General features: G+C 38.7%; 4 protein-coding genes and 2 long non-coding RNA genes across 6 annotated transcripts; 5 read left to right on the top strand and 1 right to left on the bottom strand.

The window, feature by feature from the left end:
* The first annotated feature begins 712 nt into the window (after positions 1–712).
* On the top strand, positions 713–1749 carry LOC126610561 (uncharacterized). The gene is made up of 2 exons (XM_050278694.1): positions 713–1568; positions 1667–1749. Exons 1-2 carry the CDS (start codon positions 713–715, stop codon positions 1747–1749), a joined length of 939 nt encoding a protein of 312 aa, XP_050134651.1.
* Positions 1750–2505: 756 nt separating this feature from the next.
* Positions 2506–6010, top strand: LOC126632345 (uncharacterized protein At4g37920). Its single transcript, XM_050302725.1, has 6 exons — positions 2506–2945; positions 3200–3477; positions 3799–3964; positions 4278–4522; positions 5095–5282; positions 5388–6010. The coding sequence occupies exons 1-6, from the start codon at positions 2726–2728 to the stop codon at positions 5599–5601; spliced, it is 1311 nt and encodes a 436-aa protein (XP_050158682.1). The 5' UTR covers positions 2506–2725; the 3' UTR covers positions 5602–6010.
* A 17953-nt stretch (positions 6011–23963) lies between these two features.
* On the top strand, positions 23964–29310 carry LOC126620110 (glycine-rich domain-containing protein 1). The gene is made up of 9 exons (XM_050288594.1): positions 23964–24141; positions 24466–24629; positions 24892–25009; positions 25099–25353; positions 25874–26329; positions 26900–27438; positions 27628–27826; positions 28023–28178; positions 28261–29310. Exons 2-9 carry the CDS (start codon positions 24472–24474, stop codon positions 28930–28932), a joined length of 2553 nt encoding a protein of 850 aa, XP_050144551.1. The 5' UTR covers positions 23964–24141; positions 24466–24471; the 3' UTR covers positions 28933–29310.
* A 4937-nt stretch (positions 29311–34247) lies between these two features.
* On the top strand, positions 34248–35294 carry LOC126620470 (uncharacterized). The gene is made up of 2 exons (XM_050288797.1): positions 34248–34564; positions 34896–35294. Exons 1-2 carry the CDS (start codon positions 34312–34314, stop codon positions 35153–35155), a joined length of 513 nt encoding a protein of 170 aa, XP_050144754.1. The 5' UTR covers positions 34248–34311; the 3' UTR covers positions 35156–35294.
* Positions 35295–48000: 12706 nt separating this feature from the next.
* LOC126620509 (uncharacterized) lies at positions 48001–49622 on the top strand. The gene is made up of 3 exons (XR_007622541.1): positions 48001–48416; positions 48592–49380; positions 49465–49622. It is a non-coding gene; the product is annotated as an uncharacterized LOC126620509 (long non-coding RNA).
* Positions 49623–53499: 3877 nt separating this feature from the next.
* Positions 53500–56120, bottom strand: LOC126620498 (uncharacterized). Its single transcript, XR_007622530.1, has 3 exons — positions 55792–56120; positions 54171–54238; positions 53500–53686 (listed from the first exon to the last, which is right to left on the bottom strand). It is a non-coding gene; the product is annotated as an uncharacterized LOC126620498 (long non-coding RNA).
* Between the last annotated feature and the right edge of the window lie 3021 nt (positions 56121–59141).

Consider the following 59141-nt stretch of genomic DNA (forward strand, 5'->3'; position numbering starts at 1 on the left):
AACCAAGAGATTGTAGCAATGATCTCTCAATTTTAACCTAATTGGAGTAATGGTCTCTCAACTAAAAATTTATGACTATTGATCCCTTAACTCCTCAAAATGTGTAGCTATGATCATTTTCTTCAACTCCGTTAAAAGTTCCGTCAAAATGAATCACATGCCACGCACATGAGGCTGAATCAAGAAGCAAATATGAAAAACCAAACGAAAAAAATTGTAGCAATAGTCATTCAACTTTAACCCAACTGGAAAAATAGTTGTTGGAAACTATTATTATTTAGTTTTATTTTAATCTTTGGTATTTTGGGCTTAGCCCGTTAGTATTAGGGTTTTTTGTCTAGGGTTTGCTTTGATCATTCTCTATATAAAGACCTCTTTGTTTTGTTTCTTAAAATTAATCAATGACAATAATTTTTCCCTATACTTTTCATCTTGGTACCAGAGCAGGTTCGTGAGGACCTATCTCATAGATTATATATTTGTTCATCTGATAGCTTGTTTGTTCGTTTGTCTCGCACCGTCCGCCACCGCTGCTGCTTGAACCACCATATTTATTCCGCTGCATCAGGGAGGCTTGCAGAGAAACCCTTGTAGCTGTCAGTTGGCTCACCAAACCTGCTGCCCAGAATCAGATTTGCGTGCATCAGTCTGCAGCCTACATCAAACTATTGTCAGTTTTGTGCACTTTGTCTTTGTTTTTGGTTCATTGAATATGACAACCAAGGATGACTCGCTGCAAGCGATTGGTGTGAGATTGAATGGTAATAATTATGTGTATTGGGCATATGTCATGAAGAATTTCTTGATTGGAAAAGGTTTGTGGGGCTATGTATCAGGAACGATTTCCGTTCCGAATAACCCCAAAGATGAAAAACATGTTGACTTGCTTGCTATTTGGGAGATGAACAATTCAAAGATTATTACTTGGATTAATAACTCTGTTGATTTGAAGATTGGAATGCAACTTTCTAAGTTCTCAAGATCTAAAGAGGTTTGGGATCACTTAGCAAAGTTGTATACCAAGTCGAATTTTGCTAAGCGTTATCAGTTAGAGATGGAGATTCGTGGCAGCCAGCAAGGTGATAAAAGTATCCAAGATTTTTATAATGACATGACCTGTCTTTGGGACCAGCTTGCACTGACAGAACCTGATGGACTTAGCAATGATGAGCTCTATTGTAAATATAGAGAAGAACAACGCCTTGTTCAGTTTTTAATGCCTCTTCGAAGTGAGTTTGAGACTCTCCGTAGCTCTATCCTACACCGGACTCCACTTCCTTCCGTTGATTCTGTGCTTCATGAATTGCAAGCCGAAGAAGTTCGGGTACAATCGCATAGTCTTTCTTTGGTGAACCCATCGGCTTTGGCAACATCATTTAGGCCTCAAAACCAGCAGCGTGTTAAAAATATTGATCAGTGTAGCTACTGCAAAGAACAAGGGCATTGGAAAAATCAATGTCCTTGGTTAGCTCGGAAAGAGTTAAAAGAACCACCACCTAAGGCCGCATTTGTTGAATTGCATCCACCCGCTTCTTCAACGTTTGAAGAAGATGCCCGCGAGGATTGGAGTTGGTAGTATGGAAATTGCTTACTTGGTTGTTCGTTGTTCGCATGCTTGTTTGTTCGTTCGTTTGTTTGCTCGTTTGTTCGTTCGTTTGTTTGCTAGCTTGTTCGCCTTGTCTTGTTCGCCTAACGGAGCTTGCATCCGCATCTACTGGTTGGCAAACTCATGTTTGTGTACTGCCATGAGTTTGACGGGGGGTGTTGGAAACTATTATTATTTAGTTTTATTTTAATCTTTGGTATTTTGGGCTTAGCCCGTTAGTATTAGGGTTTTTTGTCTAGGGTTTGCTTTGATCATTCTCTATATAAAGACCTCTTTGTTTTGTTTCTTAAAATTAATCAATGACAATAATTTTTCCCTATACTTTTCATCTATAGTCCATCAACTTTAACCCAATTAGAGTAATGGTCCTTCAACTTTAACCCAATTGTAGCAATGGCCCTCCCAACATAACTCATTTTGATGGAATTCTGACGGAGTTAACGAAAATGACCATAGTTGCACATTTTGATGAGTTAAGGGACCAATAATGGTCATAGATTTTTAGTTGACGGACCATTACTCCAATTAGATTAAAATTGAGAGATCATTGCTACAATTTTCTTTTTTGAAAAACAAATTACATTAGATATGCTATTATTTCCAATCTTCCTTTTTCACAAGAAATAAAATCTACACGAAATTTATTTAAACTATAAACAGAAGAGGATTTGAACTCAAGATACAATAGATTAAATATGACATTTGAACAACCAGGACAATCCACACTTATTGAGTTCCTCCTCAATATACATACTGGTTGCACCATATTGTTAATACGACATCGATACTTGATACGAATATGTCAATATAACGTTTTAATATTGATATAATATCGACTTCGTGTCGTTTGAGTCGCTCCATATATTCGGTCCGAGATAGACAATGCACAACCCATATGCGCGGGAGAGAAGAAATAAAGTGGGTGAGTCGAGTCGAGCGACACTAGGTTGCATAGGTGAATGAATAAAACGACGCCACAAGATGGTCTCCCCGCAAGCACTCACTAATTACGGCATTATCTTATCAGTACCTGCTGCTGCTGCTTATCCACTTCGCTCTGCTTCAAAGCGCACAGACACACTCAGCAGCACAAAGCAGTAGCAGCAGCGAAGCTACACTATGAGCAATTTCATGGGATTGGAGCTCTCAGCCTCCATTACCAAACCCTCCACCTTCTTCTTCGACGCCATTAATTTCTTCCCACTCGCTGAAAATCTCTCCCCAGCGACCCTTCCAATCCCTTCCATGTCCTCTGCCTCTCCTTACCCTCCTCCCAAACACCGCCTTCAGTCCAAGCACAGAAGAAAGACAGGAGTAATCCAATCAATCTCCACTACCCGTGAGTCTTTTCTAACCTTCATTCTTTTATTTCAGCACTGCCTGTCTTACTTTGGTTCTTGAAGCAGAAATGGTGAAAATTTAAGAAAATAAGAATTTGTTTTAGATAATTTGCCACTAAATTGAGTTTTTTTGAGGTGGGTTTTTGAATTTTTTGAAAACCCAAAACAATATATAGCAAAAGGCTCAAAATTGCTGTAATTTTTGTTTGGTTTGTTTTTATCTTAATTTTGAGAAGGGGAATTTGTTGCTCAGGTACTCAAGCAAGTAACATAGCCAGTGCCCAAGTGGCAGAGCAAGTAGATGTTGAAGTCGCTGAGGGTTACACCATGACTCAATTTTGTGATAAGATTATTGATATTTTCATGAATGAGAAACCCCGGACAAAGGATTGGAGGAAGTTTTTGGTGTTTAGGGAGGACTGGAAGAAGTACAGGGAAATTTTTTACAACCGGTGTAGGACGCGAGCAGATACGGAGGTTGATCCAACAATGAAGGAAAAGTTTACTTCTTTGGGAAGAAAGGTGAAGAAGGTATGTTGATGTCTCTATTCTATCGAGTTCTTTTGGTTTGATGATTCTTTCTTTGTTTCTGTAATATGTGAGGAATTAGAAGGACAAAGTTGAAACCATGCCTTTAGTTACATTGGAGACCGAAAATTAGATAAGCATTGTACTTGATTTAGGGGGGGGTTTAGTTTTCCAGGTCTACTAGGATTATACACTTCATTTCATTCTTGTTTATTCTTCTATTTATTAACATCTGAAAGAACAGGTAGAGATTCGTGTAAATATATGCTTGTTTGAGTTTAGAGCTCTTTTACGGTTATGTTTGATTAGGAGTGAGCATTGCAGATTGATGATGAAATGGAAAGGCACAATGAACTTCTCAATGAGATACAAGACAATCCAACTGACGTTAATGCAATAGTTGCACGGAGGCGTAAAGACTTCACAGAGGAATTCTTTCGCCACCTTAACCTACTTTCGGAAATTTATGATAGTTTGGAGGATCGTGATGGTAATTACAATTGCACAATCATCTTCAGTGTTTGTATGTGGATTATTTTTCATGAAATCATTTGCTGATGACTTGATTTTGACGTTCATAAATATTTGAGAGTGTCTCTAGTTTTCTTTTCAATATGGTTTTTCAAATGCACAAAGTTTCATGAATTCTCCCAAATCTGACCTGTGCGACTTTGGGTGGAAACATATGATGTTCAATTGATCATTTCGAATTTTGAATTTCCATGACAGTTCTTTTGATCTGGAGATCGAGTTTTGTAGTTTGTTCACTTATCTTGTATGATTGTCTGAATTTTTTTGATCAGCGATGGCCCGGCTGGGGGCTAGGTGTTTGTCTGCTGTCAGTGCTTATGATAACACACTGGAATATGTGGAGACATTAGATACTGCTCAGGCCAAATTTGATGAAATCCTAAATTCTCCTTCCATGGATGTAGCATGTGAGAAGATTAAAAGCCTTGCCAAGGCTAAGGCGCTTGATTCTTCATTAGTATTGTTGATAAACAGTGCTTGGGCTTCAGCAAAGGAGTCCACAACTATGAAAAACGAGGTATGGTCATTAACCTTGTCCCTATAGCATATCATCGGTTTTCCTAATAATTATCATAATCAATCAATGCGTCAGAGAAGCACAACTCAAGCGAAGGATAAATCAGTATAATGCATTTAAAGAATACGCCAAGCACTGCATTGTTCTGTTTCCTTAGGTACCAATGGGTGTAAGTCATTATAGAGGGTGCACGAGATACTGTTGAATGAGTTCACCTTACGAGGATACGACTGTAGGTATCTTCAAACGAAAGAACACTTCTCTGACAGCTATCAAGTTTAATGGAATTTAGAATGATTTCAAAGGTTTCCTTTTGCACATTATCCCTTCAAGAAAGGAACATATATAGTGACGAAGACATGTGTAGATACTTGTTGATCAGTTGTAACTCCTACAAAAAATATATATTCTTCTATCGAGGTTCTGTGAAGCACTAGGACATCAACAACTCTGGCTTCTTCAAGTGAAGCTTCACCAATATTAAAATCTTTAACTATGAAGTTTTGTAGGCCTTCATGAACTTGAATGCTTGCTCTTCCTTGTCTGTTACCTCAAGATTAGATGTAGTGCAGGTCAAAGACGTAATGTATCATTTGTACAAAGCCACAAAAAGCAGTCTTCGGAGCATTGCACCAAAAGAAATAAAACTACTCAAGCATTTGCTGAACATCACAGATCCCGAAGAGCGATTCTCGGCATTGGCAACAGCTTTCTCCCCTGGAGATGGACCTGAAGCCAAGGACCCCAAAGCTGTATATACGTAAGAGAGCCCCTTTCTTTTTCAGATGATTTTTCATCAATAAAAACTTCAGTTACACTTTTGCGAGATAACATCTTCTGTATGCCCCTTTTTGTGGCTGAGCAGTACTCCGAAAGAGCTTCACAGGTGGATTAAGATCATGCTTGATGCGTACCATCTAAATGCGGAAGAAACTGACATTAGAGAAGCCAAGCAGATGACTCAGCCTGTGGTTATACAAAGGCTGTTCATCCTCAAGGAAACTATCGAACAGGAATATTTGGAACGAAGCACAGAGCAGGAGTCTCAAGCAGAGGGTGCTAAACCAGAGGAGTTCTAGTAGCACCCATATTCATTAATAGCTTTATTCTGGACGTCATCTTCTTGTTGGAGAAGAATCTTAGTTATTGATGTACATCTGGTGGAGTAGATCGAGAATCGGATTGGAATGCGCAAATTTGACAGCAAAGTCCAAGCATTGGAGATTTGAACTTTGGTGTCCGATATGAGCCCGTGGCCAGCCGTTTTGAAGAGAACGTGTGACAGACTAGACTCGGTGCTTCACCCTGACATATAGGCAATTGTAGCCGCATTCTAATGTTTACTAGCCCGAAACAGTGTTCTAAATTTTGAACATCTTTTCGATATTTTGTTATTTTCATATTTTGGTTGGTCTTAAGATTCTTAGCAAGCCTAGAGTTGTGTACTACATTTCATATTATTCAATGAACAACTTTGAAGTTTACTTATATTTTCGTGTGGATTCCAGTTTCATATGCTTTAAGGTTATCGTATGATTCCACTCTTTATCATGCTACATCAGTTGTAGAAAAAAAAGTTAGTAGCCGATCTGGCATCTAGAGTTTTCGGCTTCTTAATTTGAATGAGGATATTGGGAATTTTCAAATTGTGTCCGTTCATTGTACATCGTGCGGTTAGTTTTCTTCAAGTACTATTCATATTTAATTTTAAATAAAAGTATTTAAAATGATTCCTACCGCACGATGTACGATAAACGGACATGACTCACAAAAAAGATTTGAAGAGGATCCTCATTGTCTTAATTTGGTTCTATGTCTTCGGGTTACCTTGGAAGAAATTGAACATTGGATCCATCAAGTGTTTTAAAAAAGGAAGCTTTAAGAGCACTTCCACTAGGGGTGGGATAGGCCGGCACACAGCCAAAAAAATGACCCGGCACCTAGGGAAGTCTCTCCAGCCCACGGGATTGCCTGGCATCCAGCCCAAGCTGGTCTCCAGGCTAGTCCAAAATTGACAGACCTTGGGACCGGCCTGTATGACACCATGCTGATGTCAGGGATGGAAGAAGCCACGGAGGGAGAAGGCAAATGGCTTGAAAGTGATGGCCCGAATTCGTCTAAAAATCTGAAAAAAAATGCACCGATAGCATGTTTGCATCAACACAAAGGTTTCCAACACGATTTATATGTTAGAAACCATAAGAATAGGATTGAGAACTTACCCAGGTGAAATGCAAGAGATTTCATCGAGATTAGACTTTGAACTCATCGGAGTTGTCTGTTTTCCTTTGTCGGAATCACATGCAAGGAATTAAGCCCTCGAATTAACCGCAAAAATTGCAACACAACATGATTTAAAGCTCAAGAACACAGTACAGTGATAGAAACATCACCTGGGTTAGAGATTGAGAGCTCAAGCTCTCGGCTTTAATGGTAGGACCTCACACCATGACCAATGCCGCATGCAAGGCCATGGTTGGGTTCCTTGAGCTCCAGGGATTACAAAAATAATAATTTGTGTTTGATTTGTTGAAGGTTTTGAAGAGGAAGGAGAAGGAGAACTCACATGAGAGAGAGAGAGAGAGAGAGAGAGAGAGAGAGATGTAGAGGGAGAGTATAGAGGGTAGTGGAGGTTCCTGACTTTTTTTTTATAATAAAATTATTATTTTTATTATTTTATAATAAAAAAAATAATATTTTAATAAAATTGACTAGGCTATCTTTTGTTAGGGGTGGAGATGTTTTGGCCTATTATTGTTGACTAAGGTCTATTACTGTTCACTTGAACGGATAAATGCGATGGGTGCTGGTACAAAGTCTTTAGAGGTGGAATTGCTCCAATGAAAAGGTTTCCCTAAGCTTTTTTATTAATAAAAAATCATCTACTAACTTTATTTAATAAAAAAAATTTAAACTTTAATTAAAATACCTTAAATTTGAATAAAAAAGACAAAAATTTAACATAATAATTATAAAAGAAATAAAAAACAAAAACTGAGGTGCGAATCTCGCACGTCACATCACACACAATCAAACCCCTAACATAGATCCTCTCTAGATCTGATTGTAGGGATCAATAGATTTGGGCTATTGAAATTTGATACAACGGTTACAATTATTATAACTTTTAGGAAGGTCCTCTATTTGTAGTTGTTGGATCCAATTTCAATGACCCGGATCTATTGATCCCTAAGTTCAAATCCGGGGAGGATATGTGTTCTTCAAACCCCTACCCCCAACATCCTCTCTCTCTCTCTCTCTCTCATATTTCTATTATTTTCTCTCGCATTTCACATCCTCCATCCACATTAACTTTTTTCTCTTCTTTCTCCTCACCCCTTTCACCTCTACCAAATCTCTTTCTACTCTCACTCTATAAAAAAAATATTTATTTTTATTTTTGTATTTTATTATTTATTTATTTGATCCCTCCCTCCCTCCCTCACTTCCTTCTTTCACATATTTTTATCATTTTCTCTCTCACTTCACATCCTCCATCCACATTAACCTTTTCTCTTCTTTCTCCTCAGCCCTTTCACCTCTACCAAATATCCTTCTACTCTCACTCTATGAAAAATATATTTTTAATTTTTGTATTTTATTATTTATTTATTTGATCATTGTTTCGTAATTTTTTTAGAACAAATTAAGTAATAATATTACAAGACCAAAAACAAAACAAAAAGGGTTAAACTCTGTTTACTACCATGAAGTTTTGTGGTTTTCAACATTTAATACATCAAGCTTTTTTCATCCCAAAGTCATACCTAAAGTGTTAATTTTGGGACAGTCTTATACATCCGTTAGTCTGACTGTTAACTTTTCCGTTAACTGATGGCGTGGCGCCCATGTGGACAATGATTGGACGCCATGTGTCATTAAGGAGTCCACGTGTAAATTAAAATTTCAATTTTTTTTTTTGGTCATCTTGTACCTCACCCCCGAGCTTCCCTTCCTCTCTTATCCCTCCATTCTCTCCTCTGCACCAACCCACCAAACCCTCTTCTCCTCTCCTCCCAGTCCACCGTCAAATGCCCGGTGCTCGGTGACGAGATCGTGTACGCGACACCATTGAGGGAGATGAAGCCGGAGCGAATTTTCACGAAAATGGGTCATTTGCAGAGGTTGTTGGATCGGTTCTCACACACTCCTTTTCCATAAAATCCTACTAAATCTCTCTCTCTCTCTAAAAAAATCCAATCACATAACTCAAAACCCAAATTTTTTTCTAAATCTCAACCTGGATATTAACATTTCAGCCGAAACCTAAACCCTAGACAGGCACAAATGTTCAATTCTTCATAGAAAATTTACAGAAATTTGACAAACCCAGCAAAACAAAATCCAAACATATCCAAAATTAGCAAGAGAAACACAAACCCAAAAGCAAATCAGCCTTTCACACTAAGCAAACATGGCAGCAGCCATGGACGCCCATGGCCCTTTCATCTCAGAAGGCCATAACCGACGATGGAATAACCAAAAATACCAAAGAAAGAGCAGATTCCAAACAAACCCAAATCGAAATAAACCCTAGAAATTGAAATTTTGAATTGAAATTCAAATTGGGGGAGCTTTGAGATTTTACCTAAATAGCAGCTCGGATGGGGAAAAGTTGAGAACTTTGTACTGCTGCAGCTAGGTTCGAATGGGTGAGATTTAGAAATAAAAAATTGAAAAAAAATTAAAGGAAAAATCGAGGGAGGGGCTGTGCCAGGGAGTATTTGTATATGTCTCTCTGAGAGGAAGAGGAGAGAGAAAGCCTGATGTTATGAAACACAGAGGGGAGAGAGGGGGGAGAGAGAGAGGAGATGAGAGGAGAGAGAAGGGTTGGCAGTCGCACGATTTCTGCCGCACCATTCTCTCCAACTAACAGAGCCTCAGGGTCTCCAACTCTGCTTCTCCAGAAATCCCAAAGCTGAGTCCCTCACCGCCGCTGGGGAAGCCGCCGAAAATCCCAGCCGAACCCACTTCCCCGTGAGCTTCGTTTTCCTGGTCGACGTTCTCGAAGCCCAAGTCGAGGTTTGTGGAGCCGGTTCCTCTTGCGTTTTGATATGGAGAGAATGGAGGTTTTGAAGGTTTTTCTTGATAAGTTTTTTGATATGGAATATCCGGATTGCGTTAAGGCTTTTGATGCTTATGCAAGTGAGGCGGAGAGAATGGAGAGGAGAGGACAGAGGGTTTGGTGGGTTGGTGCAGAGGAGAGAATGGAGGGATAAGGGAGGAAGCCAAATTTTTTTAATTTTTAATTTCCACGTGGACCCTTAATGACACGTGGCATCTAGTCATTGTCCACATGGACACCACGTCATCAGTTAACGGAAGAGTTAACAGCCAGACTAACGGATGTATGAGACTGTCCCAGAATTAACACTTTATGTATGACTTTGGGACGAAAAACATTTCATGTACCAAATGTTGAAAATCACGAAACTTGAAGGTAGTAAACAGTCTTTTGCCCAAACAAAAAATATTTTTTCAATTTTATGAACACTAATATTATCACTATTTCTTAAACTAAACACTAACTATATCTTAAACCGAACACTAGTACTATCACTATTTCTTACACTGAACACGAGTATTATCACTATTTCGTAAACTAAACACTGACTGTGACAGCCCGTCCCTAATTTTAAGAGTTTTTAAAGTTTTAATAAAGGATTTTACAAAAATGCCCTTTGAGGCACGCACATTATTCGAGGTTAATCGTTGTGTCGTGCCATCTAAGATTTGTTTTCTTAACATATCCTCGTAGTACTCGTCGCTACGGACATGTGGGCACTGACGGTTCGTGATTTGGAGTTATATCGAAAAAGTTATTAACGTTTGAAATTTGGGATTTTAAGGAATTATAATTTTAGTAAAATCCAGAATTTCTTTTATGAAAATGGACGGCCCAGATTTAATGAAGAATGAAATGGATGGCTTGGATGTAAGAGAAAGAAAATAAAAATAAAAAGATGAAAGAAGGTTTTATGTGTGTGTGTACGTGAAAAGAAGAGGGAGGAGTTGGGCCAACCAGAAAGAAGAGAAAGTGGAGGACCAATCAGAGGGAGAAGAAAGGAGGAAAGGATGGAGGGCGAGAAGCGGAGGAGAGAATGAAGGAAACGGGTTTTCCCCCAACCCGTTTACCCGCGCACCCACCTCCATTTTTCCGATGATTTTCACCGGATTTCTCACGAATTGGATCAAGGTACCACTCCCAATCAACACCTAGGCCTTCCCTCTTCATGTTTCAACCCAAATATCATGAAATTTGATGATAATTTGGTGAAAACTGCACCCGTGGGTGCCGCGACTTTTTGTTCAAATTGTTCAAATCTTGAAATGTTTTCTTTCAATTACTAACACCATTAGCATTCCCCTAGGACCTGGAACAAAGCCCAAGCATTGGTTGGGACGGCGGAATTGATTTGAGGGTCGAATTGAAAACACCCAATTCTAGGGTTCTTCAAGGTTTTGGTGAAATTGGAGCTCTTCCAGGCCAAATTGGCCTTGGCCACAGGTATAAAGTTTGCTCTAATCATTGAGATCTTCAATTCTGTATTTTTTGAGAATTTTTTGAAATAGTTGGATTTTCCGGCGAGCCGGGGCGGCCCGTGCGGCGGCGCGTGGCCAATGGCCCGCCAATATCATTCTTGGCATTTGTTTAAGGTTCTAGGTTCAGTTTTGATAATTGATGGACGTAAATTGAATAATTGAACCTAAGTTCGTTACGATTCGTGGTTAGGTGAAAATATGAATTGACGATCCGACCGTTGGATCGTCACCAAACTTTGATACGTTGTAATACGTAATATTTGAGGATTATAGGAACTTACAGATTGGGAATCCGATTTACGGATCTTCCGGAATTGGAGTTGTAAGTTCATAAAATAGAATGTTAACCGTCACTTGGTTTTGGAAATTGACGGAGATCCGACCGTTGGATGGTAATGAAATTTTAGGATGTTGTCCTAGAGGTATATTGTGGACCTTTGGAAGTTATGGATTTGAAATCTGAGTTGCAGATCTTCCGGATCGAACTGCGTAGTGATGTGTTTTATATAAGTTATATTCTATCGATATGATTTCTGAGGTTGGATTTGATTATTGTTCTAGGCGCCGATCGTCATGACGCCTTGATGTGTTGTGCTAGGGAGTTGTTGGGCGAACTCCAAGTGAGTGGGCAATACTTTCTATTTATACCTATATACTATGAATTTTTCCCAGAAATTGAGTTTTAATGAAAGTATGTTTCTAAAATGCCATGCATGCATAATATGAATGATATGAATGATATGAGTTATATGAATTGATAATTGATGTATTTATATATATATATATATATATATATATATATATATATATATATGTGTGTGAATTGGTGTTGTGGACACACAGGTAAGTATCAAGTGAGTTTTATATTATTCATGTGAATCATTGATGATGTATATTATGTTGATAGCTCATAACCTGCAATCATGGTGTTAGTGCTTATATTATTCACCTCGCACCGCACGTTCACCTTGGATCCAAGTAGATGCATGTCGTACAGACCATGAGAGGGTTCCAACATGTCGTACAGACCATGAGAGGGTTCCGACTGATAGGTGACCTTAGATTATGTGCACAGATGATTGATGAGAGAAGCACTAGAGCGTATTATTACACCATTCATGTCGTACAGACTACTTCAGGTAGTTCTGACTTATATGCAGTGTAGTGCCGCACAGGTCACCGAGGTGACTCCGATTGGATTGGATGTTGAGCTATAGAATTAACCGTACAGGACCAACTGCAGGATCTCCAGTTAATTTACCATTTCACCTGTTACATTGATGCATCATTCATTCTGTTTTTGAAATTATAACATGGCATACTTTCTGGTTTTTGAGAAAAATTGATGATTTGAGATTTATGAAAAGTATTATGCTATTATGCTATTTTCTGGGAAAGTATACAGATTTTACAGCGAGGGGTTAGAAATGTTTTAAATGAAAAGTTTTCGAAAAACTTTATTTTACTGACCCACTCAATTTTGTTTTGCGCCCCTCCAGGTTCTAGATAGCAGAGCTTTGGTGGCCACGAGAAATCCAACGATGTTCTGACAGAATTCACAAAAGTATGACTCACCCTCGGGTGTTTCATCTTAGTAATTGTATTTTTAAAGCTTCCAAACTGTGTAAATGGTTACGTCACTCTCACGTGACAGCCAGCATGCCCTCCTTCGGGACGGGGTGTCACTGACTATTTATTAAACGAACACTAGTATTATCATTGTTTTGTAAACTAAACACAACTATTTCTTAAATGGAACACTAAACATTGACTATTTTTTAAACAGAACACTAGTATTATCACTATTTTGTAAACTAAACACTAACTATTTTTTAAAACGAACACTAATTGTGACAACCCGTCCCTAATTCTATGTTTTTACAAATTTTAAAAGCATGATTTTACGAAAATGCCCTCAGAGGCGAGGGTATTGACTTTCGTTGATCAACGTATAGTGAGGTGTATGAATTAATCCTTTAGCATTTTCCTGAAGTACTCGACATTACGGACTCGTAGGTGCAAGCAGAAGAGGATTTAGGGTTACATTTAAAGTTTTACGAAACTGTAAACCCGAGAAGTACTTTTGTTTAGTCTTTATATATATATATATATATATATATATATTATAACGTTTATATTTTTATCTTTTAGTTATTTTTAAAGTTGAAGAAAAAGAAAAAAAAATGGTGGAGAGGCTACCTGATGGCAGCGAAGAAGAGGAGTGGATGAGAGCATGTAGAACCGGGAGAAAGGGTGGATGAATGGGAGAGGAGAGAGTGACCAATCAGAGAATGGGAAAATGAGGGAAAAGAGGGAGAAGAAACTGAAGGGGAAAACCAGGTTTCCCCTTGACCCTCTCGACCTAACAAGCACCACGGTAAAATTCGATCATTTTTCCGAAAAATCAAAGCAAACCACCACCTAGAAACAACTTCCTAGCCTTCCCTCTTCCATGTCCATCCAAAATTAGAAGGAATTTGGTGGTAATTTTAGGAAGAATGCACCGATGGTGTGTGTAGGTGTACGGTGGTAATCCATAAAATGTGAAGCTAACTCAGCCAATTACCACCACTAGAGCTCTCCCCTATAACCCAAGAACAAAGCCCAGGCAGTGGTGGAGGCATCAGAACAAGTTTGGAGGTCGAATCGAGCACACCTAAGTATAGGGTTTCCAACGGGTTTTAATGAAATTGAAGCTCTTCCCAGCCAAATTGGCCTTGGTCATAGGTATGAAAGTTACTCTACTTATTGAGATCTTCATTCCTGTAAATTTTGGTAATTTTTGGAAAATGTTGGATTTTCCTACGAGTCGGGGCGGCTGACCGCCACCCGCGGCATCGCGTGGCCAGGGGATCGTCGATGTTATTCTTAGGCTAAATTAGATGCCTTGAGTTCAGTTTTGGTAATTGTATAATGTAGGTTGATCGTTTGGACCTAAATTTATTAAGATATGTTACTTGGTAAAGATGTGAATCAACGATCCGACCGTTGGATCGTCACCAAACTTTAATATGTTATAGTATGTAATATTTGAGGACCATAGGAACTTACGGATCGAGAATCCGATATACGGATCTTCCCGAATTGGATTTGTAAGTTCATAAAATAAAATGTTAACCGCCACTTGGTTTTGGCAATCAGTGGAGATTTGACCGTTGGATCATATGGGAACTTTAGGATGTTGTTCTAGAAGTATAATGTGGATCTTTGGAAGTAAGGGATCTGAAATCCATGATGCGGATCTTCCAAATCGAACGACGTAGGGATGTGTGTTATGTAAGTTACATATTTTATTGATAAGAATTCTGAGTTGTGATTTGATAATTGTTCTAGGTGCCAATCGTTCGTGACGCCCTTATGGTTGTGCTAGGAAATTGTAGCGTGAACTCCAGGTGAGTGGGCTTTTATTTTCAGTATATGTGTATGCTTGGTGTTTTTCCCAGAAAATGCGTTTAAATTGAATTATGTTTTGAAATGCCATGCCTCATGATTTATACTTAGATTATGAATTAGTATAGTATGCATAAATGTGATTTGACGATGTGGAAGCTCAGGTAAGTACCATGTGAGTTGTAGATTGTTTATGTGAATTGATGAGTATGTTGAGATGCATTGAGAACTCATAAACCTGCACCCCGGTGTTAGTGCTCCCGCCCATAGCCAGGGCACAGGCCTTCACGTGATGTTCACCTCCCGCACCACACGCTCACCTTGGATCCAAGTTAGGTGCACAAGCTTGTCTTACAGATCACTATAGGTGGTTCCGACTCGTAGGTGACCCGCGATTATTCGCACAGTCTTCATGTGATCGTTCGTAGCACTTGAGCGTATTTATTTACATCCAGTCCTATTGTATATACCACTATAGGTGGTTCCGACTCGTGTGCATGTGTACTTGATGAGTTATAGGTTCAGCCGTACAGACCACAATAAGTGGATCCGGCTAACATATTACTTTCATTGATTTACTTCACCTGGTCTACTCATTATTGATGCTGAGATATTTGACATGGCATATATATGGATTTTGCTAATTCGAGTATGGTTTCGATATACGTATATATTCTATTTTCTGGGAAATTATACAGGTTTTCCGGCGAGGGGTTACTACCTTTAATAACTGAAATGGTTTTTGAAAAGCTATGTTTTTGCCCACTCACACTTTCTGTTTTGTGCCCATCCAGGTTTAATTTGCTGAAAGTTCGTATCGACGAGGTTCTTGGCAAATCTCAGGATAAGTGGTTACTTCTGAGGGTATAATCTTTTTCCACTCCACTGTACTTACTTATGCTCCAACGTCAGGTGTGAAATGGGTTCATTTCTGCTCACCAGCGCACTCTAGTATTTAGGCACTCTTAGGTTCAAATATATTCACATTTTTCCACATCATCATACTTTATGACTTCGTCACCTTCTACGTGTCGACCAGCACAGCTCGATTCGGAGTCCTAGTGGACATTCCGAATCGGGGTGTGTCACTAGTACTATCACATTTCTCCCAATCAATTTATTTGACTTTCTTTAATTTATTCAATACAAAAAAAAAAAAAAAAAAAAAAAAAAAACTGAAATGAAGATGAGAAAAGCTAAGTGTGCTTTCGTTGGGGGATTCTATTCTAATATTCTCTTTCTATTTCTTTTTCACACAAACTATAAATTATTGTCCATTCAGATTCTGTCACCTATCATTTTGATTAGCAAAATTTTTTTTTCTCTTGAAATTTCCTATAGCTACTCCACTCAGCCATTATTTTCTTTAAATTCTCTATAATAATTGCTCCACTCAATCTTTATTTCATTTTAAATTCTCTATGATAGATCCACCTAGCCTTTATTTCCTTTTGCATTGCCTATAATTGCGACACTCCGTCTTTGTTTCCTTTCATATAATTGTGGTCACTCAGCCTTATTTCTCTTCAAGTTCACTCTAATTGCTTACAATAAAATAATTGCTTACAACATTTTAATACTATATGACATAATTTCCAAGTACAACTAGACTTAGTGATGAAGAAGAAGATATTATCTTTGACTTAGTTATAATTATATTTTTTTACAAAGTATTATATTGGATATACATGCCACATAGGCAATTGCCATGTTAACGATAGCTTTAGAATTAAGTAGTATTCAAAATACCTTGTATAAATATATTTTCCCTCTCTCATTTGTAGTTGGTTGGATATGTTGTAATAAACACTTTCTCTCTAAAGAATTTTTTGAGCTCTATCTTCTCACACAATATTGCTTTTCATGGTCTACCTTCCTGTCAAGATTTATATTTCTGCAATTCACACAAGATAGTTAAGATGGTATCGAGCCAACTATGCTTGCGCGTTGATCTTGGCTGAGGTTTCCGTTGCTCTATTCGGTGAAGGTTTTTGGATTTCTTTTTCTTAAATTTTCAGATTCTTGATTTGTTCAATTTGTTTTGGGAATTTTTTTTTTCCGAATCTCGAAGTCGAGTTTGCTTCCATACAATGTGCAATTCATACATGCTAAAGGCCAATACCAAGATAATATGTCGTATTGATTGATTTCTGTATATGGGTTGATGATATCTTCAAGGCCGATGCCAAGAATCATATAACGATTGATGAATTAAGGTCGATAACTAGTGATTCATCTCTAGTGTTCGTCAATATTGTGAATTTCTTGTGTTTTGGAAGTTTATCTCACATATTTGTATTTGGGTATTTTCTGGGTTATTACTTTGCCTTTTGTGATTTGTATCTTGTGACATCATATCTGATTCTATTAAGCTCGAGAATCTTTTGGGTATGCTGACCATCAAATTGAATGATGAAATTTTTATCAAGTGGAATTTTCAATTCTGTTATGTTCTTCGGGGATATGATATTTTTGATCACTTTATTGGTGAATCTGTTTGTCCACCGAAGTATGTTCTTTCTCTTACATTGGGAGTTACTACTGCGTATAAAACATGGGTTAAGGCTGATATGGCTCTTTTGAGTCTTCTTATTGCTACTTTAAGCGACGATGCTATGGAATATGTTGTGGGTTGCAAAACTGCACATGAAGTATGGACTGCTTTGCACGATCGATATATTTCTGTGTCAAGTGCTAGTGTAAATCATCTGAAAGTTGAGTTGCATATTATAGAGAAAGGGAGTGATAATGTTGATAAGTACTTGTTGAGATTGAAAACCAATAAGGATAAGTTGCTTGCTGCTGGTGAGAAAATTACAGATAATGACATTATTATTGCTGCCTTAACTGGTCTTCCAGCTGATTTTGATATGATTCGTACTGTAATATTAGCTAGAGACACACCCATTTCTCTCAAAGAATTCATGGCACAATTGTTGGGGGTAGAAAAAAGTTTGGAGAATAGGATGCAATCTATGGTTCAAAGCATGGCTGCCATGTATGTTAATGGGTCAATTCCAACATCTGCTAGTGCTAATTCGAATGCATTGGGTGTTTCCAGTGGTTCTATCTCTTTATCTCAGTTACCATCAAACTTTGGTTTTGGTTTTGCTGCTCCTGATTCCTTTAATTCGGGGTCTAGTTCCAATGGTTCTCAGCCTTTTCCACCATTTTCAACTCATAATGCAAATGGTAATGAATTTGGTAATCAGGGGCATAGGTCTTTTGGTAACAATGGCTATCAATCTTTTGGTAATTCTTATGGTAATTCATCTAGCAATAATTTTGGTGGGAATAGTTACAGAGGCAAAGGCAATGGTGGTTATAGGCCTAAGTTCAATGGAAATAGGTCTAGATCTTGGTCTGGTAATACTTCATCTCGACAGCATGTCATTCCAGAATGTCAGATATGTTATAGGAAAGGTCACACTGCTGTCACTTGTTTGTTTCGTAGTGATAATACTCAAGTTGTTTAAGAAAGTCAGATTTGTGGAAAATGAGGTCACATAGCCATTGACTGCAGACATAGGGGTAATTATGCATATCAAGGTGCACCTCATCCTCATTCTCTGAGTGCTAATTATGCATTTCAAGAGTACTCTTCTCAAGTTCCATATTCTGGTTTTCAGACCTCTCTACAGATGTTTGATCCCTCTGAATATCAAGGTGTCATTTCCAACTCTCTACACGGTCCTCCTGGTTTTCCACCTTCTGTGAATCAAGGCCAGTCCTATGTTATTTTCATTGATAATCAAGCACATACCATGCAATCTCCTATAACTGCTTTGACTGCCTAAACCCCTTCCAATGATAGTTCATGGATAGTTAACACTGAAGCTTCACATCACATGAGTCCGGATGTCACTATTTTGAACTCAGCAGTTCCATATCAAGGAGATAAAAAAATTGTGGTGGCAATGGTGAAGGTTTGATTGTCAAACATGTTAGCACTGCCATGTTACCTAGTTATTCACATCCTTTGTATCTTAGAAATGTTTTGCATGTTCCTATGCTTATAGTGAATTTACTATCTGTGAAACAATTGTGCAAGGACAACCATAGTTGGTTTATTTGTGATGAGTCTGAGTTCTATGTACAGGACAAAGCAACATGAATGATTCTTTACCAAGGAAAGAGTAGCAACAATGAGCTGTTTAGAATTCCTATGCATATTTTTCCAAAGCTGCTGACTCAAAGTTCATCTTCTTCCTCTGCATTCTTAGGCAAAGCTGTTACATCTTCAGTGTGGCATCACCGACTGGGGCATCCATCAAATGAAGTTTTGGAGAAAATTGTTAGGAGTTCTGATATTTCTTTTAGTTCTAATGAACATGGTCAGGTTTGTTCTAATTGTTTTAGTGGAAAAATGAGTAGATTGCCTTTTCAAGAGAAGCTAGATAGAATAGAAATTCCATTTCATAAGATCCATAGTGATATTTAGGGTCCTTCACCAGTTATGTCTATTGAAGGCTTCAGATATTATGTGTTGTTTGTAGATGAAGCTATTCAATTTGTATGGCTTTTTCCTTTACCGAATAAATCAGAAGTTTTTGGTACCTTTGTCAAATTTTCTGCTTATGTTGAGAATCAATTTCATACTAAGATAAAAGTTCTGTAATCTGATGGTGGTGGAGAATTTCTAAGTACTATATTTAAAGATTATCTAGCTAGTACGGGTATCTTGCCCCTACACTCCATAACAAAATGGTATTGTGGAAAGGAAACATCGCCATATTGTGGAGACCGGTATTACCTTATTAAATGTTGCAAGTATGCCACATAGATTTTGGTATCATACCATTGCACATGCAGTATTTCTGATCAATTGTATGCCAAGTAGAAATCTTAGTATGGTTTCTCCATTTCAAAAGCTTTTTCACAAATCACCAGATATAGCTTCCTTTAAGATTTTTGGTTCTGTTATATACCCTTACTTCAGGCCATATAACATTCACAAGCTTCAACCCAGGTCTACTCAATGTGTGTTCTTAGGGTACTCTTTTGGTTATAAAGGTGTTATTTGTTACAATATGTTAACAAGGAAACTGTTAATCTCCAGACATGTTATTCATGATGAGCATTGTTTTCCATTTGTCAATATTAATTCGGAAGTAAACTCTTCATCTCAAGGATTTGGTCAGCCCTCTAATATTTCTTCCCGACCTGTTATAGTTCATTTGGATGATTTTTCTCTCAGTCAACATGCAGCACAGTCATCTGATCAATCTCAGGGTGCATCTATGAGTCCTCAATTTGATTTTGATGGCTTCCAGTCTCCTTCCACTATTGATATTGGTTCTAGTTCACAACCTGCTCAAGTGTTTACACAGGATCATCCTATTGGTTCTTCCAGCTCAGTTGCTACTCTTTCCAACACTCCCCACATGTTGCCTGTCCATTCTGACCCACATTTAGCAGTGATGTTGCCTTCTGGTGATAGAGATTTACATGTTACTCAGAGCATTCAAACTAGGCTTCGAACTGGTGCCATTACTTGAAATGATTATTTAGCATTGATAGCTATATTTCCTGAAGTCAAGTCTCTTATTTTAGATAAAGATTGTTCTTTTTCTGACGGATTCACTTTTATTGCAGATATCATTGATTCTGTAGAGCCTTCAACTTTTAAGACAGCTTCTCAAATTCCTCAGTGGCATGTAGTTGTGCAAGAAGAGTATGATGCCCTTCAAACACAAGGTACATGGACTCTAGTACCTTCTCCACATGATAAAAACATAATTGGTTGTAAGTGGGTATATAAACTGAAGAGAAATCTTGATGGGTCTATTTCTAGCTATAAAGCTAGATTAGTTGCCCAAGGTTTCAGTCAAGAAAAAGGCTTAGAATAAACCGAGACTTTTAGTCTCGTAGTTAGGCACACTACTATAAGAATGCTCTTGGCTTTAGCTACAACACATAAGTGGTCACTTCGGCAGCTTGATGTAAAAAATGCTTTTTTGCATGGGGAGTTACATGAGGAGGTTTATATGAAACAACCTCATGGTTTTGTTGATTCCAAATGTTCTACACATGTTTGTAAGCTAGTGAAATCCTTTTATGGCCTTAAACAGGCTCCACGAGCTTGGAATGCCAAGTTTACAAGTTATCTGGCAGTGATTGGTTTTCAGGTTTCTCTTTCAGATTCTAGCTTATTTGTGAAACAAGTTGGGTCTGATGTCATTATATTACTACTTTATGTAGATGATATAATTCTTACCGGCTCCAATCCTGTTTTGATTCAATCTGTTGTTGATGATTTGGGAGGTGTGTTTGATCTTAAAGATATGGGCAAGTTTACCTATTTTCTAGGTTTGCAAATGCAGTACAAATCAAACAGGGATCTCTTTGTGCATCAAGAGAAATATGTTAAGGATTTGCTTCACAAAGCTGGAATGGATAATTGCAAACCTTGTGCCACACCTTGTAAACCTCATACCTCTGTGTTTCTTGCTGAGGGTGAAGTCTTGGCATAACCCACACAATATAGGAGTCTTGTGGGAGCATTATAGTACCTTACTTTCACAAGGCCCGACATAACTTTTGCAGTTAATAATGTTTGTCAGTTTATGAATGCTCCTACTGATATACATTTTGGTTTGGTTAAAAGAATTCTTCGCTACTTGCATGGTACAATAAAATGTGGTTTAACATTTATTGTTGGCAGTGGGATTGATATTAAAGGATATAGTGATTCGGATTGGGCTGCAGATGTGAACACCAGGAGATCTATTACAGGATATGTTGTTTATCTTGGTGATAATCATGTTTCCTGGCACTCCAAGAAACAAAGTTTCGTGTCTCGAAGTTCCACTGAGGCTGAATATAAAGCCCTTGCACATGCTGCTGTGGATATAGCTTGGATTCGACTTCTGCTTAAAGATATGTGTGCTACTATTCCTAATCCTCCCCTGTTATTGTGTGATAACCAGTCTGCCATAGCCTTAAGCATGAATCCTATTCATCATTCAAGGATCAAGCATTTGGAAACTGACTTACGTTTTGTTCGAGAATGGGTGCAAAAGGGTGATCTTGATGTTCAATATGTGCCTACACAGGATCAAGTGGCTGACATCCTTACAGAAGGACTTCATGGTCTTGATTTTCTCAAACATTGTCACAATCTTAATCTAGCACATTCCGGTTAAAATTGAGGGGGGATATTGGATATACATGCCACGTAGGCAATTGCCATGTCAACGATGGCTTTAGAATTAAGTAGTCTTCGAAATACCTTGTATAAATATATTTTCCCTCTCTCATTTGTAGCCGGTTGGATATGTTGTAATAAACACTTTCTCTCTAAAGGATTTTATGAGCTCTTTCTTCTCACACAAGATTGCTTTTCATGGTCTTCCTTCCTGTCAAGATTTATATTTCTGCAATTCACACAAGATAGTTAAGATATTATACTATATATATAATTATGTATGTAATATATTAAGTTATTTAGGTCTCGTGAGATTTCACCTCATGCTTAGGCGGGGCTATCCATAGAACACCTCGCCTACGCCTCCGTACATTGGATCTATCATAAGGGATGTGATTTCAACAAACTATTTTTATTCTATGGCTGGCTTTTGGATTAAATGAATCAAAAGAAAATAAAGGAACATAAATAAATAGAGTTGTGCAGAAATAAAAGAAAATGCACGTCTCACCGTCGTCCATCCCAAGGTTGTAAAACACTTCTTACGGCATTAAAAGTGTTCCCTCGTTTTATTTTGGTAGAAAAAGTTCAAGCTATTTTACACTAAATTCATCTAAGCTACAAAGAGGGAAATTCGAACACAGGACCTCAAGTGAATGATCGAATGTCTTAATCAATTGAGTTACAAATCATTTATCACAAAACTGTTACTAGTACTATCCGATTATTTTTGCTCCCAACAACTGTTTGGTGATGCTCAGTATGATTCTTGAAGTCGTATCCTGGCATATGTTGTACTGCAAGTGTATGGTACTGCAACTCTTCTCTGTTTCGTACTACTAAAAGCAGGGCAAACGGCGTGTAGGGTTTGCATGTTAAGCGTGAGTGATCGGCATCTTTTTCCACATTGTTCATGTGTTTTCGATTTGTCTGTTGCTCCATTTGGGATTACATAAGGATAATACTGGGAAGTAACGTCCATTTGTTTTAGGTCATTCACTTTGTCTTTTGCCTTTCACCTAACAGACAGAGGGAAATAAAGAAAAGCTGTCCCGCTTTAGCAGTTGACAAGTGACTTTCGTTATGTATCGTATACATGATTTGTTTTTCAATTTGAAAATTTGCTAGCTATGAATAATTAGCCAAGTTGTAAACCCTTGAGTGTCTCGTACGTCACGTATGCTCACTCATGTTGGATCATATATAGATGTTGGATGCTTACCTCCTTTTTTATTTAAAAGCAGACCAGTTGGTGGGTTCGTCATGACACTCCATCAGGGGTTGGAAAGAGTTACAAAGGTATTTCAGCCTTATTCTGACCACTATTGTGTGATTCATCAGTGCCAAGAATCGAATTCAAGACGTGTCGTGTTAGGTGCTGACATAAGTTGGAAAAGATTTGAAGCTTTGGCTATACCTCTTACATTGTGGTCTCAACGATAGATGAAACTAACACAAATTCCAAATAGCATTGTTAAAATTGGATTAAAGAACCCATTCTTTTATCTAATTTATATCGCTCGTGTTGGAAATAAAATATGAAGTATAGAACAAAGAGAGAATAGATAGAGGGACGAGACAAGATTAAAAGGAGAATCAAAGTGTTTTTTCTTCTTATTAGAGTGTTTGTTTATAGGCTTAGAGTTTTAAATATTTTTCCTTTTAACAATAGTATTTTGGGGTGTGATATCCACACACCCCATTACTTCTCACATACCTTTTTAATTTTCGACCGTCGGATCGGATGAATTGAAAAAGATCAACAGACATAAATTATTAAGGGGTGTGTGAGAGAAGTAAAATGGGATGTGTTGATAGCACACCCCTAATAATTTATATGGTTTGTTTTAAAAACAAGCCTAATAGGATTATTAGTCCCGTGGTATTAGAGTAGTCGAAAGATAGTCCTTGTGATTAAAAAATTAGGATTTAAGTTCCTGTGGTGAAGTCTATTAGAATTTAGACCAAAAATTGAAAGTTTTGTAACTCTCTATTAATTATTATCACGTGAGCCACACATATAAGGCTAAAACAAAACTCTTCGTCAAATGTTGGCGTGTGAAACTTACATGTGAGGCTAACATTATCCTTTTAGCCTCACATGTGAGCCTCATAGGCTAACAATTAACGAATAGTTAGCGAAATTTTCATTTTGGGTCTAAATTTGAACAAACTTCTATCATAGGACATAAATTCTAATTTCTTTAAGGGGCAATTTCCGTTTATCTTATCATCACTACGAGGCCTATCAATCCAATAAAGCAATGTGTGGCTGGTAATTATCTGAACCATAAAGGTTAATTATGTCACTAAAGAATACTTGTACGAATGATTTTCCTACATCGTACTGCTACAACTCCCAAACTCCCTCCTATATTTCTGAGCGATCGATATCCTTCACAGCTTGTAATGGGAAGGCAACCCGAAGCTTCTGGCAATCAGTAAAAGTGCGCGTTAACCATCCGTCATCGGAGAAAATTCAGGCGGCGCAGCCAGCTTTCCGGCGACCTGGTCAAACTTGGATTTCCAATCCATTTCGGTAAATTGCAATCATTCCTTCTCAAATTTTAACTTGAATTGCAATTTACTAGTTGGTAAAGTAGACTACAATTTCGAAGTTTTCTGTTTGGTTGCTGAGAAAATTTGGAAAAGAAAATAGAAATGGATATAGAGACGTTGTCCGAAAGTTTGTGTGCATAAATTGTATGTATGCTTGGTTTTTACAGTGGTTATGCGTTGACTCTGTTTTGAGTTCTTGATTACCAAAAATTTGGAAACTTTTATTGCACTATGAAATCGATATCGAAAAATAGAAGTTGCAGATGTGGAAGGACTGAAAATTTTAGTATGTTTTTGGTTGAAGTTGAAGATGGAGAAGGAACAAGAGATTGAGTGGATCAAAGCTCAGAACATTGGAATAAGCGTGGACCTTGTTGCTGCAGCCAAACAGCAGCTTCAGTTTCTTGCTGCTGTTGATCGGAATCGATATCTCTATGAAGGGCCTGCTCTTGAAAGGGCAATCTATAGGTACAACAAATCCTGCAGATTTTTTGCTTTGTAGCTTTGGTTCAGTTCTTGTGTTTTTGGGTGATTTAGAGTTTAGATTCTTGGCCATTATTAGATCACATTTCTCGGTTTTGTTTTTTTTAGTTTGAATGGTTTGTGTTCTGGTTTCCTATTGTTTTCAATTCGGGGTTTTTGAGATGTATGCTTAGTTTGAGCTTATTGGGTTTGCAATCATATACTTTGTCTGGCCATTTGATCTTTATATGTCAAATTGGAATTACAGGTACAATGCTTGTTGGCTCCCGATGCTTGCCAAACATTCAGAGTCCCAGGTTTCTGAAGGACCTTTGGTTGTACCTCTTGATTGTGAATGGATTTGGCATTGTCACAGGCTAAATCCAGTATGCTTCTCTGGCTGAACTGTTGTAGTTTTGGTTATCTTTAATCGACAGATTGAATTGCTAAGCTTTGCGCTTTGAATATGTTTCAGGTTCAATACAAGATCGACTGTGAGAAACTTTATGGAAAGATCCTTGACAATTATAATGTTTTATCGTCTGTTCAAGACTCTTGTAAAAGGCAAACTGAAGAAACTTGGAATAGTCTGTATCCAGAAGAACCATACGACTTAGACTTAAAGAAGGTGTTCTCAGAGGATATATCTGAAAGATCTGCTCGACTTGAAAAAAGCACCAAATATGATCTGGTTTCAGCTGTTAAAAGACAGAGTCCTTTCTTTTACCAGGTAATATGAGATTGTGGCCAATACATTTGTTAATATACTTATTCTAAGTTATCAAGGGGTCCATCTTTTCTGACTAATTCAGATTCTAGATCACTTTGTATGCAAGTATTTTTGAGAGTTTGGGGGGTTCCGATATAAGGGAACATTGTTGTATCTATAGGATCATCCAGTGTTATCATTAATTTCTCTTGGACTGTTCTTATATGTTTCCATTATGTGGTTATACAAGGAACTCCGTTTTGAGAACTTTGTGTTTGGAATACTTTCTTCTTTATTATTGGTGTTGTGAGGCCATCCATAGATTTCTATGTGGTTACTGGATCCAAGGACAGTTCATATCATATGCCATTACCCGCTTGCATTTTAGGTTTAGTTGCATAACGTATATACAAACACCTACACCTACACCCACAAGTAAATATCAGACCTGCCAGAATGGTTGTCCCCTTTAACATTCCATTGTTCTTTTTTCATTTTCTTTGCTTCTTCTGGCTTATGTGTTTTTCTTTATGTTTGGCAGGTATCCAGACCCCACATGAACCATGATCTATTTATCGAAGGGGCTGTGGCTAGATATAAAGGCTTTCTTCATCTAATCAAGAGAAACAGAGAGAAGTCTGTAAAACGTTTCTGTGTTCCGACATACGATGTTGACCTTATCTGGCATACTCACCAATTGCATCCTGTATCTTATTGTAAAGACCTGAATGAACTAATGGGCAAGGTATTGGAGCATGATGACATGGACTCTGACAGAACTAAAGGGAAGAAACTTGATGTTGGGTTTTCTGGAACTACCAAGCAATGGGAAGAGACCTTTGGTATCAGGTATTGGAAGGCAGGAGCAATGCATAGAGGTAGTGCTCCATGTCCTGTTATGACCACTCCTTACAAGTCTAGCATGATGAGCAAGGATGTAGCTACATCCATCGAGTATCAGAAACTAATTCAGCTTCCAGAGGTTAAATCTGTGGAGGTAGATTTCTTTCAATCAAATGCTTTTTTCCCTTTTATTTTCTTTGCAATAAAGAAATATTATAGAAATGACAGGAAGCGAAGCCCCCAATTTAAACATAGAACTTTTGTTTGGTGAATATAAACATTGAACTTTTGTTCGATGAAAATATAAACATGTAACTTTCTCTACAGCATCTTGCTTGTGGCTCCTCACTTTAATCGTTGACCTCATTAAAGGCAGCTGATGACTTTTGAAGTGCGTTTGTAGGAGTTTAGAAATGTTTCATCATTTCATTCTTCAGATTCATAATGTACGTGTCAAGATTGAATGTTTCTCCTCCAGTGAAAACTTAGAACCAAGATAGTACCTTCAGCAAATGTTGAGCATGCTTTTGAATTCAGACTGTTGATATATAACTAAGCAAAACAGCTGGATTTCATTTCTGTTACACCTCAATTATTTTAAGGCAGTGCACATATAAACGAGTTTCTTGTACTCCTATATAATTAGGGACCTATGCTGCCACGTGCCTGAGCCAATTACACAGCTGTTATTTTTCTTAATATGTTTTTCTATACCTTTTTCCAGGTCCTTTTGGAGTGTGTGGAAGTTAGAAACTTACCAGAAGGGCACAAAGGAAGTCTCTTTGTCACATTTAGTAAGACCCAAAATGATTATTTCTTTAACGCAAAGCGGAGACTGAGTATTTTGTCCGAGTCTGGAGAGAAACAGGTTGCTTGTTTCCAATGTGAACCTACTGGAGAGCTGGTTTTTGAACTGATATCTCATTCACCTTCCCACTTACCAATGATAAGGACCTATAAAACATTAGGTTCTACTTCACTCTCTCTTCAAGACTTTCTGGTCCCACTCTCTAAATTAGATGCAGAAAAATGGTTGGAGGTAGTGCCAAGTTCTGGAACTGTGAACTCAAAACCAATCTACCTTCGTGTTGCCGTGTCATTTACTATTCCAGCCTTGGCTCAACGCACATTCAACATGGTTCGTTCTCGACCATTGTCCAAAAGTTCTTGCTTTTTACCACTTCCTGGGAAGGTAGTAGATGCCAAGAATTTGACTCATGTGATTGATGAAACTGGTACAAAGCTTATCAGCCTGCAAATGAGGTATCAAAGTATATATTTCTTGAGTTGAGACTTTTCATTTTACATGCTGCATTCAGTTTGGAAGGAAAATTATTCATATGTAGCGTTTAAGTATGTCCAGAACAATATATCCTTCTCAACTTGTGAATGTTTTTTCATTTTATGATTTATTCTGAAGCTCTATGCCGGCCTGGATATTTGTATGTACAGGCATCCTGAAAAGGCAAAGGCAAGGGAAAACACCATTCTTGGGAAAGAGGTGATTGGAATCACCAAGTCTGGAAAAATATCTACTCTTGCAAAGTCTGTTGGGACTGGCTGGACTTTGATGGATTCTCACTGGTCCCTTCATCGTGAAAAGAATTCCAATGGAGATGGCCACCTCTTTGTTCTCCACGGAGAGAAGATGGTATGCATCCATGCTCCAGTCACTTCGCATGTTTCCAAATTACATCATACTTATAGATATTTTAGTTCCCCCCCTGCATACATATACGCAGACAGCCTCTTCAACCAGGAAATGAAGAGGGCTGCTTGTATGCAGTACTAGATCTGTCTCCTAAATGCAGTACTAGATCTGTCTCCTAAATTTATCTTTGGTACAGGTCAAAATATTCCACAGAAGAAAGCTGGACTATGAACCTAAACATTGCGACAAACATAAAAGTGAACAAGATTTCATGACCTTGGTTGAATTCTCTGCTGAAAATCCTTATGGCGAAGCAGTGGCATTGCTTGACCTAAAATCCGGATGTGTCCAGGTACTGTATGATCACTTCCCTAGTTCTCTTGCTTTGTCATACTTCGTAAACAATTCCTTAATCTTACTTCAAAAATGAACAGGTAAAGGAAGAATGGATTCTAGTTCTTGGGATCACGCTGGCTTTTATATTATCTGATATGCTGAAGAAGGAAAGATATGACATTTTTGCTGTTAATGCCAAGGAGATGGGCAATGTAGCTGAGGAAATTAATGAGAACCATGACTCCCATGAGGGAGTCAAAACAACCAACTTGACCTCTTCAGGAGTAACCGAGGTTGAGCAGAACAATGGTGTGGCTGAAGGACATGCGCTGATGCTGAAAAAAAGTGGAGGATGCGGTAGTGGCTGTGGAGATGTAACAAGGAGTGAGGCTTCTGCAGGATGTGGCAGTGATTGCGGTGGAGGATGTGGGAGCATGGTGAAGAGTGGTGGCTGTGGCAGTGGTTGTGGTGGTGGCTGTGGAAGCATGCTGAAGAGTGGGGGCTGCGGTGGCTGTGGAGGTAGTGGTGGTTGTGGCGGTGGCTGTGGAAGCATGCTGAAGAGTGGGGGCTGCGGTGGCTGTGGAGGTAGTGGTGGTTGTGGCGGTGGCTGTGGAAGCATACTGAAGAGTGGTGGCTGCGGTGGCTGTGGTGGTTGTGGTGGTGGATGTGGAAGCCTTTTCAAGGGCAGTGAAAACACTTCTGGTAACTCGTGCGCCGAGGAACACCAAAAGGGAACACCCAGTCATGTGAGTGAGGGAGTAGTTGCTTAACGCCCCCTCCCCTGTTCATACTTGCTGTGTGCCCAGTTTCCATCTGTTGTGTGTGATCTTATCTACGATAAATAAAGCTTCATCTTTCTGATCCATCAAGCAGCCCCGATTTGCGAATCAATCGATGCAACTGCGTATATAGAACTCGATTCCTCTGAAGTCTTTTCGTTTATGTTTATCGGAACATGTAAATATAATTAAGGTTGAATATCATAATTCAGCCTTGAACTCTCCTCAATTGTATTTGGCATTTACATACCCCTGAATATAATTCAGGTTGAATATATTATAGTATGAAGCTTTTAATGTAATTGTGTTGAATATTGTGGAGCCAAAAAGTGATTCGCCAATAGAAATATCCAAAGCTGCGTTGATCCATTTGTACAAGTGCGTCCTTGCCTCATTCGCCTGCATAATAACTATTGTCAATTTCTTCTTAGGGAGCATTTTTTTTAAATTTCTTTTTTAAGATTAAGTACGAATAATCAACTTACTTTGTCTCATTTCAAATTAGTTTTCACATTTTCAAACATTTCAAAAAACTTAATGTTTTGAAAATTGAACATCTGTTAAGTCATCATTGTTAAGAGATGATATTATTAGCGTTCAATGATTTTGTGGATCATAGTAGCCATCTTTAGTACTTATAAGATAACTTCCCTCTCGGTCACACAAAAAATATAGGAAGAGTTGTAGTACAAGTTTTAATTAAGGCTATTTTTGTCACAGCCCGTCCCGAATTATTTTATTGTCAGTGTGAAATGTCTATTTTGCCCTTGGACGTTGAGGTGTGTTATGTGTGACATGCTTTTAGAGGTGGACCAATATATTAAGTTCCTAAGTTTTTGGACCCAATTAGAACTTAAACTTTTGTTTGTTTTGGTTGGTAGCCCAAACTAGGACCACACTCACACCCAATCAACCTATTGACTCTTTCTCTCTTCTCCCTCTCTCGGACTTCTTTCCATTTCCGTACAATTGTACGGACAAACTTCAAACCTTCACTTCCAGTCACTGATCAAGGCTATGAAGGTGGTCTTCGTGTTCTTTGTGAGCTCAGGAGCTCATCCATAACCTTAGTTGGACGTGAAACCTTCGAAAACCAGAGAACCCCGATCGTAAGCACTGTTCATGCAGTTGTAAATGTGGATCTTTCAACAAGTTTTAAGGTCATAGGAAGCCTTAAAACATCTTCACGAAGCTCGGGGAGTAACTTTGGAATGATTTGGACGTCAAGAGGCTCGGGTTCGACGAGTTGCAGAGGTGGCCAGATTATCGTGCCTTTTTCCGGCAAGATCCCGTGGATTTTAGGGATTAAAATTGGTAAGGTTTTGTTCTACTCGTTGTAAGCTTCATTTTGGTTTAAGTTTCATGAATTTTGGTTGAGAAATGAAGAATATATGAAGTTTAGAAACTTTTCCCAGTTTCTGGCAAAGGTGACGAAATCCAGTGACTCGCCGGAGAAGAAGACGAATATTCCGTCAACTTTGACAGAATATTTCTAACGATGATTAATGGCGTCAGGTATAATTAACGGTATATGCTTATATTTAATGGAATATTCCCTAACGCCGTTAGGGAATCCTTTTGGTGTGCTAGGCACGTGCCTGCACGTGAGCCGTGCGTCTGGCCGTGCCTTGGTCGGCTCGTGAAGGCGCATGGGTGTTCGGAAATTTTTTCTAAAAATATGGGGATGTTCGTGGTGTTGAGTAGATCACGTTGGTATATTCAAACACCCTATTTGAGCATTGTATGATAAGTTATTTCCTAATTTTGTATATGTGCTTTAAATAATGTTTATTCAGTTATTTCGCATATAGGTGAGACCTATCTTGAGGACAAGCGCCATCAATCGAGGCTCGGGGGCTACGACCCTTTGACATATCAGTGAGTGGGCTTTTGGTTTTCCGTATATACCTATATACTTGAGATTTTTCCCAGAAAATGAATTTGAATTATTATACGTTTTGAAATGCTATGGAAAGTATCTGCCTATTTTATTTATGCATTAGTAGTTGCATATATTTATGATTGGTGTTACGGATGCACAGGTAAGTGTCAGGTAAGTTCATAAATTAAAGATATGAGATTACTTCAGTTATGCGAGATATGATGTGATATATTGAGAGCTCATAAACATGCACCCCGGTGGTAGTGCTCCCGCCCAAAGTTAGGGCACAATCCTTCACGTGATGTTCACTTCCCACACCATATGCTCACCTTGGATTCAAGTTAGGTGCACAGGCTTGTCGTACAGACCACTTTAGGTGGTTCCGACTCGTAGATGACTCGCGATCATTCGCACAGCCTTCACGTGATCGTAGCACTAGAGCATATTTATTTTACACATAGTCTTGTCGTACATACCACTTTAGGTGGTTCCGACTCATGTGCATGATTTGATATGATTGAGATTGGTTATGAGCTATATACTCAGCCATGCAAGTAACTTTAGTTGGATCCGGCTGATATGATATTTGACATTGATATATTTAGTTGGATTACTTATGGCATTTCATTAAGATACTTTGGCATGATATATTTTTATGGGTTTTCATCCTGAGCATGATTTCTATTATTATATATATATATATATATTTTTTTTTTTTTTGGAAATTATACAGGTTTTACAGCGAGGGGTTAAAACTTTTGAGAAATGAAATGATTTTGGAAAAGCTTTGTTTTTACCCACTCACACTTTCTGGTTTTGCACTCCTCCAGGTTTTAGGTAGAAGTGCTTTGGTGGCTCACGGGGATTTCGACGGTGGTTCTGACAGAACATCATAAATGTAGGATCACCTTTAGGTGTTGTATAATTAGTACTTGTTCTGCCTGAGTGCACTTAGGCTATTTATGCTCTGATTGTATATTTCACAATTAATCTCGCACTTGCACCTTATCTTATCTAGTATTCTAGTTGATTTGGCTTTTGTTTATTCATAATTCCTTATATCTCTATTGCCACATGGCTACGTCACCCTCACGTGACGGCTAGCATGCCCTGATTTAGGTCAGGATGTGTCAATTTTAATTTTATATCATGAAAAGAAAAAAAAAATCATCTAACATTTAATCTAATCTTATTAATTCACTTAAATTTTAACACGTGCTATATTCATGCTAAAATTACTCGTCATAGAGTTAATACACAGTAGCCATATAATGCACAAAATACAGTATTACAATTACAATTATTTTGGAACTAACATTGTGTGTGATGTCATTGTCATGTCACACAATAATATAACATACTTCGTTGCTTTCTAACTACGCTTAACTTTTGATATGACCCTTGTGATATCCTTTTTGCTTTTTGATAGTCATTTTGAATTAACTGGTCAAATATAACTTTTATATGATAAAATAATATTACATCGTGATATTAAAAAGAAGGGAATTTTAACGAAAAGCATCCGGTACTGTTTACTTTAACGAAAAACCACATTTTTACACTAAAAAGTCAATTATGGTACTATTCACTTTACCCTTTATTTTGTCCTTATCATTAAAACTCAAAGTTTTCAAGCCCTTTTCATTAGTTTTCCTTAAAAAGAATGACTCCTCAGTCTAAAACGTATGATTTTGTATAATGAATAATATTTAGCTACTTAAAGATGAGTAGAGACTCATACTCAAAATTTCTTAAAATTATTTGTTGTCAATTTATAAAACCTCGTGTTTTATAATCAGAACCGTTCATATTATAAATCACCCTATAAAGATCGCATTTGTAAAAAATCAATTAAAACTAAAGTCGTTTAATCATCAAATTGTTTAAAAACAAATGAACGGTATTGGTAAAAGTATTACACACCATCTATGTATTTGCTATAATAGATTGACTAAACGACCTTAGTTTTAATTTTTTTTATTTTTGCAGAGATGAATCTTTACAGTGTGATTCATAGTATGAACAATTCTGATCATAAGTACAAAGCTATGTGTTTAAAACACTAAAAATTTGAGTAGAAATTATTACTCATTTTTGAGTAATCAAGTATTGTTCTTGTTTAATTTGTGGATGTCATCAGTACGTCAACAAACGTAAGACATTCTGTTTCTCTCAGCATGACACATTCCACAACTTTGGGGTAGCCAGTCTTACTCGTTTTCCTCCCATCTAGTAGTTCGGTTAAAATCGCAATGGCCGAAATTTTATTTTCCCATTTTCAACCAACTTTCAAACTCAAAACAAATGGTTGACCCTCCTTTCGGTTGTTAGAGACAAAATCCCTCCAATCAAGTCAACCCATTGGCTCCCTTACCATTCATTTTTGGAAAAATATCGATTATGTTAGCTTCCTTTATTTGTTTGGAATACGTTTTCTTTTTCTACAAACGATAGAATAATTACACTAGTTTTATCTAAGTTACTAAGAGGAGTTTTATCTAAATTAATGAGAGGCGAATTCGAACTTGGGTGCAGAGAGAGATAGCACACTACTCTAGCCAACTTGGCTAAATCAATGTCTGATTTTTCTTAGTTTGTTGGGTTCTTGCTTCAGTGTTATTTCATAACTTCATTAGGAAACTAGAGAAGCAAATTTGTGATTCTAACATTTTACCTTTTTTTTTTTTTTTTTGCACTTAATTATTCTTTAGAAAACCAGAGGGCCGAAGTTCGTATTTACACTATATATAAGAAAATTCTTTTTGTCGACTAATTAAAGAGGGAAACCTAACTAAAGGGATACAAATGAGAAAGAAACACATTATCTAAGAGCCCTCAATAAGACTTTGGAGGTTGTCACTATTTTACTATTTATTAAAAGTGGACGCTTAACAAACTTATGTTTAGCCAATTTGATTAGAGTAGTGTCATTTTCTCTTTTGTATTCAACTATGAATCATTTTTTGCACTGTTTATACTAAATTAATTTGAATATCGTTCAAATCAAATAGAAAAAATGAATACGTCTAATTCTCTTGGTAAAATGCGTCATCTCTACATCCATAATTTTATTCTTACCTTGTGCTACACTTGAGTCTAAAGACTTATTTGTTATAAAGCAGAAATTAGGACCTCCAAAGAAACCAAGTATTAACTCTGGCCATTAAGAAAATATAAATCTAATTTTGACATATATACCAAACAGGTGACGCATGTAATTCATGTTAATAGAAAGACATTAAGTGGAAGACTAACTTAAGGGGACTTAAACTTAATTAGGAGTAGCATTATAATTTTACAACATTTCCTTTCCTTGTCTTACCCACCAATGTTGAAAAGGTTTCAATTTGGCCGGTTTGCACTACTTAATTGGCTTATAAAAGAACCCGCATTACTAATTATGCATTCACCACAATCTCAAGTTTCATACCCCTCATCCCTAAATTTCACCACTCCATTCCTTGAGTTTTTGCATCTGATAGAAAATAATGGGTTCCAGTTTTGCACAGATTACATTAGCAATGGTGATAATTGCTTCGATGCTGGCAGTTAGCACAGCCAACAAAGACTGGCAATATGGTAATTACACTGGCTCGGGGTTCAAAAATGGCTCATACCACCTCAATAAGACCAAAGGACCCAACAAGATCGTAGTTGGTGGTTCGGAAAATTGGCATTTCGGATTTAACTACACAGATTGGGCATTGAAGAATGGTCCAATTTACATCAAGGATACTCTAGGTGAGTTCTCAAAATTGTTGTACATTTCCCCCCTTAAATTGTTGTTTGCAAAGATGTCACTTATTTAGCTTCTCTAGTCTTTGCCATTTAGTGCTACGATCTAGTAGCATCTTTCTTCACTTGTAAATAAGAGGTTTTAAGTCTAGAATATAATTCCTGTTGTAAATTATATATCAACAATTTGGTAACATGATGTGTCAAACGGTTGATCTATAACAACAAAACTTTCATCGAGTCTCCGCAATTTGTTTCGATATGAGCAATGCTTTTTCCTTTGTAAATAGAAGTGAACAAGTATTTACATGATAAATGGTGTTTTGGATGTTTGCAGTTTTCAAGTATGAACCACCAAGCAACACCATACGTCCTCACAGCGTATACTTGTTCCAAGACTTTCAGAGCTTCTGGAACTGTAACTTGAGTCGAGCAAGAATGGTGGGAAATCAGACACAAGGAGGCGGAGACGGCTTTGAGTTTGTGTTAAAGAGGTGGCGGCCTTACTACTTCGCTTGCGGTGAACATGATGGTTTACATTGTAAGGACGGGCTTATGAGGTTCCCCGTCTTCCCAGTGTTTCGCGGCTGGCATTAATGATCAATTGGTGCTGAAAGACAATGAACACAACACACTTTATATTCATAATCAATTATTTTTAAGCAAATAATAAGACTTGGTATGCAAGTTTTTGAGAGACTATATTTGATAAGTTCAGCAGTCACATTGGTATTGATATGTCCTGTATTTAATTTTTGTTCTTTGTAGTGATGTTTTACTTTTGAGTAATGTTACAGAGACTTAATTTGGAGACTAAATTTTGAAAATCAAAGGACATGAAAGTTAATGATTAGTTTATTATTTAAGTCTTGAAAGACATGCTCATTTCTATTGGTGACATATCATTTAGTTTGCAGTTTTAGTTTCCAAATTTAATTTCCCTAGCATTACTCTTTACTTTTTAACCAAAAAATTTGAATAATATTTTTGGAATTGAAATTGAAGGTTAATGATATTGTTGTACTAATTAAAGCTTACATTGCCTTTTCAAAAAATTAAAAAAAAATGGAAATTTAAGTGCCTATCTCTAGTGATGATATTACTTCGATTGAAACTTGTATCTTTTCAACTTTTGATCAAGTCTTTTGACTTCTTTTCACATCAGTATTTTAGTTGCCAACTCAACATTTTATATTATTTTGTTATAACTAGATGAAGCTCACCTATTGTGTGTGTAAATATAAAAGTTAAAAAAAACTATAATATGGAAAGGAGAGAAGTTAGAGAGAAATGTGAGTGTAAGAGAGAGAGAGAGAGAGAGAGAGAGAGAGAGAATGTGGTTTAAAAAAAAAAAATTAAAGATGCTATGATGATATGTAGATGAGATTTCAAAAAAAAAAAAAAAAAAAGAAGCAAAATTTGGTATATGCAAAATTACATTATTGCCTGTTAACAAGGCACTTTTAGGCCCATATAATGGTGTAGGCCCGAAAAGAAGTCATGAAAAGCCCAAAAAAGTTCAAGAAGCCCAAGGCTAAATAAGCTTAGAAAAGAATGATCCCGCGTGCTAAAGTCGATCGCTTATAACCCCAGTTCGACCAAGATAAGTAAAGAACTTTTCAATCACTAGGGGCACGTGGGAGGCTGACAGCTTTATGACACAAGTCTCTTGGGGCAAGTCTGGCAGAGGACAATCAGCCCACAAGATGGAACATAAATGTGCTCAGAGCAGCACTCGGAGAGACAGGGTAAGATAACCAAGGCCGAGGGAGATGCTCGGCTCGCACCATTCTGAAAAGGCACACCTTCTCGACTGAACACTTGCCACTTCATTGTTGAATACCTTGTTGATAGGAAAAAAAGTTTTAGTATGCTACTCTATGTAGGTGGTGCATTAAATGTCAAGTTGTGAAGATCTAAGGGTCCTATATTTTAATTTGTTAACCTGCAAATTTTGAGCGTTAATTGTTTGTCTTCGTGTGTAAAAACGCATACAAAATGGTATGCATCCATGCTCCAGTCACTTCGCATGTTTCCGAATTGCATCATATATAATTATCTATATTTTTAGTTCCCCTCCCCTCTTTGCATAATATACGCAGACGGCCTCTTCAACTACGAAATGAAGAGGGCTGCTTGCATGTAGCACTAGATTATGTCTCCTAAATTTATCTCTTGGTATAGGTCAAAATATTTCGTGGAAGAATGCTGGACTATGAACCTAAACATTGCGACAAACATAAAAATGAACAAGATTTCATGACCTTGGTTTGAATTCTCTGCTAAAGATCCTTATGGCAAAGCAATGGCATTGCTTGACCTAAAATCCGGATATGTCCGGGTATTGACTATTGTGTGCACTTCCCTAGTTCTCTCGTTTTGTCATATTTCGTAAACAATTCCTTTATCTTACCAAAAAAATGAACAGGTAAAAGAAGAATGGATTTTAGGTTTAATACAAATAACCACCTTACCTCGTCTGATTTCAAATTGGTTTCAACCTTTTAAAACATTTGATAAGACTACATAACATTTTGAAAATTAGACTTCTATTAGATCAACAGCGTTAAGTGATGATATTATTGGCGTTCAGTGACAACGTGGACACCTAGTAGCCACCTAGTATAATAAGAGATGCATAGAGATGTAGATAATTTCCTTCTTGGTCACACAAGAAATATAGGAAGAGTGGTAGTATAAGTAAGTTTACTAATAATTTTATCCAAGTACTGTGTACGAAACTCCTCCTACCTCTCTTAAATTACTATAATAGTTTCGAACTCTCTCTCTCCGCTTAATATTGATAATTTTTTTATATATAAAAAGTTAATTAAGACTATTTTAATTTTATATCTTGAAAGAGAAAAAAGAACTAAAAATAACACCATCTAACATTTAATATAGTCTTACTAATTCACTCCAATTTAACATGTGTTACTTTCACGCTAAAAATTACTTGTCAAAGAGTTAATACATGAAAGCCATATAATGCACCAAAAACCTTATTACAATAATTTTGGAACTAATGTTGTTTTTTTTATGATGTCATCGTTGTGTCGCACAATATTATAGCATACTTCAATGCTCTTGAAAGATGTTCGTGATCTCCCTTTGATTTTTGATAGTCATTTTGACTCAACTGTTCGAATAATGACATTTATACAATAAAATAATGTTAAGTCGTGATATAAGAAGAATAACTCATTATTCTAAAAACGTATGGTTTTATCTAATTTGTTGATGTCATGAGTTGTTAGAGTAAATGTAGAAATATAGAGAATAATCCGAATGAGAGGTACGACTTGAATCGTTTCCTTAAAGTGTTATTTGCCCACACTCGAATGAATTTGTTAAAGGGTTCTTGGCAAATCACTTACAAGATACAATAAAGTATGGAATATTCGATTAGCAAAACCGAATTGTATTCCCTTAAAAATAACTAGAAAGAAATTGTATGAATGTGATGAAGAGCGAAAAGAGAGCAAAGAAATTATGTAGACAACAAATTTCTGAATTGTATGTGAAACATTATGCCACAATATGTATTTATAGGCATTAAAGCACCCGTTCATCGAGTCGTTTCATTTTAGTTGAAGATATATAACTCTTCTTAATAGTGTTGACCCAAAAGACATGTCTTCTATTTAGAATTTTCAGAAAATAAATATTGATTATTTATATCTTTTAATTTTACTCATACAATTTGAGTAAGCATCATGTCTTTTAACCAAAGTTGCAACCGTTCAACAAAATATACAAAGTTGAATGAAACCCAACATTTTGTAAGGAGTTGCCGACTGTACACATGATGCGCACTGCAGCACCACACACATGCTGCACAATGCAGCACCAATCACATATAATATATATATATATATATATATATATATATTCTTGAAATATTCAACACGAGTATGTCAACAAACGTATGACATTCGGTTTTCCCCTCAACCATGACACATTCCACAACTTTTAGGTCGCCCTTTTTATTACTTGTTTTCCTCCACTCTAGCAGTTCGGTTAAAATTGCAATGCCCAAAATTTTATTTTTCCATTTTCAACTAACTTTCAAACTCAAAGCAAATGGTTGACCCTCTTTTCGGTTGTTAAAGAAAAATACAATCAAGTCAAACCATTGGCTAAGTCCATGTCGTATTTTTATCAGTTTGTTGGTTCTTGCTTCCACAGTGTTATTTCATAACTTTATTAGGAAACTAGAGAAACGAATTTGTGATTCTAACATTTTATCTTTTTATTGTACACTTAATTTTTTTTTCTTTTTTTCTTTTTTGGAGAAAAAAAGATAGTGATTTATTCATCAAAAATCAAGAAAGCATACAGTCTTGTAGAAGAACCTCCGACAATGAATATGGAGGTTCCTCAAACCAACAAGAATTGAAATTAGAAGACAAGGCCAACTTGGTGCGCCGCAACATTTGATCGACAAACATGACAAACCTTAGATTCAACAAAGACTCTCAGACCCTCTCTGATATCCTCAACCAAGAGATCAGTAGGCGAGAAGCCCTTCTACAAGCTACCAATGTCTTGAACCACCTGTAGGGTGTCACACTCCAAAACGACTGTTGCCAGTGCCGCTGCACAACCCATAGAATCCCATCCCGAGCAGCCATAAGTTCAACCATGTTGAGGTTAGTCACGTGTGGTATTTTTCGGACGAAACCTCCTACATAGCTATCGACTTCGTCACAAAAAACTACACCAACACCCCCCAAATTCGCAGTAGAACAAAAAGACCCATCAACGTTTGTTTTTACCTATCCGGAGGGGGGAAGACACCAGCGGGATGGCGAGTGCAAAGGTTTGGGAGGAACAGCAGGTTGGGCTTTGAGGAAATTGTGCAAAAAAAAAAAGATTGGCCATATAGCCTACCAAAGCAGGGTTCTCAAGTTTATCCTCCCATATTAACGTGTTTTTGGCCCGCCAAATTGAGCGAATGAGCACCAAAAACATATTGCATTGATCGGTAGAAAGCGAGGTCACACAATAATAGGAACCACTCACAAAATTGGGTTGAGACGCCATGAGGGACAACAAGGTTCAAGTTGGCAACAAGGTAGATAGAGTGGGAGAAAGGACAAGAATTAAACACATGTAGCACTGACTCCGAAGAGAAATTGCAGAAAAGACATGTGTTGTCCACCGCCACCCCTTTGGTTAACAGCGCCGAACGGGTAGAGAATATATTATGGCAAGCTCTCCAAATGCACATCTTGATTTTACCCCGAACCTTAGCTTTCCAGATGCAATTCCATATCGGACCTGTGGGAATACTTGCAGACGATGTGGATGGTGAATCCCACATACCATAGGCAACTTTGTAGGCACTCTTAACCGAAAAAACACCTTTGGAATCATAGTGGCACATTAATATATCCGGGGGAAGCCTTCCGCTTAACGGAATACAAAGAGCTAAAGCTGGCTCGCCTGGAGGAAATAAAGCATTGATCAGATCTACCTTCCATGTGGGTTGTGAAGGAGCCGCCACCTTTGCTTAGCTAAAAGAGCAAGGTTGAAATCATAGAGGGAACAGAAGCCGAGCCCACCCTCATCTTTTGGACGGCACAAGTTTTCCCATGAAAGCCAATGAATTCTCGTTGTGCCCCCTACCAAAACCAACATAGAATGCGCTGTAGATCATCGTAAAACGTCTTGGGCAACAGAAAACAATTCATTGTATTGATCCGGGAGGGATTGTTTGATCATTTTGATGAGAACCTTTTTCCTGGCTACGCTAAGAAGTTTATCCTTCCAGCATTTGAGCTTCTTCCATAACTAGTCTTTGATGTGGGCAAAACACTCAGAACGTCGACAACCAAGAACCAGCGGTAACCCCAAGTAACGATCTTGAACGTCTACACGAGTGACCCCCAGGAAAGTAGCAAGTTGGTTTTAGATTGCGCGCCTAATCTTAGGGCTGAAAGAAACTGCATTTTTCTAAAAATTGATGCATTGCCTTGAAGCCATTTCATAATAATGGAGGATTTCTTGCAAGTGCCAACATTCTTGAAAAGAAGCTTGGAGAAACAGAAGATTGTTGTTGGCAAATAATAAGTGTGAAATGCTAAGGGCCCCACGACCAATGAAGACACCGTGAATATGTCTATCACGGTAAAACCTAGCTAGTAGACTGGTCAGTCCTTCCGCACATAATAGAAGGAGTTAAGGGGACATAAGATCTCCCTGTCGAAGCCTTTGGGAGGGAGTTACATAACCGGTGGTCTCGCCATTGACAAAGAAAGAATAAGAAACTGAGCAGACACAATTCATAATAATCTCAACCCAAGCCAAGTTGAAACCTAACTTAATCATCATCCCATGCAGAAAGGTCCACTCAACCCTTTCATATGCTCTGCTCACATCAAGCTTTAAGGCCATATATCCCCGTTTACCCCTCCGGAGATTATGCAAATAATGGCCCACTTCAGAGGCGATAAGGGAGTTGTTTGAAATCACTTGCCCAGGCACAAAAGCACATTGTTGAGACAAAATAACAAAATCAAGAACCTTTTTCATTCTGTTAACAATCACCTTAGCTCCAATTTTATACAGGACATTGCAAAGCGCTATTGGACGAAGTTGAGTCATGTTTTGAGGATTCGTGGTTGTTTGAAATCACTTGCCCAGGCACAAAAGCACCTTGTTGAGACGAAATAACAAAATCAAGAACCTTTTTCAATCTGTTAACAATCACCTTAGCTCCAATTTTATACAGGACATTGCAAAGCGCTATTGGACGAAGTTGAGTCATGTTTTGAGGATTCGTGGTTTTGGGAATAAAGGCACCAGCATGTAGTTGAGTTGTTGTAAGATACATCCCGTGGACAGAAATGACCAAACAACACAGGTGACATCAGAGCCAACTATGCTCCAAAATTTCTGGAAAAAAAATAGGGGGTATTCCGTCCGAGCCAGAGGCTGTGTGGGGATCCATTTGAAAAAGGGCATCTTTAATTTCTTCATCTGAATAAGGAGCAAGTAATACTTGATTCATCTCTGGGGTAACTCATTAAAGGAAAAGATTTAAGAGAAATAGTCCACCACCACTTGCTAAATATCCTCTAAACTTGTATTCCAGATCCCCACTCACATCAAAAAGACATTTGATGTAGTTTTTTTTACGCCGGTTAGAGGCTTTCTAATGAAAGTATTTTGTGTTCCTATCCCCATCGCGAAGCCAAGCAACCTTAGACCGTTGACGCCAGTGAGCTTTCTCTTGGGAGAGCAGAGACTCGAGCTTACCATGAAGGGTGCTTCCAAGTTCCCACTCTGAAGATGCAGACAGAAATTGAAATAACACCCGCATTTTCTCTCGAATCGCAGAGATTTCCCCATTAACCGAAGCAAAATAGTAATTCCATTTTAGTAGCTCAAACCTAGTTGCTTTGATTTTCTCACAGGCACGAAAATAGGGGGTGCCAAAGAACTCTTTAGACCATTATGCGGAGACCACTTGTGAATAATCCTCCCGTTGGAGCCACGCTTCTTCAAGGCGAAATTATTTGTGCTTTTGACGAACCTGTGATGGGCCTTGCCGCACTTTAAGGAGGATGATGATGTGGTTCTAAGTCAATGAAGCAAGATGGATAACTTTTAAATAATTGAATGGTGGTCGCCAATCCGGAGAAATAAGACAACAATCTAAACGACATTTCGTAATCAAGTTCGCCCAAGTGAAGGAGTCACCCTCAAAACTCAAGTCTAACAGGTTGCAATGTCAAACCACGTCCCTAAAACCTTGCATTTAGGAAGAGCTGCACACCCTGCCTCCAAATTTCTCAAAGGCCAGTATCACCTTATTAAAATCCCCAAGAATAAGCCAGGGTAATGAGCTCGCAGTACTCAGAGACTGAATGAGATCCCAAGATTTGTATCTTTCTGTAGTGGCTATAAAACCATAAAAACCAGTAATCCTCAATTGACAAACATCATCAACCATACCAATTTCAACATCAATATGATGCACATAAGAGGGCAAAGCTAAGTGAGGGATCTCCTCTGACCAAAATAATGCAAGACTGGCTGAATTACCAGAACTAGAAACAGAAAACATACAAACATATCTTCTTGTCGCACTTAGTTTCACAGAAAAAGAGAAGTTGAGAAACCTGTTGGGAAATGAGAATTTCCAGAGCTTGAACTACCAAGTCGTTCCTCAAACTACGGCAGTTCTAGGTGACCTAGTTCATGGCGATTAGCGGGGCTGCCCAACCGTAGCCATCATCGATGTAGTTGAAGCATAGGTAGAGGGTCATAAGATGCAGCTTCGTTTGGCTTGCGCCAAATCCTCAACCAACAAAGGATCACCATCACGTTTGTTGACAAATAGGGGGGACATAGAGAAAGACAGTCGCTAGTTAGAACCACGGCACTAGGGGTTTGAGGCTCTCGCCATAGGAGTCCTGTGATGTAATTTCTGTTGTAAATTATATATCAACAATTTGGTAACATAATGTGTCAAACAGTCGATCTCTAGCAATGAAAACTTTCATCAAGTCTCCGCAATTACATGATAAATGATGTTTTGGGTGTTTGTAGTTTTCAAGTATGAACCACCAAGCGACATCATACGTTTTCATAACGTGTATTTGTTCCAAGACTTTCAGAGCTTCTTGAACTGTGACTTGAGTCGAGTAAGAATGGTGGGAAATCAGACACAAAGAAACGGAGATGACTTTGAGTAAGGCGGCAACCTTCCTACTTCATTTGAGGTGAACATGATGGTTTATATTGTAAGGACGGGCTTATGAGGTTCCCCGTCTTCCCAATGTTTCACCGCTGGCATTCATGATCAATTGGTGTTGAAAGACATTATTAAGTCAATGAACGCAACACACTACTTTATATTCATAATTAATTATTTTTAAGCAAATAACAAGACTTGCACTACAATAGAACTGGTCTTTTGCGGCGCACAAAGGGCGCTGTAAACGGTTATTCACGGTGTGAGCCCTTAAGCAGTAAAAACCCCTATCGTAAAAGATGTTTTGTCAAATACGACGTTCTATAGTAGCCGTGAATAATTTAGGCAAAACACGTCGTAAATGCTCTGTAAGGTGTGCCTTGTGCGCCTTAATTGGTATTAGATACGGCGTTAATGAAGTGTCGTAAATGCTCTTTGAGGCATGCCTTGCGAGCCTTAATTGGTATTAGATACGGCGTTAATGAAGTGTTGTAATACTACGAAAACAATTAGGGCATACCTGTGTGCCATAATTTATATTTGATATTGTTGATGCACAAAATCAGCGAAGACTTTGGTACAACAGAAAGTGTCAGGTTTTGTGACCTTCGCTTGGTTGCTTCGGTCACTAGTGAGGATAAGTACGTAAATGAATAGAGACAGAGAAGCAAACACAGGATGTACGTGGTTCACCCAGATTGGCTACGTCCACGGAGTAGAGGAGTTCTTATTAGTAGTGAAGGGCTTACACAAGTACAAAGGATCAAGCTCTCAATTTAGTGAGTTCTTGTGAATGATTTAACACAAATGGCATTAGCCAATATTGTGGGGGAATGACCCCTATTTATAGAAAAACTTGTAGCTTTGTCACATTGACATGTGTCATGTTATGATTGGTTCTTGATGTCGACACGTGCTGCGCTCTGATTGGCTTCTAATCTTGACACGTGTCGAGTAGTGATTGGCCTCCTGGTCGGAGGGGAACTCTTCTGGGTCCTTGACAGTATAGCGTTGGCCGGTATTCGGTAGTTTCGGGATTGGTCAAGTATGGTACAAACAGTGCTCCCCTAAGTTCCCGAGTGAGGGAAACTCCTCGGTTGGGGACTTGCAAGATCCAATCCCTTGAGTAATCACGAAACTTCTAAGTACCGAAGTGTGGTCTGATCTTCATCTGCCCTTCTCTGGAAGTACCTTTCCTCCATCCGGGAATGGTGTATTTAGCTGATGAAGATGCACAAGGTAATGTATCAATTTCACTTTGAAGCTTACTTGTAGTTTCGGGCTTGGTCAAGTGCGATACAAACCCTATAGTAGGAGTCCCCCAAGTCGCCGAGCTAGGAGATCTGCCGAAAGAGGTGACAGACAAGGTAAGCAGTCAAACTTCCAAGTAAGCAACCCAGGATCAGAGGTTTGACTTCGGCTTCCGGTTGATTGTTCTCCTTCTCCTTGTCTCTCATTCAACTGCCAGGATAAGGAGAAGCAAATGGATAAGAGATGATATGAGATACTTTTGCTTTTGAAGAAGTAACTTTCCACAAGCTTATTCTTGAACTGTGCTGGAGGGTTTTCTGGTGCCCTTCAGAGTATAAGGCCGACTCAAAAATTTGAGGGTCAAAACAAGTCCATCAAATCTAGAGTACGTTCGACTTTGATGATATGGGATACTTTTGCTGTTGACGGAATAATGAATGTGGTATGGAAAGGTGTCGTGCTGTAGTGATCTGTTTCAGCTCACCGTTGAACCTTCTGCTTCAATCTTTTGCATGGCAGAAGTGGTGTGCAACCTTTGCATTTAAATGGTCCTTCAGAACATTCCTTCATAGTGACTCATCCACGCTTGGCAGCTTCAGTGTAAAGAGCCAATATCTGATCAACTGTCATGAGGTATTTGCCGGTGGAATTCGTGACCTTGACAGCAGTTGAGGATGAGTACTCGAGAGCAATGCTAAGTAAGCAACCAGGCAAAGGCTCCAGGCAGTCAGTTCCAAATTGGAGGTTTGATTTCAGGTTCCGACTGACTGCTCTCTTTCTCCTTGTCCTGCAGGTGTGGACAAGGACAAAGACAAAGACAGGGAGAAAGCATGATATGGGATACTCTTGCTTTCGACCCTGATGATATGAGATACTCTTGTTCTTGGTGTGGCTTATTTGCTGAGGTATTATCGGGGGGAAATAAAGCTGAGTATTTCGAGAGCTTATGTTGAGGGTGCTTTTTCGAATGCGAGAAAGGGTTGAGCATTTTTGCAGGTTTGCCTGTCCGTTGAGGAGGGAGGTCAATGTATATAGGGATTTCCCAATAACAAGTAGTAATGTTATTCCTTTACCCTTCTTGGTCACAGCAATGTAGTGGGAGCTACCAGCTTCACGTGTTTTAATTTTGTCAGAGCACTTTGAAAAAGTGGTATGTGGTATCTGGAAAGCTGATATTACGTGTGAAGATTACAGACAAGCTTTATCTAAGGAAATCTGGCTCTCGAAGTTCTGAGAGTTGTGCCTCTTCGGTTTTCGAACAAGCAATCCCGTCGAGGATCTGACTCTCGAGATTCGGAAAGCGGTGCTACTCCGGTTTTTGAGAAAGTAATTATGTTGGGAGTCTTTTCTCGAATGTGAGTAAAGGTTGGACGTTCTTGCCAACCTGTCTTGCCGCAAAACACGGAGGTCGACACACATAGGGACTTTCCAGTTGTCAAGCAGTGGTGCTGTTCCTTTACCCTTATGGGTAATAGTAGGGTAGCTGGAACTTCGAAATTCTCGTGCCTAAACTTTGTCAGAGATCTTTGACAAAGTTATATGTGGTACCCGAGGAGTTGATGGTGCATATGGAGAGCGGTGATTGAACAGTAAGATTCACGTGCTTTCTACTTCACCAGAAATCTTCGACAGATTGCCCGTAATTTCCGCAAAGCTGAGTGTGCATGTGACAGGTGCTGACGAGGCTGAAACAGCAGGTGCTTCTTCGATTTCTGAGATCGGCCCTCGTGGTCTCTGAGCAGCCCAGCTTTTAAGAAAGCAAACGCCTCTTCGATTTCTGAGATCGGCCCTCGTGGTCTCTGAGCAGCCCAGCTTTTGAGAAAGCAAACGCCTCTTCGATTTCTGAAGCTCCGTCGAGTGCAGATTTTTATAGAGGCTGGCATTAAGTTCCACAGCACACTTGAATCTCTACCAGTAGAAGCTCATTTCTTGCACTTCTAAGATCTTGATTTGTCTGACCTCTTCCTTCTTCAACACATTTGAAAATGTCTGGACCCTCCGACCGTCGTTTTGACTTGAACCTTGGAGAAGAGACAGCCACGCCTTCTCCAGACAACATATGGCGCCCATCCTTCATATCCCCTACTGGTCCTCTTACCGTTGGGGATTCTGTGATGAAGAATGATATGACCGCTGCAGTGGTGGCCAGGAACCTTCTCACTCCCAAAGATAACAGACTACTTTCCAAACGGTCTGATGAGTTGGCTGTTAAGGACTCTCTGGCTCTTAGTGTTCAGTGTGCAGGTTCTGTGTCTAATATGGCCCAACGCCTATTTGCTAGAACCCGCCAAGTTGAATCATTGGCTGCTGAAGTGATGAGTCTCAAACAGGAGATTAGAGGGCTCAAGCATGAGAATAAGCAGTTGCACCGGCTCGCCCATGACTATGCTACAAACATGAAGAGGAAGCTTGACCAGATGAAGGAATCTGATGGTAAGGTTTTACTTGATCATCAGCGGTTTGTGGGTTTGTTCCAAAGGCATTTATTGCCTTCGTCCTCTAGGGTTGTACCTGGTAATGAAGCTTCAAATGATGAACCTCCAATGCCTCCTCCTTCTAGGGTTTTGTCAAGTACTGAGGCTCCGGATAACCACCCTCCGGTGCTTTCTCTTTCTGGGGCTCTACCGACTGCTGAGACTTCCCCTAAGCAACCTTTGTGAAGGCTCCCTTTTGTTTGTTTATTTTGACTCATGTATATGTACATATTTGTGGCTTATCGAAAATATTAATAAATAAGCTTTGCTTCATTTCAACATATTGTGTTAAATACACCAAAGCCTTCTTCATAAAGTTCTTTGAATTTTTGCTTTTGTTGAAACCTGTATTGTTGAAGCTTTGTGAGTGAAGCATGTAGTTTGAGGTAGTGTTCCCTTAATTTTCCGAGTGAGGAAAACTTCTCGGTTGGAGACTTGAAAAATCCAAGTCACTGAGTAGTCACGAACTTTTGAGTACCAAGGCGTAGTAGCATATGGTGGGAGTCCCCCAAGTCTTTAGTCGAGGGAGTTGACGAATGAGGTGTCTTGCTAATAGTCCATGTCGTAAGTACCAAAACTTCATTCTTTTGTTTTCTAAGTGGTAGCCCCGGACTTTTTCTTCATATATTTTGTTTATGAAGGTTGCTAGGCCCGAATAAGTGGAATTGCAGAAGGTGTAACGGTTGGTAGCTGTTTTATGGAAAGCCATCTGACTACGATAGTCTTGCACATGATGACTATAGGGAGATACACACACATACTGCTATGATAGAGGGTGTAACCGTTGGTGCATTACAATCATAATGGAAGCATCACAATGATGGAAGCATCACAATGATGAAAGCATCATAATGATGAAAACACCATAATGATGAAACATCATAATGATGTTTCTTTGGTGGAATTGGTTTTCATTTCCCCTAACAACCTGAATTGGTTTTCAATATAAGACCATCATCTGTAGCTCAGATTGCAAAGTCGTCTTCATGAAAGTTTTTCCTTATCTTGTGAACTACAACATATCCAAATTTGAGATCCATCGGAGTAGTACAACTTCAGAAATTCAAGTATGATGAGTAACTGTTCATCAATGTTCTGTTAATCCGTCAGACTTGTTGTGAGCTTCGAAACTCCATTTTCTCTTGTTCAGATCAACATACTTTCTTCATTGAAGTTGTTCCTCAGCTTGTGAACTACAACATATCCAAATTTGAGATCCCTCGGAGCAGTATGACTCCAGAAATCCAGGTATGATGAATGACTGGTTATTATTTTTCTGTCAACCCGTCAGATTTGTTGTGAGCTTCGAAACTCCATTTTCTCTTGTTCAGATCGGTATACTTTCTTCATTGAAGTTGTTCCTCAGCTCGTGAACTACAACATATCCAAATTTGAGATCCCTCGGAGCAGTATAACTCCAGAAATCCAGGTATGATGAATGACTGGTTATTATTTTTCTGTCAACCCGTCAGATTTGTTGTGAGCTTCGAAACTCCATTTTCTCTTGTTCAGATCGGTATGCTTTCTTCATTGAAGTTGTTCCTCATCGACTCTTTCATAACATATCAAAAATTCAGGATGAACTAACGGTTAAATATTTCCAGATCTTCGAAACATCACAACAGCTTCGAAATCTGCAAGAAGCCGACTATCATGTTTGGAGCTTCAACACTTTAATTTCCGTCGCTCAAACAGAAATGGTTCCTTCTTGAAAGTTGTTCATATGCTCAAGAACTATAGGGTGTCCAAAATTCAGCTCCATTGGAGAAGAGCAGAGGTTGCAGAAATTTGATAGATGAAAGGAGGCGGAAGAGGGAGAGAGAGAAAATGTCTCTTGGGTTGGATTTCTATTTTGGGGCAGATTCCAATTTTTGTAGCACCTTCATTATTGATGAATTGCTTGTACTTTTGTCCATTATGAAACTTGGGACTTTGGCTTATTGTTGGATCTATTATAATATGTTTGGGAACATATATAAGTGAATAAATAAGAAGGAAAATTTTGGGCCCTTGTGGGTGTAAAACAAAAAATGTTTATGTTTACCCAAGTGTTTTTGTACAAGTTCAAGGGCATCTTGGGTTTTGTGAACAAAATTTGTTTATTTGGAGCAAGGTTTTGTGTTGAAGCTTTGTAGGTGAAGCTTTGGTGTTGAAGCTTTCTAGGTGAAGCTTTGATGGTGAAGCTTTGTAGATGAAGCTTTGTAGATGAAGCTTTCTAGGTGAAGCTTTGATGGTGAAGCTTTGTAGATGAAGCTTTCTAGGTGAAGCTTTGATGGTGAAGCTTTGATGGTGAAAGTATGTAGAGGGAGCTTTCTAGGTGAAGATTTTTTAGGTGAAGCTTTGTAGGTGAAGCTTTTTTAAGTGAAGCTTTTCGGGTGAAGTTTTTTTTTTGGGTGAAGCTTTTTAGGTGAAGCTTTGTGGGTGAAGCTTTGGAGGTGAAGCTTTTCGGGTGAAGCTTGTTGGGTGAAGCTTTTTAGGTGAAGCTTTGTGGGTGAAGCTTTTTAGGTGAAGCTTTGTGGGTGAAGCTTTGGAGGTGAAGCTTTTCGGGTGAAGCTTTTTGGGTGAAGTTTTTTAGGTGAAGCTTTGTGGGTGAAGCTTTGGAGGTGAAGCTTTTCGGGTGAAGCTTTTTGGATGAAGCTGTTTTTTTTTGTTTTTGTTTTTTTTTTTTTTTTTTTTTGGCGCTTGACACGGTCTTCATTTGCTTGTTTTGTAGTGACTGTGGAAGACGGATTGCTTTCTGATTGAGAAGGGTTCTGGCATCGCTTGCTATGAATGTAAAAGAGTGAGGGCTGAGTTGGCTAAATTACCTCTTTATTGAATTCATTGCCAAATGGCCTTCATTACATAGGATGCCGAACGGCTATAGCTCAACACTTGTACATCGTGAGTCTATTTGTAGTAGTACTTCAAGTGATCAGCGTTCCATGGATGGCCAAGGGTCTTGCCATCAGAGCTTCTAAGTGTGTAAGAGCCAGGGCGACTGATGCCAATGACTTCATACGGTCCATCCCAGTTTGGACTAAGTGTGCCTTCACTCGGGACTCTGTCGCAGAGTAATCTTTTCTTTAAGACCCAGTCTCCTATTTTGAAAGAACGAGGCTTGACCCTAGAGTCATAATAGTTGGAGATGCGCTGCTTGTAGGCGACATTCCTCAAGTGAGCTTGGTTTCTGTGTTCCTCGACTAAATCCAAGTTGAGGGTGAGTTGTTTGTCATTTTCACTTTGAATGTAGTTCTGGACTCGGAATGTTGCTTGCTCGAGCTCAACAGGGACAACCGCCTCTGTGCCAAAGGCAAGTGAGAATGGAGTTTCTCCTGTTGAAGTCCGATATGAAGTGCGATATGACCAAAGAACTTGGGGTACAAATTCTGGCCAACAGCCTTTAGCTTTGTCCAAGCTGGTTTTCAAAGTGCGCTTGATTATTTTGTTGATGGCCTCAACTTGTCCATTAGACTGGGGATGAGCTGGAGAGGCAAAGCATAAGTTGATGTTGAACTTAGAGCAGGACAACCTGAACTTCTTGTTGTCAAACTGTCGCCCATTGTCAGTGACTATCGCATTGGGAATGCCGAATCTACAAAGGATGTTCTTCCACACGAAGTCTTCTATCTTTGCCTCAGTAATGGTTGCCAAGGGTTCTACTTCGGCCCACTTTGTGAAGTAGTCCACTGCAACGACTGCGTAACAGACTTTGCCCTTCCCTGCCGGCATTGGGCCGATCAAATCAAGTCCCCACTGGGCGAAGGGCCAAGGGCTGATCATAGGAGTAAGAGGCTCTGGAGGGGAATGAGGAATAGTTGCATATCGTTGACATTTGTCACATGAGCGGGATACTTTGATGGCATCCTGGTGGAGTGTTGGCCAGTAATATCCTTGGCGAAAAGTCTTGTGTGCTAGGGACCGAGATCCAGCATGATCTCCACAGACTCCCTCATGTATTTCCCGAATGACGATTTCCGCCTCGGCAGGCGTAAGACACCTTAAGTATGGCAGGCTAAAACCTCGCTATTGTGGCGATACCCTTGACGCGGGTTTGACCCACTGCATTGACTGCCTGGGGGCGAGCGCTATTGTGGCGATACCCTTGGTTATCGGGATAGTGTCCCTTACTCTTTTTACTGAAAGGAGAGTGGTGAGGATGGAAATCCTTCCTCTTGCCTTGAAATTGATATGTCTGTTGATTCGGTGAAGCATTATGCAAGGCATGGGGAGGTGCCACTGCTGTTTGGGAAGTCGAGGTCTTCTCATTTAGGTGAGTCTGGCTTCCACCTCCCACTTGTTGATAAAGGATGGTTGTAGGGGGTTTCTCCTGATATGTCTTTGCCTCGGCGGAGGCATGGTTATAAGCCTGCGCCATCACCTCAGAGTAAGTCTTCCAAGTATTGGCATTGATCATGTATTTAAAGAAACAATCACGTAGGCCTGCCGTGAAGGCTTTGAGGGCAGTCTTGTAGTCTGCCTCGGCACACCGGGAGTATTCATGGCTGAAGCGGCCAGCATACATACGTAATGACTCGTCTGGCTTCTGGCGGATAGTGTACAAGTCATCTGCAGAGTGCAAGCGATCGGTTTGGAAAATGTGTTGGGAAACAAATAGTTTCCTCAATTCCTCAAATGAGTCTACCGTCTCAGGTGTAAGACGACAATACCAATTTAGAGCTCCACTAGAGAGGGTGGAGGGGAAGAGAAGACATCGCTCTTCGTCGGTGTGCATCCGGTATGCCATGGTGGACTCAAAGAGGTTAAGGTGCTCAATCGGGTCCTCTTTTCCAGTATAAAGTTGCAAGCCAAGCTTTTGCTTTGTCTTTGCTTGAAGGGGGGTGTTGAGGATCCTCCTTGTAAGAGGGCCAGGCCTGGGTTGGTTCCAGTCAGGTATTTCAGCCTGACGTTCAGCCTTCAACTTGTTTACTTCCTCAAGAAGTTGTAGGACAAGGGGGTCTTGAGCGGAGTTATGTGTCACTGGAGCTTTCTTTCGTAAATCTCCATCTCCTATTGGAATTAGGAAGGTTTGATCAAGGGCATGTGATTTTTCCCTGGACTCGCTGTACTGGCTTCCAGGGTATGTCTGTCGGAACACCTCTGAGTCCCCTGTACCCTCATGTCTCTCTAGGACTTGTTGCCCCTTCCCCAAATTGGTGGCCGGCTTGGGCCGTGGCAGGGGACCGAGTCTCTCAAAAATCCTTGGGTCATTAATCTTTGAGCTTATATGGATGGAATTCTCTCGACGTTGCTTCAGGAAATCCCGACAATCGCGAAAGACGGCTTTCGATCCTTCTGCCCCTTCAGCAAAGAGGTGTCTCCCTCCACTTCTCATGGTTCGGGTCGAAGCAACTGGGTTAAGAGAAGCCTCATGTTGATTATCAAGTCGAGGGGTAATCTGTTCCCTATCAGGGATATCTATGTCGAATGCATGTGACCCTCCATGTTGGAGGGCACCCAGTTGATGGTTGACTTCCACGGGGGCAACAAGCTCGCGTGTCTGAGCTTGCCTAGCTTCGTGGAGTGTCTCGAAGAGCTTCTCATATTGCTCCTGGAGGACCTCATTCCTCATTGCTATCTTGTTGTTCTGAGCTTCCAACTCATCGACTTTAGCTTGAAGAAGAACTCGTTTTCCTTCCTTCTTTCGTTGTTTCGCACTATGTGCAAGGGGGGTGTCATTCTGTGTGCTGTGGCTTCCTTCGCTTCCCATGTTGGAGAGGGATGCCTGGTCAAAAGAAAGTGTACGAATGATAGAAACCAGCTTGACACAGCTGAAGAGAGTAGGAATAAGTGTCGTTTCCCACAGACGGCGCCAAATGTTGATGCACAAAATCAGCGAAGACTTTGGTACAACAGAAAGTGTCAGGTTTTGTGACCTTCGCTTGGTTGCTTCGGTCACTAGTGAGGATAAGTACGTAAATGAATAGAGACAGAGAAGCAAACACAGGATGTACGTGGTTCACCCAGATTGGCTACGTCCACGGAGTAGAGGAGTTCTTATTAGTAGTGAAGGGCTTACACAAGTACAAAGGATCAAGCTCTCAATTTAGTGAGTTCTTGTGAATGATTTAACACAAATGGCATTAGCCAATATTGTGGGGGAATGACCCCTATTTATAGAAAAACTTGTAGCTTTGTCACATTGACATGTGTCATGTTATGATTGGTTCTTGATGTCGACACGTGCTGCGCTCTGATTGGCTTCTAATCTTGACACGTGTCGAGTAGTGATTGGCCTCCTGGTCGGAGGGGAACTCTTCTGGGTCCTTGACAGTATAGCGTTGGCCGGTATTCGGTAGTTTCGGGATTGGTCAAGTATGGTACAAACAGATATGATGTTTGTTGAGTGTCGTAATACTATGAAAGTAATTACGGCATACATCGTACATCGTAAACAAAGACTAGCATCAACAATTACTGCTGATTTTGCATATAGTAATACACATTTATTTTAATTCATATATATATAAAAGAATCGACAAAATTACACATTTACTATAATACAATAATTTCATAAATAATCATATTGTCAAAATGTATTACAAGTTGAACAAAGCTAAGGTCAATATCAAACTGCACATGAAATAACAAATAGGCCTCTAATAACAAAGAAATTTGTCACTTGAAAGACTTCACTTTTCCTTACACACCTCCAAACGAAGTCCTTTGAGAGTGAAATACTGCTCCTAATGCTTGAACCACACTAATTGCTATCTCTATCTGCATAGACACACATGGAGCAAAAGAAAATCTATTGTACTGCTACATGTAGAAATACACATTTAATCTCAAGTAAGAAAAGTGATACTGAAAGAAAACCTAACCATTGTCATACAAAACTAAATCCCAAAAACACTAAGGTAAGACTCACTGTTTTTATGAGCTCTAACATTTCACGCATGAAGAATTGATGCGGCAAGTAGAAGATTGGATATTTGATCAGTGGATATGGTTATCAATTATGATATCCCCAAAAACTCTAAGGTAAGACTCATTGTTTTTTAACCTAGTGGCTTGCTGTTATCAATTTACATCAAAGTTAGCCATTTATCTAGTTTTTTGGTCTTAATATATTACAAATTCAACATCAACAGAAGCAACAACAAATTTCAATTTTTTTTCATTTCTTTTTGTTCCATTTTCTTCAATCCAATAAAATTTCATGGGAACTAAAACAAAAGGAGAGAAAGAGAGAGTTCCCAACCTGTCTCAACTTCGTCTTTGGAAACTAGGCCCTGGGAACGGATAGAGTGCCCAACCAAGATACTCTAGCTAGTCAAACGAGATGGATTCGGTTGGTAAGTTAAGAGCTAGTAAAAACAAAATGTTAACTTATAAATTGATAAAGACTTTAATACTAATAAAATTTAAGTATAAACTTTTCCACTCATTACCTCTGCATTTGCAACCTCTTCGTTTAAAAATTCACCAAAGACTTCTACCGCTCGAAATAGTATCCACCTCACAAAAAACAATTTTTGATAATTTGATTCTCTACTCTACAGAAATTATTCTACCACCACCAGCTTAATTAAAATTATGTTTTAGAGAAAAAAGAGTTAGAAAAACTAAGAAAATGCGAATAAAATTCCATGAAAACAATAATTCGAGGTCGAAGCGCTTGAGATACGATCATGCAATTAAGCCAAAAACAGTTTCAACCAGCAAAAATCATGCAAAACAGAATCAAACCCGACAACAAAATCCAAAATTCGATCTCTGACAGATAAATGTGATAAATGTTTTCCGCGACTCTCTCTTACTCCTCTTCCTTCACAACCCAATTCCAATTCCCCTTCCTTGCCATGAAGAAAAAATTGCACAAAATTGCAAAAAGAATTGTAGAAAAATTGCAGAGATAAAGAAAAAATTGCTGAGATGAAGGAAGAAGATAAAGTGTGAGAGAGGTAGAGGTTCTTGGATTTGAAATCCTAAGGTGTGAGATAGGATTCTATTTGGTCTTGGTTATATATACTTCTTGGCTTTTGGTATTTTGGTATTTTAACGAGGCTTTTGGTATTTTGTTGTTTGGCCATTATGTTAATTATTAATTTGAGATTCATGTATCTTAGGCTGTGATTTAATGTTTTGTAGTAATTTTGATGCATCGTAAGTTGTGTTTTAAATTAAGTGCTCAGGTGAAACAATTGTCATTTAATATGCTTTGGTGGCTCTGGGAGTTGTATTTGCAATGATGAAGATGTTTTGGCACACTAGTATATTAGGGAGGGAGTTTGATATGTTAAAGGAGACAATTTGGAATTATAATTTTATGGTAATGAAGAATTGAGCATTGCTCTTCTATCATTTTTATGTCAAGCCTCGTGTGTTTTTTTTTACATATCTCCTCTATCTCTTTGTCGTTCTGCATTACAGATCCCACAAAATCCACAACTTAATGAAATCCTAGGAAATCTTTAATTTTTCAATACACCTAGATTTGAATGGACTTTAAAAATGACTATTAAAATCTTGATTGACTACACCCAGATTTGCATGGATTCTAAAAATCCTTTAAAATCCTTTGGTTGACTACACTAAGATTTGAAAGTCTTTTAAAATCCTTTCAAATCCGAGTTTGATTACATCCCCCTAAAAGAATCCTCCATATGTAATAATAAATCAAGTTAAAAAATCTCCAATCACAGAATAATAAAGCCAGGCACAACTACATATAGATTTAGAAAAATCAAACTCAAATTTACCCAAATTGGAGGAGTGCGAATGTGCAGGTGGAGGGGCTACTAGAGGAAAGTACTTGTAAATTCAAAACCAAATTTATGTATAAATAAAATAAAAAATTTGAAAAAAGAAAAAACTTCAACCTTAAAACATTGGGAGAAAAACGGCGGTCTCGTGTGTCTGGGAGAGGAAGATTTAGGTGTCGATTTGAGTTTTGGTGGATTGGATCTCCTGGGTTCTTGAATTTTTGGTGGTGGACAACAAGTGACGTGGAGATGAGGCCATGGACTACGACAAACTGATGGAGAGAGGGGTTTGTTGTCTAGGTAAATAAATCTGGGTATAACATGCATGCCAAAGAGGAGATGGCCTTCCTGTTGGGTCACGGTGGTGTGAAAGAAACGAGCAATCTGAAAGGTAGAGAGAAAGAAAGGGGAAGTGAAGTGGAATGGTCTAGAATTTCACTTGTTTGATATTTCATTCTGGCACTATAATTTCCCGCTGTGCATTTTTTGTTAGGTGTGGAGTAGGAAAGTTTAGGTGGGAAGCTAGAAATTATTAATTAAGGCGTATTATTTGTGCCATAAAAGGTAGGGATCTAAATATATAGAAAATTCACTTTACGACATAATGTGATGTCTTAAAGGAGTAGGAAATTGCGTCGTGTAAATTGTCAAATACGACACACAACGCTTACGCTGTAAATATTTTTATTTAACGACTTGCATAAAAGTGATGTCGTGAATGCTAGATTATGTGCAAGTATTAAGACATGAAATTTACGAATGTCGTGAATAATATCATTTAAGGCATGCTAGTATTGTACGCCGTATATTTCAAGTCGTAAAAGACCCAAACTGTTGCAGTGTTGGTATGCAAGTTTTTGAAGACAATAATTGATAAGTTCAGTAGTCATATTGGTTTGATCATGTCCTGTATTTAATTCTTGTTCTTTGTAGTGATGTTTTACTTTTTAACCAAAAAATTTGAATAATATTTTTGGAAGTTTGAAATTGAAGGTTAATGATATTGTTGTACTAATTAAAGCTTACATTGCCTTTTAAAAAAATTAAATAAAAAAGGAAATTTAGGCGCCTATCTCTAGTGATGATATGACTTCGATTGAAACTTGTATCTTGCCAACTTTTGATTCAAGTCCTTTGACTTCTTTTCACATCAATATTTTAGTTGCCAACTTAACATCTTATATTATTTTGTTATAACTAGATGAATCCCACCCACTGTGTTCGTAAATATAAAAATTTAAAAAGAAAACTATAATATGGACAAAGAGAGAAGTTAGAGGGAAATGAGAGAGAGAGAGAGAGAGAGAGAGAGAGAGAGAGAGAGAGAATGTGGTTTAGAAAAAATTAAAGATGCTATAATAACATATAGGCAAGATTTGAAGAAAACAAAAAAGCAAAGTTTGGTTGGTGCGAAATTTAGGCCCATGTAATGGTGCAGGCCAGAAAAGAAGCCATGAAAAGCCCAGAGAAGTTCAAGAAACCCAAGGCCCGAAGGGTTCAGAAAAGAATGATCCCATGTGCTAAACCCGACCGCTTATAATTCCAGTCCGACAAAGAGATGTAAAGTACTTTTCAAACGCCAGGGCACGTGGGCAGGCTGACAGCTTTATGGCACAAGTCTTTAGGGACAAGTCTATTAAAGGACAATCAAGCCACATGGTGAACTATAGTCAGTGATAGAAACCCAAGATGGGACGTAAATGTGCTCAAAGCGGCACTCAAAGAGACGGGATGGGATAACCAAGGCTCGCACCATTCTGAAAACACACGTCTTCTCAACTGAACGCGTGTCACTTCACTGCCGAATACCTGGTTGATAGGCGAAAAAGCTTTAGTATGTTAGTCTACGTAGGTGGTGAGCGCCTTTTGTACTGGGGGAAGGAGATCTAAAGAGAAAAAGAGTTCATGTATTAGCCGACCGCTATTTTTAGTCTTGTAATTAATAGAATCCGAGCAACACAATGGATGTAGCCCAATTTTAAAGATTGAACTACTCAAACTTTTGTGTCCATTTCATTTTAGCTCATATCTCAATCCAACTAAGGGTCTTATATTTTAATTTGTTAACCTAGAAATTTTGAGTGTTGACTGTTTACCGCCGTACGTGGAAACGCATACAAGATGGTATGCATCCTTGCTCCAATCACTTCGCATGTTTCCTAAAAATCATAATTATTCATATTTTTAGTTCCACTTCCCCCTTTGTGTATATCGTAGACGGCATCTTCAACCAAGAAATGAAGAAAACGGCTTGCATACAACACTATATTATGTTTCCTATATTTATCTCTTGATACAGGTCAAAATATTCCGCAGAAGAAAGCAGGACTATGAACCCAAACATTGCGACAAACATAAAATGAACAAGATTTCATGACCTTGGTTGAATTCTCTGCTGAAGATCCTTATGGCAAAGCAGTGGCATTGCTTAACTTAAAATCCGGATATGTCTGAGTATTGACTACCGTGTGATCACTTCCCTAGTTCTCTCGCTTTGTCATATTTCATAAATAATTCCTTTATCTTACTTAACAAATGAAAAGGTAAAAGAAGGATGGATTCTAGTTCCTAGGATCATGCTGGCTTTTATATCATTTGATATGCTGAAAAAGGAAATATATGACATTTTGGCTATTAATGCCAAAGAGATGGGTGGTGTAGCTGAGGAATAATGAGAATAAAGACAACCAACTTGACCTATTCAAGAGTAACCGAGGCTGAGCAGAACAATGATATGGCTCAATGACATGCAATGATGCTGAAAAAAAGATGGTAGCTGCGTTGGAGGATGTGGTAGCTGGTGTGGAAATGTAACAATTAGTGAGGCATCTACAGGATGTGGCAGTGGTTGCGGTGGAGAATGTGGAAACATGGTGAAGAGCTGCGGCTGTGGTAGTCATTTTAGTGGTGGCTATGGAGCCATTATGAAGAGTGGTAGTTGTGGTAGTGGTTGTGCAGGTGGTTATGAAAGCATGTTGAAGAGTAAGGTTAAGGTGGCTGTGGTAGTAGTGGTGATTGTGGTGATGGTGGTGGCTGTGGAAGCATGTTGAAGAGTGGTGGCTAAGGAGTTTGCGGTGGTAGTGGTGGTGGCTATAGAAGCATGCTGAAGAGTGTTCGCTAAGGAGGTTGAGGTGGTAGTGGTGGTAGTTGTGGTGGTGGTGGTGATTGTGGTGTTTGATGCAAAAGCCTTTTCAAGGGCAGTGAAAATACATTTGATAACTCGTGTGCCAAGGAATACCAAAAGGAAACACCTAGTCATGTGAGAGTAGTTGCCTAATGCCCCTGTTCATACTGGTTATATGCCCAGTTTTTATCTGTTGTGTGATTTTATCTACGGTAAATAAAGCTTCATCTTTCTTATCAAGTAACTCCGATTTGGGCAATCAATCCAAGCAATTGCTTATATAGAACGCGATTCCTCTAAACTCTTTTCGCTTGAGCTTATCAAGAGGATAATGCTAGGGAGA

The sequence above is a fragment of the Malus sylvestris genome, chromosome 1, assembly GCF_916048215.2.
Source record: "Malus sylvestris chromosome 1, drMalSylv7.2, whole genome shotgun sequence".
Taxonomy (NCBI): domain Eukaryota; kingdom Viridiplantae; phylum Streptophyta; class Magnoliopsida; order Rosales; family Rosaceae; genus Malus; species Malus sylvestris.

Coding starts and splice junctions, on each gene's coding strand:
- LOC126610561 (XM_050278694.1), top strand. CDS start 713: ATGACAACCAAGGATGACTCGCTGCAAGCGATTGGTGTGAGATTGAAT. Junction 1,569..1,666: donor AGATGCCCGCGAGGATTGGA/GTTGGTAGTATG, acceptor TTTGTTTGCTAG/CTTGTTCGCCTTGTCTTGTT.
- LOC126632345 (XM_050302725.1), top strand. CDS start 2,726: ATGAGCAATTTCATGGGATTGGAGCTCTCAGCCTCCATTACCAAACCC. Junction 2,946..3,199: donor CCAATCAATCTCCACTACCC/GTGAGTCTTTTC, acceptor TTTGTTGCTCAG/GTACTCAAGCAAGTAACATA. Junction 4,523..5,094: donor CCACAACTATGAAAAACGAG/GTATGGTCATTA, acceptor GATGTAGTGCAG/GTCAAAGACGTAATGTATCA.
- LOC126620110 (XM_050288594.1), top strand. CDS start 24,472: ATGGAGAAGGAACAAGAGATTGAGTGGATCAAAGCTCAGAACATTGGA. Junction 25,354..25,873: donor AGAGTCCTTTCTTTTACCAG/GTAATATGAGAT, acceptor TATGTTTGGCAG/GTATCCAGACCCCACATGAA. Junction 27,827..28,022: donor TTCTCCACGGAGAGAAGATG/GTATGCATCCAT, acceptor TCTTTGGTACAG/GTCAAAATATTCCACAGAAG.
- LOC126620470 (XM_050288797.1), top strand. CDS start 34,312: ATGGGTTCCAGTTTTGCACAGATTACATTAGCAATGGTGATAATTGCT. Junction 34,565..34,895: donor TTACATCAAGGATACTCTAG/GTGAGTTCTCAA, acceptor GGATGTTTGCAG/TTTTCAAGTATGAACCACCA.